The following is a 56043-nucleotide window of genomic DNA, read 5'->3' on the forward strand; positions in this document are numbered from 1 at the left end:
AAAAATCACAAAATAATTGGTTTAATTAAGAAAAAAAATTATAATATGCAATAAATTAATAATGTCTTAATTTTTATAAGAAAATGTGCGTACACATTTTTTTGTTTTCAACATTCATCGTTGTACATCTGTGTACTGTATTTTTGTTTGTATCAAATAAAATTTAAATATTATTTAAAATTTAATTTTGATGCACTGTTAATGTAAAGTAAATAACTATTTTTCACATTAATCGCGTGTATGGTCATCTAAAAAAACGGATATAATTGCACGATTATATAAAACGTTTTATACTGTCAGTACATCAAAATTAAACTCATATTATTTATCTAATAATTTATATCAAACTAAAAAAAATAAAATAACACAATTCATAATAAAAAAATAAAATAAAAATTTTTTTTATCTCTTACCTGCTCTTAATTTTTAAAAATGCCACATATAATTGTTGGTACCATTTAATATCGCGATATGTATTTTTTGGCTCACCTACGACACAATTTGCATGGGAAATTGTTAATCATTTGTCAAGAACTCGTCCGGAATGATCGCTCACATATATTGACGAAGACCAATTGTCACCTCCAACAATTATCAAGTGAAGACCTCTATCAGAAGTACTGTAAGTCTGACCTGCTTATTTAAAGTTGTTGATCATATATGATAGATTTTAATGTTTTTAAACCTCAATAAAATAAAATAAAATTCAAGTAAATGGAATTGTTTCAAATTTTTAGGATACATTAATGTGAAATCAAAATCTGACATTTTTCATTCTTTTCCGTATAATAATTAGGATTTATTTGGATGAGTTTTTAAAAAAAAAAAATTTTTTTGAGTTATCTTTGTTTAAAAGATCTTATAAAAAAATAAAAGTAATTTTATGTTTGGATATTTTATGTAAAAAAATTTTTTATTTATCAATTATGTTTGGGTATATAAAAGTACTTTTTTTGTTTATTTATTACATAAAAAAATCTTTTTTTTTTTAAGAAAAAGATCTTTTAAAAAAAGATGTAAATTGCAGTTTCTCAAAAAAGATATATTTTTTTATTTTTCTAGTACTTTTACTTTTACTATTAGAAATTTGCCAAACACACTAAAAAATAAAAAAAAAGATATTTTTTCATTAAAATTTTTTTTATCAAGATAATGGCGCCCAAACAAGCACTTAGTGTTTCTTGCCTCTTTTATTTTGTCTGGTTTTTCAACTTTGATTTATTTGAAATTAATTAAAATAAAAAAAATTAAGAATTTAATGGTTGATTGAACTTTGTTTGCCGCTTTTATTTTAACTCTTAGGTTGATTACCTTAATTTAATGGTTTGGTTCACAGTATTACATATTTATCTACTTTAACAATTTCGATCTTTATGCTCAATTGAACTTTGTTTTAATATTAATAAATTCAGATGTTGACTTATTTTTTCTTTTACAGTTACACTTGAAGACAAACTTAAAAGATCTTATAGCAAACAAAAAAATTCAATTTGTAAATTTCTTCACATGATTAATAAAAATATATTTTTGTAAGTGATTAATTTTTTTCTGTAAAACAAATACAAAAACAGTGTAACGATTTAAGTAACAGTGATTCAAATATATTTCTTAAATAAAGTAACGAGAACATAAGTAAATCATACCAGTTTATTTTTTTAAAAAAAGAGTTAGACATATTTTTCAGCGGTTGAAAAAAACTGCTGTCAATAGTTTATTTAGTGCCACAATAATTCATTTTGCGGTGATTATACTAAAATCGCCGCAAAATGTCAAACAATTGACAGCACTCCTCTTATCCGCCGCAATATTTTATTTGGTGACAGTTTTTGATAACTGCGGCTAAAAAACCACCATAATCTTCCATTTTTTGTGTACTGACTCCTAAAATTTCCTTGTTATAATACAGTTTGAGTTAATCCTTTATATAAACCAAAACAAAATTGAACAAATCAAAATATTTTCTAACTCATACCATTAATTATAAAATTTAAAATTTTTTATTTTATGCGCTGTAATTATTTCCTTTAATATATAAATTTATATTCTTGAATTAATTATTATTTTTAAATTTTCATATTTTACACCTTTATTTATATCCTATTTTAGTCTTGGTGTTTATTTTCATACACGTTAGAATATATTTAATGATTATTTTTATACACGTTAGAAATATCTTTTGTTCATATATATTTTATATGATTAATTATAGTTGATGGACAGCTATCATTATTTTCTTATATATTATTATAATTTAATGTCATTATAACATTGATTTCTATTTCCTTTTATATATATATAGTTGTAGTACTTAAATTAGTATATTCTAATTATTTCCTTATATATATGTGATCTTGCCTGAAAAATAGATCGGCTTCAACTCCTCGAGATCAGCCGAGCTATGTGCTGCAAAGCCGAACGTCTGTCTCCTAGAATCCGAGTTTCTTGTATTCGTTGTTGGTATGAGAGCACGAGCAATACAAAGAGGGTGGAATGTACCTGCAAAGGCACTCCGAAGCTTAAGTCAGTGTGTATTATAGCTTACTTAGAAAAACTTAGGTCTTTAGAGATGTTCTACTTCCTTTTTATATGTGACGAGTTCTTTATCAGTTATATTTTCGGCGCTAACGTTCGAATAAGTGATATCGTAACCGATCTTATTTTGTCGTTGGAACGTCGGTTATGATGGAAACATTAATGTTGCCGAGTTATAGCTCATAATTCCGAATAGTAACGGAAAATGACGAGGTATCTCATATGTTGTTAATGGTTATGGGGCCGAGTTATAACGCACAATAATGGCGACCATTAATATGAGGTAATGATGACCATATCACAGCCCCCAAGCTTAGCCTGAGGAGAATTTTAATGAAGCAGGTTGAGCTTTTGGATGAGTTATAAGTCCGCTTGCGTGGGTTAGTGGATGAGCCCCCAGATCAACTTACTTCATTAAAAGATGGTGTTTTGTTTTATATTTTATTTTGCACGTGGGGAGTCGTGTCCGTTAGTTTCTGATGAGAGAGAAAGAGTAATGGTTGTATTTAATTTTGGTGGTTCCCAATGTTGGGTTCGCTGTTTGATGTGGCTTTGGGAGTGGGAGTTATCATTTGAAAGGTTTTGTTGTTTTAATAGCTTTAATCTTTGGAATTTTTGTTGGCTGGTGTTGCCGTTTGGTTATATGCTTGCTTTTTTGAAGAATGAGTAAGAGAGGTATGATTCTGCTTCTTCGTTTCTGATCTGTTTCTTCATCTTCCTCTGTCTTTCTTCTTCTTTCTTTTGTTTTCATTCTGTTGATGAGCTGATGGGTTTTGAGAAAGAAAAAAAGGATAAGGTGGATTGGTCTTATGATTGGGTGGGTGAGGATGTTAAATCGCGGGTGTCACTGTTCTCTGATGAATCGGCGGCGAGGGAGGTTGATGTGACTAAAATAGTGAGGGTGGGTTCTGGAGTTAAGGTAGAGTTGTTACCATGTAGTGTTGATGATAGAGTTTATCACCGGGAGTGGGGGTTTGGGTTTTTTTACATGCATAGTTGTGTGCTTGAAGAATTGCGGGTCAGGCTACTGTTTACGGAGTTTGAGTGTCAGATTTTGAAGCAGTTAAACTGCACTCCGTCACAGCTTCATCCAAATGGGTGGACTTTCCTTCGGTCTTTTGAGGTTCTGATGAAATTCCTTGAGGAAGTGCCATCTGTTGATCTGTTCTTTTCGTTATTTCAAGCTAAAGGGGTATGGAAGGGGGGTTGGGTGAACTTTAACAGTACTCCGGGTTTTGGGATTTTCAAGCTCTACAAGTCCTCTTTTAAAGATTTTAAGGAGATGTATTTTAAAGTCAGAGGTTCGGAGGAGGATTTCCCATTTTTTATTGATGAAAATCTCGCTGAGAAGTTTTCACTGTTTTGGTGCTCGGAACCTCAAAATATACTCAGCCCAGAGGTGATATCTCCGAGGAACGAATGTGTGATAGAGTTTTTGGTGGAAAATGTTGATCGTAAAAATTTGATATCGATGTATGAGTTGCTGAAGTGGGAGGAGGATAAAGGTGTTGTTGTAGAGTACTTGGGTGAGTGTTAGGGCTTATGCCGATGTCTGTGTTATTCTCTTAAAAATCTCTAATATGAATTGTTTTTTGTAGGTGGGAAGTATCCTGGTGTCTCGGCTGCATCATTAAGGTCGCGTTTTAAGACCAAAAATTTGGACAAAGAAGTTTCTTCTTCTAATGCTGATAAAGGAGCTGGAACTGGCGAGGTTACTCAACCTCCCCGTGGTCGGACTAAGGTAATTGTAAAAAAGAGGAAGTCAGATGTTGTAGAGGTTTCTGAGGATTCTGATGAGAAGGAACATGTAGTTCCTTTGGAAGAGATACAAGCTTTTATGGGTAACCATAAAAAACTTCATGAGGTATCCGAGTATAGTGAAGGCTTTTCTGTCTGGGGAAAAGAGTATCCATATATGGCAGTGGTTGACGAATATTGCCAGTCTTCTGCTGATGTTTCGCTTGCCAAGGAAGTTGGTGATATGGCTATTGGGCAATATATGCAGGTAATTGCCGAATTTGTTTCTGTATTTATGATCTGAGTTGTTTGTAAGATTGATGTTTGTTTATTCTGTCTTAGGTTGTCGGACTTCGTCTTGCCAGTCTTGGACGGAGCCAAGAGTTGATGTATAAGAAGACTTTAGTGGAGAAGAGTGAAATTGCTTTGTTAAAGGAAGAGCTGAGCAAGGAGAAAGCTGTTTCGTCTGGGCTTCAGAATCGGTTGAGTGAGACAGAGAAATTATTAAAAGAGACAAAGGAAAGTTATGTTAAAGATGTCGAAGATTTGAAGAAGAAGGAGAGTGATCTGGCGAGCATGCAATCTCGGCTTATTGAGGTTACTGCTCAATTTAAGGATATGGAGAAGAAAAAGGCGGATGAGATATTGGATTCTTTTGTTGAAGGTTTTGAAAGGGCAAGGTTGCAGGTAAAGTTTTTGGTACCGGATGCCGATCTCTGTGGTATGGACCCCGGAAAGATAGTGCGAGATGGTCAGCTGATCGAGGATGATGGTGACACAGAAGATGAAGCGGATAATGCTTAATGTGTTTAGAAACTTTTTTGAATTTGTTTTGCATATGTAATAGTTAGTTCTTGTGTTAAACTTTTTGATTTGTTTTGTTTGAATTTTGAATGTGATGCTTTTATTTAAGAAAAAGCTGTTTGTGATTGTTCGGAAAGTGTTCCGAGTTTATTTGCGGTTGATGATATTGTGTGATAATGATAGTTTGTAGCTTAGACGAGTATTTGGCGTTTTGTCTGAGCTGTATGGATAGAGTTGATTGATAAGATCATGTGCACAGTTATTTGATAGAGATTAAAATGGTATTCGTCTCCTATATATTCGGAGTCTTTTTGAACCTTTAAATACAAAGGTGTAGGTAGGCTAGCCTCGTTAAAACCTCTCCAAGCAAAACCCTTTTTGGGATAAAATCTTGGTAGTAGGAAAAAGAGTACAAGCCTGTCCCTGTATTTTAACTATAAAATTTCTTTAGGGAAGACACATTCCATGTATTAGGCAAGAGTTTACCATCTAGTAATTTTAGCTTGTATGCTCCTTGGCCGAGTACTTCTGATACTCGGTACGGACCTTCCCAGTTAGTTGCGAGCTTTCCATGTGTTGGTGATTTCCGAGCAGTTTCTGTTTTCCGAAGTACCAAGTCTCCTTTTGAAAATGATATGTGCTTGACCGTCCTGTTGTATTGGCGAGCTAGTGCGTGTTGTGCCGCTTTTTAACGTAGTGTGGCGAGGTCTCTTATTTCTTCTATGGTATCGAGCTCGGCCCTCCGAGCTTCGTCCTGAGTGCCGAGTTGTGTTCTGAATGAACTTTGTGATATTTCCAGTGGTACCATAGCTTCCGAGCCATATACTAGCCTGAATGGTGTTTCTTTTGTTGATGTTTGTGGGGTAGTGTTGTACCCCCAAAGGACTTCAGGTATTAGCTCGGCCCAGAGTCCTTTGGCGTCGTCTAGCTTCTTCTTTAGTGCATGTAGAATGACCTTATTTGCGGCCTCAGCTAGTCCGTTTGTTTGAGGATGTTCGACGGAAGCGAAATGTTGCTTTATTTTTAGATCCTGCAAAAAAAGATTGAAATTTCTGATCGGCGAACTGACGACCATTGTCAGTTATGATATGTTGAGGGATGCCGAAATGGCAGATAATGTTTTTCCAAACGAATGAAATCATCTGCTGCGATGTTATTTTTGCCAAAGGTTGGGCTTCCACCCATTTGGAGAAATAATCAATTCCGACAATGAGAAATTTTACCTGGTCCGGTGCCGTGGGGAACGGACCGAGTATATCTAAACCCCATTGGTTAAAGGGCCAACTGATGTCTGAATGATGCAATTGCTCGGCTGGTATGTGTATTAGTGGTGTGTGCCTTTGGCAATTGTTGCAGGACCGAATTTTCTGTTGGCTGTCCTGTTTCAAAGTAGGCCAGAAGAAACCAGCTCGGAGGATCTTGGACGCTAAGCTCCGAGCTCCTGTATGTGTTCCACAGATTCCTTCATGTGCCTCGGCTAATGCTATATCAGCTTCGGGCTTGTTAAGGCATTTGAGTAGAGGGCGAGTATAACCTCGTCGATACAGCGTTCCATTGAATATGGTGAAGGACGATGCTTGTCGTCGGAACTTTTTGTTGTTCTCAACCCCTTCTGGTATAGCACCTGTTTGTAGATAATGTATAAAGTCGTCTCTCCAATCTTTTCCCTGTGTAACACTTAACACGTTTGTCAGAGTAACAGTGGGTGATGTTATGGTAAATTGTTGTAGTGTAGATAACTCGGACTGTGTACTGCCAAGTTTGGATAAGATGTCGGCTCTTTGATTTTGTTCGCGGGGAATATGTTGTATATCAAATTTGGCAAATTTTTTTGATAATTTCTTTACTAATAGTAGATATTTAGAGAGGAGAGCATCTTTTACCTAGAAAAGGTCATTTACCTGCTGTACCACTAATAGTGAGTCACAAAATACTTTGATTGCCGAGATTTGGAGATCTAGACAAAGTCGGAGTCCGGCGATCAGTGCTTCGTATTCGGATTGGTTGTTGCTAGATTTGAAAGCTAGGTGTATTGAATGTTCCAGTATGAGTCCGTCGTCGGCCTCCAGACGGATTCCTGCTCCACAGCCCCCATTATTTGAAGATCCATCTACATATAAGGTCCATTGTTTTGTATGATCTTCTTCTGATGGCATTGTAAGCTCGGCGATGAAATCTGCCAGAAATTGAGACTTGATCGGTCCCCTTGATTGGTATCTGATATCGAACTCAGATAATTCGACTGCCCATTTTATAAGTCGTCCTGCAATTTCTGGTTTGTGTAACACTTGTCTTAGTGGGTGATCGGTTCTGACATGTATAACGTGGCTCTGGAAGTAAGGTCGGAGGCGCCGGGCCGAGAATACTAGTGCTAGTGCGAGCTTCTCAATCCTTGGGTAATTGAGCTCGGCATGTTGGAGAGTTTTACTGACAAAATATATCGGATGCTGAACTTTATTTCTTTCTGTAACGAGGGCCGAACTTATCGCCCAATCAGTAACTGATAGATATAGAAATAAATCTTCCCCTTGTAAGGGCTTTTGTAAAATCGGCGGTTGTGAGAGAGTTGTTTTTAATTTTGAAAAGGCTTTCTCACAATCGTCGTTCCACTCAAATCTGTTTTTCTTTTTTATTGTTTGGAAAAAAGGAATAGAAGTTGATGCTAGGCAAGGAACAAATCTGGAAAGTGCTGCAAGTCGTCCTGTGAGGCGCTGAACTTCTTTGACTGTTTTAGGACTGGCCATGTCCAGCACTACTCGGCATTTTTCTGGATTTGCCTCTATTCCCCTGCATGTTAGTAAAAACCCTAAAAATTTACCCCCTTGAACGGCGAATGCACATTTCTCGGGGTTGAGGCGCATGTTGTACTGTCGGATCTGGCCGAATATTTCTATAAGGTCGCTGATGTGATCATGTCCGATTTGTGTTTTTGCAACCATATCATCGACATAGACTTCGATGTTTCTGCCGATCTGTTTGGCGAATACTTTATCCATAAGGCCTTGGTAAGTTGCACCTGTGTTCTTTAATCCAAATGGCATAACTTTATAACAATAGTTACCGAAATCAGTAATAAAAGCTGTTTTATTTTGATCGGAGGGGTGCATGAGTATTTGATTATACCCCGAATACGCATCCATAAAACTCAAAGTAGCATAACCTGATGCGTTGTCTACTAAAGAATCTATGGATGGTAGAGGGTAAGAATCCTTTGGACATGCTTTGTTTAAATCAGTGAAGTCGACGCACATGCGCCACTTACCGTTTTGTTTTCTTACCATTACCACATTGGCTAACCAGGTAGTAAATCTGTTTTCCTTGATAAATTCGGTGTTGATGAGCTTTTGGGTTTCTTCTAGTGACGCTCTCTTTTTCTCTTCTCCAAGTTTCCGTTTCTTCTGCTGCACTGGTCGGACTGCCGAGTTTATCGCTAGTTTATGGCTGATAATTTGTGGGTCGATTCCGGGCATGTCTGAAGGTGTCCATGCAAAAAGGTCGGCGTGTTGTTGCAGGAAGGTCATTATAGCCTCTAACTCAGATGTGTTGATTGATGTACCTACATAAGTAAATTTGTTAGGGTCATTATAAAAATACACTTTTTGTAGGTCATCGGATGGTGTTGGGCGCTCGAGGAAATCAGCTCTTAGGTCAAGGTCGGCCAGTGTGTGTTCCTTTTGTTTGAGGTTGACATTGTTGACTTATTGTGTTGAGCGGTTTTGGAATTTCATGCTGATGTTGTAACATTGTCGTGCCTCTTTATGATCTCCATGGATTGTTACAACCTGATCGTTCTGCAGTGGAAACTTTACACAGAGATGAACGGTAGAAACAATGGCGCCGAACTTGTTCAAAAAAGGTCGGCCAAGGATGAGGTTATATGGACTGAAACAATCAACTACTAAATATTGAATATCATTAGTTTTTGAAAGAGGGTGCTCACCCAGTGTGGTATGTAACCACACTGATCCGAGTATTGGAACTCGTTCTCCTGAGAAGCCGACCAAGTCTCCTCCTGTGGACTGTAGCATGTTGTCGCTGAGCTTCATCTTTTGAAATGTGGAGTAGAACAGAACATCGGCACTGCTCTCGGGATCCAAGAGCACTTTTTTCACTAACAGATCCCCTAGCTGTAGGGTGATTACCACAGGGTCGTCCAAGTTTTGTATACTGGAGTTGAAGTCCGCTTGTGTGAAAGTGACTTCTGGTTGTGGATTAGTGATTGCTACATCTTGCTGTGGTCCGTTTACCGAGCATATTGCTCTGAACGATCTTTTCCTTGCCGAATTTGAGTATCCTCCACTAGCGTATCCTCCTGAAATGCAATTGATTATACCTCGTGGTCTTTCATATTGGTTTGAGGATGCCTTCTCTTTTCCTCGGTTTTGTTCAGAGAGGTCGTTTGTTGTGGAGCTCGGGCCGCGCTTTTGGATGTGACCACCAATATATTTGTCGAGGTGTCCCTGCCTTGCTAGTCGTTCTAAAAGAACTTTGGCGACCACGCAGTCATCGGTATTGTGGCCGTGTTTCTGGTGGAAAGCACAGTACTTCGATTTGTCCACGTTCTTTGCATCTTGGTAGGTACCGGCTTTTCTCGGTGGCTTGATCAGTTTTGAATTCAAGATCTCCTTGATTATGTCCTCTCTCTTAGTGTTAAACTGCGTATAAGAATCAAATCGAGGTGTTAGTTTAAAACTTTTCTTAGTGGTTGAGCTCTTATCGTCGTTGCGGAAGTGTGACTTGTCAGACTTCCGAGCTTGTCTGAGTTCCTCGATATCAATTTGTCCTTTTGCCTTCTCCCGAAATTCTGCTAGAGTCTTCGGCTTGGCTACTGCGATTGTCTCCTGGAACTTTTCGGGCCGGAGACCGCTTTTAATTGCGTGCAGATGGACCTCGGGGTGAAGGTCTGGTATGCTGATTGCGACCTTGCTGAAGCGGGTCATGTAGTCCTTTAAGCTTTCGTTTGGTCCTTGCTTGATAGTGTTCAAGTAATCGGAATCGTGCAAGTATATTGTGGATCCGGCGAAATGTTCTTCGAATAACTTCGCCAACTGGTGAAACCGTGAAATGGAACCTGCAGGCAAAGCACACAACCAATCAAGTGCAGGACCGTCTAAATAATTCAGAAAACAACGACATAAAACTGTATCTAATGCACCGTTGACGATCATTATTGATCGGAACTTCTTTAGAAACTTCCTCGGGTCTCCGAGTCCATCATAAGGCATAAGGGTCAGCGGCAGAGTGAACCTCTTCGGTAGTTTGAAATTCATCACTTCTTCTGTGAAGGGACCTACAAGGTCGTCAGCCTCTTCTTTTTCATCTTCGGGCTGTTGCTCTTCGCCTCGAGCGGTCTCCGAAACATGAGAGGGTTGGGACTGATGTTCCTCGTCTTCTGCTTGCTGGCGATGAGCACCGTTGTGCTCAATCCGAGCATGATTTAGTTCAGCGATTTGGGCAGCCATTAGCTGGTTCTCGTCGGCCATTCGTTGATTGGCTTGTTGTAGCTCAGCTACGATTCACATGAGCTCGGACAGTGGAGGAGGCGGTACGTCAGCCATGGATGCAGATGGAGGTAATGGGACCAAAAGAAAAAATATGATTTTCTCGGCCCCACGGTGGGCGCCAATTGATCTTGCCTGGGAAATAGATCGGCTTCAACTCCTCGAGATCAGCCGAGCTATGTGCTGCAAAGCCGAACGTCTGTCTCCTAGAATCCGAGTTTCTTGTATTCGTTGTTGGTATGAGAGCATGAGCAATACAAAAAGGGTGGAATGTACCTGCAAAGGCACTCCGAAGCTTAAGTCAGTGTGTATTATAGCTTACTTAGAAAAACTTAGGTCTTTAGAGATGTTGTACTTCCCTTTTATATGTGACGAGTTCTTTATCAGTTATATTTTCGGCGTTAACGTTCGAATAAGTGATATCGTAACCGACCTTATTTTGTCGTTGGAACGTCGGTTATGATGGAAACATTAATGTTGCTGAGTTATAGCTCATAATTCCGAATAGTAACGGAAAATGACGAAATATGTCATATGTTGTTAATGGTTATGGGACCGAGTTATAACGCACAATAATAGCGACCATTAATATGAGGTAATGATGACCATATCAATATGTATTTTGATTTTGATTGTAGATCTTAAATTAGTACATTTTAATTATTTCTTTATATATATTTTAATTGTAGCATTTAATAAATTAAAGTGTTAGATTTTGATTTTAACATTAATTAATTAATAGAAATGACGTTGAAAATTTTTTATTCATTCTTAATATTGGAAACTAAATTCATAATATTCTTTTAGTTATAAATAAATAAATACTTTTAATATTCTATCTTAATTATATCTTAACTTGGTATTTTAACAAATTGCTGATCGATTATAATAAGATCCTAGAAGAAGCCACCAAAGCTTTCTAGGTCTGCAATGTACGATAGCAATTAAAGTAAATTTCACGACACCCCAATCAACATTTCTTTTAATTTTTTAGTTCAATCGTTATTCACTTCAGTTTAATTTAATTTTTATGTTTAAGTAAAAGTTTCACAGTATTACCACCCATAAGTTTTGTATTCAATTTCTGAAACAACAATGCATAATTGATAAAATTTATACTTCATAGCTAGAAAAAATTAAGCTTAAATTTATCAATAAAAATTAGACCATAATTTATTTGATATAGATAAAAGACAACTATTTAGAACAAATTATTCTCTTTAAATAAATTATATATAACTAATACTTAAAATTTAGAATAATTTATTCATATCTAACTCAAACCCTAAAATTTAAAAATTATACACTAAAATTTACATAATTTATAATTTAATAGAACAAAATATATATGATATATAAAAAATCAATGATCAAAATTTATATTTTTTAGCAAAAAATAAACCAACATCAAATTATATTTAATATTCCAAAACAAAAAATAAGCCCACTAAATTAAAATTCAAGAGTTTAAAATAGCATATGTTACGAACTCACATGGTTCAGCCCGATTACTCGGCCGGTCGGGAACACCACCTCCGATCCGAGCCCGAACCATCATGATAGGATAACCCGACGGGTCGGTCTCCCGCGCCCGACCCGAAGTACGTGCAACTTGCCACTACGCGGCTCAAGTCACCACGCCCTGCAAACCGGTCGGGTCGGCATCCTCGGGACAGCACCCGAAGCCCCGACCCGAAGTCCGGAACGACCTGCTCTTCCCATATGGACTAGGACAGCTCACGGAAGCTTCTTGGCCAATGGAGTAGGTCATTTATGGGCCCGCCCAAGTACAGTATATAAAAGGAGAGGTCAGCTATCCTCCCAAGATACGTAACATCTTACCTATTTTGGCTATCACCTCGTACGGACACTGACTTGATCGTCGGAGTGTCCTTGCAGGTGGCCGCCCCCTCTCGTCATACCTCCTCCGGCATCCCCAGCTCACGTTTTGCATCTCTGCATCAACTCCGAGTGAACCCAGGGTCTCGCCCATTCACCCGCTGACCATCACCCGATCCGCTGAGAACCCAGGATTTCCAAGTAACGAACATTGGTGCCATCAAAATTATGATGCTATCACTATTATTTATCCAATCAATCAACTATAAAATATAAATAGTTTTTATTTTTTAAAATCTTAGAAGATATAAATGCAATGACCTTTTGAGTTATATGGCTAAGATTTAAAGATGATTTTTTAAATACATATTAATTGGTAAAATTTTATATTCTTATGAATTATTTTTATAAATTAAAAAAATAAAATTACTAATATCTATCAGAATAATTATACCTCTCTATCAACATAGATTTAATAAATATATAAAAATTTGTATTTTAAAATTTAAAATTTAAAATTAATTTTATTTTAATTTTTTTAAATATTTAAATAAAATATAATTTTAACAAAAGGCTTCTACAATTACAGAAAATATATATTATTTGATCTTGGTGTATAAATTTTATAAGAGATGAGAAACAAAAAAAATAATCTTGATTTATATAATTTAATACTTTGAGTACTGTATTTTTTTATTTGTAATTTGGTCTCACTTTTAATAATAAATACAAATAAAAAATTTATTACATGCATATTTATATTTTTTAAATTATACTGTGAAATGATAAATTAAATTTTTTTTATTTATGATATTATTTAAATAGTATATACCATTAATTATTTGTTTTGTAATTATTTTTTTAGATAAATATTAGTTTTACTATTTGTTTTCATACTCAACGTAAACCGCTGCTACCTCCAGCGGTTTACGCACGTGTCCCAATACACATAAATCGCTACTGCCAGTAGCGGTTTATGGCCAAACATCAACAAACAGAAACCGCGACAGCCTCTATCGATTTCTGTGTTTTTCCATTCACATGTAATCCACTACTCGCTATAGCGGATTATGTGTTTCGATAAACCGCTACTGGCAGTAGCGATTTCTATAAATATATGAAACAATGTATTTGCGTCTATATTTTTGAAACAATGCAATTGCGTAAATTTGAGGGGCAAACAATTTATTTATGTAAATTGCCCCTACTCTTATGATTCTTTGGATTTTATAATATAAATGAAAATAAAGAGTAAAGTATCATTTTTGTCCCCAATGTTTGGGGTAAGTCCCAAAGTTGTCCCTAACATTTCAAAATTGACTCAATGTTGTCCTACTGTTAGGGATCCGTTAATAGAATTGACGGCAGGACAAATTGAGACGATTTTGAAACGTTATGGACTTAAATAGAACGAAAATATTGGGGACAAAAATGATACATAGAAATAAATTTTAATTTTATCCTTCAATAATATCAATTTTTTACTATACATAGTATTCAATTATTTTTTAATCCCATCTAAGTAAATTACACTTAATCATATTACTTTCATTTTAAATAAATTAATTTTTTTATAATTTTACTCTTAAAGATTTTTAGTTATCATGAAATGTTTGTAGAATGACTAGTATATAAACTTGTAGAAAAAAAAATAATATATATACAATAAAATATAAATTATACCTTTTGTCTCTAATGTATCAAAATTCTTTAAAATTATAAAAAAATAAATTTATTTAAATTGAAAGTAATGTGATTAAGTGTAATTTATTTAGATATAATTAAAAAATAATTGAATACTATGTACAGTAAAAAATTAATATTAGAAAAGATAAAATTAAATTAAAATTTATTTTTATATATCGTTTTTGTCCCTAACGTTTTCGTCCTATTTAAGTCCCAAACATTTCAAAATCGTCTCAATTTTGTCCCGCCGTCAATTCTGTTAATGGATTCCTAACAGCAGGACAACATTGAGTCAATTTTGAAACGTTAGGGACTTAAATAGGACGATTAAAACGTTGGGGACAATTTTAGGACTTACCCGAAACGTTAGGGACAAAAACGATACTTTACTCGAAAATAAAAGAAAGCTTGTGAAAATTATGAAAAAGTGAAAGAGTTGAAAGCAATTGAAAGAAAGAGAGAGCAGAGATTAATTTCTGAGATGAGTAATATTGATCTAAAATTGTTGCAGAGCGATCCTTTGTTTACACTAAAGGTTCTATATTTATAGTGATAGCATGCCCTATGTAACTTTACTAGTGTCTATATTCTCTACACCCCCCCCTCAAACTAAGGGTGGGATTTGGTTGCACCCTTAGTTTGTCCATGAACACAGTAAATGAGGGAGCTGATAATGGTTTCGTCAAAATATCAGCGACTTGAGCATGAGACGGTATGTGAACAATGTTTAGCAATCCTCTTTGAACATGATCATGAATGAAATGGAGATCAACCTCGAAGTGCTTGCTTCTGCTATGCATAACTGAGTTTGCAACAAGAAGAACAACACCTAAATTGTCACAAAACAAAGTGGGAGCAACGGGAGAAGAAACACGAATTTCTCGTAGAAGCTTTTGAATCCAAACTAACTCAGTTGCTGTGTCTGCCAAGCAACGGTACTCTGCCTCAGTAGATGAACGACTTACAGCTTTTTGCTTTCGGCTGCTCCAAAAGATTGGATTGCACCCAAGGTAAATACAGTAGCCACTTATTGAACATCGATCATCAAGGTCCGTGGCCCACTTGGCATCTGAAAAGGCAAGAAGACGAAGATCAGAGGATTTAGAAAATTGAATACCATAATTAATCTTACCTGAGAGATAACGCAAAATGCGTTTGACTGCCTTCCAATGATGAATCATGGGTGAATGCATGAATTGGCTAACTTTGTTGACTGAATATGCAATTTCAGGATGAGTGAGAGTTGCATATTGAAGGCCTCCTACTATTGATCGATAGAGACTAGGATCATCAAAGGAATTTGAACCCTGCAGTATTAGTTTTTCAGAAGAAAGCATAGGTGTGGGCATTGAATGTGACTTATCCATAGATGCCTTTTTAAGAAGATCACAAATATAGGTAGTTTGTGAGATATGTAAGTCTCTTAAAGGCAAAAAATTAAATTGCATGCCTAAAAAATAATGCAGTGTCCCTAAGTCCTTTAAAGAGAATATTTGATTCAATTGAGAGATAATAGACTCTATTTCAGATTTATCATTACCTGTGATGACTATGTCATCAACATAAGTAAGAAGAAAAAGAGTAGAAGAAGTTGTAAAATGAACAAATAAGGAAGGATCAGATGAAGTATTTCGAAAACCAAACATGGATAGAGTACTGCACAGTTTAGAAAACCAGGCCCTGGGAGCCTGCTTGAGACCATAAATGGCCTTATCAAGTTTACATACTAAGTCAGAATCAGAATTGAAGAGGCCAGGAGGTGGTGCCATGTACACATTCTCAGTTAGATCTCCATTGAGAAATGCGTTGTTAAAATCAAATTGCCTAAGAGACCAACCTTTAGATAAAGCCAAAGATAAAATGACTCTAATCGTTGTTGGCCTAATGACCGGGCTAAAGATTTGAGAATAATCGATGCCCTCAATTTGATGGCATCCTTTGGCCACAAGGCGAGCCTTATATTTTTTAATAGAGTTATCAGGTCCACGCTTAATGGCAAACACCCATTTAGACCCAATAATGGTGGAATTGGGTGGTGGGTGGACTAAATGCCAAGTTTTGTTTTTCATGAGAGCAATATATTCCTCTTTCATAGCTTGAAGCCAATGAGAGGAGTGCATAGCTTGAGAAACTGTCCTGGGAATATTATTAACCAAGTCAAGATGATTAGAATGTGAAATAAGAGCCTTAGGCTTAGAGATACCAGACTTGGAACGAGTTACCATAGCATGAGTATTGTGAGAAGATGAAGATTCTATGATAGGTAACCTTGGAGGCTCAATTTCAAAACCAGAAATTGATACTGGTGCAGAATCTGTAGTAACTGTTTCAGAAGGTGATTGATTAATAGTTGATGAAGCATTGTTAGTTAAAGGAGGGGAATTTGTATTAGAGTTAGGAAGTAGAGTTGAAGTAGGTGGAGCTGAACTTTGGGTACAAGATAACTGCGATGTAGGAGAATTTGAAACAGGAATCTGAGGTAACATCTCATGCTCATAAAAAGAGATTAGCGATGAATTAGAGATAACATTCTTATGAAAAAATGAAGGAAAAGGAAAAATATTTTCATCAAAAATAACATTACGTGCAATAACAACTGTACCATCTTGTTTTAAACATTTAAACCCTTTTGAGAAAGGAGCATAACCAAGAAAAATGTGTTGTTCAGACCTATAGTCTAATTTATGTTTATTAAAGGGTCTTAAGTTTGGATAACAAGCACACCCAAAAACCTTTAAAATAGAATAATCAGGGGGCTTGAAATGAAGAACCCCAAAGGGTAATTTCATATTAAGTATCCTAGTGGGCAATCGATTGATAAGAAAAGTAGCAGTCAAGAAGGCATCCTCCCAATATTCCATTGACAAATGTGCAGCAGCAAGAAGCGTAAGTCCCATTTCACAAATATGTCTATGCTTCCTCTCTACAACACCTTGTTGTTGGTGAGTATGAGGGCATGACAATCTATGAATGATGCCATTGATATTGAGAAAGGTTTTGAATTCATTTGATAAGAATTCTTTAGCATTATCCGTTTGAATAGATTTAAGAATTTGACCTATCTGAGTTTCCATCATGGATTTGTATTGTTGTAAGATGGTAAACAATTGAGACTTGGTAGTTAATAAGTAAATACATGTGTATCTAGTAAAGACATCTACAATACTCAAGTAATAACGAAAACCAGAACGAGATATAGAAGGAGCAGGGCCCCAAACATCCAAGAAAACCAATTGTAAGGGTGCAGTATAAGTGGTTTCAGAATAGGAAAAAGATAAAGTATGCATTTTCCCTTTACAACATGCTTCACAAACAAAAGATGCTGAATCAACTGTATTAGAAAATAGAAGATTACACTTTTTAAGAACAGATTCAACAATCATTGGAGATGGATGGCCTAGGCGTTTATGCCACAACTCCAAATTTGTCCTACAAGTGGCTAAAAAAGTATGAAAGTTTGAATTATCATAACATGGTTTTGGAATACAAAATTGATCATACACATATAGCCCATGTTTAAGTTGTCCCTGAAGGAGCACTTACTTGGTATCCTGTGATTTAACCACACAATGAAATGGATGAAATTCAAAGAAGACATTATTGTCCAGACAGAATCTTGAAACACTAATTATAAGTTTTTAGCTATTTGAGGAATATGCAAAAGATTCTTTAAAATGAAAACATGATTGTTGGATGAATTCTGAATATATGAATAACCAGATTTAGAGATAGGCAAACCTGAACCATTGGCTATGTATAATTGATCGAGTCCTGTGTAATCTGAGGGTGAAATCAAACCGGATGCGTCATTAATGAGGTGGTGAGAGGCACCAGAATCAGGATACCAGGACATATCTGAATTTTGAGAAGAAGATGCAAGAAATGATTGTGGTTGATGAAATGAAGCTGGTGGAGGAGGTGGTTGATTGATTGATGGGGAGGAGTTTGACGAATTTGTAGTAGAAACTCCCTGGAAATTATGATCAAATCGAAAGAAGCATTGAAGGGCGGTGTGTCCAATTCTACTACAAACCTGACAAATCTGCCTATTATTGAGTTGCCAAGAGCTTCTGCCTCCACGAGAGAATCTGCCACCTCTAGCACTCCTTCTACCTCCATAGGGACGATTAGAGTTTCTTGGATTTGAAAAATTTGTTTGAGCAAGATTTGCTTGAACCATTGTTAAAGAATTCTGTTTGAATTTTTCAATGGTGTCTTCATGAGATACGAGGAGATTTGCAACCTCTCCCAAGCTAAACAATTCAGGTTTAGTTTGGATGAGGCTGATGCAGCTAGAAAACTCTTCTGGCAAGCCTTTACAAATAGTCTCAATGTAATCTTCATGGCTAAGCTGAAAACCAATTGCTATTAACGAGTCTGCAATTTTCTTAATTTTTGACAAATACTCAGATATAGTAAGGTTCTTTTTCTTAGTGATCTTCAATTGATTCTTCAATTGCTTGATCTTTGTTTTAGTTGATTCTGCAGAATAGTCTTGAAGTTTCTGCCAAATCTCCAATGCTGATTTACAATGAACAATTCGATTCTTGAAGGAAGAATCGACAGATGCTAAGAACCAAGAACACAGATTATAGTCTTGTTGCATCCATTCTGAATATATTGAAGAAATCTTGCCAGCAGTCGTTGTTTCTTCAGATTCAAATTTAGCAGGCACCTTCCCTTCAATTATGTGATCTTCCAGATTCTGTCCTTTGATTGTGAAGAGTGCTTGTTGCTGCCCTGTAACAAAATTTGTTTCTTCAAGCTAAGCTTATCCAAGATAGGAGCAAGAAAATTTTTTTTATTTGCTGAATTTATAGGTAAAGCCATGGATTAAACCAATGCTCTGGATACCATGTGAAAATTATGAAAAAGTGAAAGAGTTGAAAGCAATTGAAAGAAAGAGAAAGTAGAGATTAATTTCTGAGATGAGTAATATTGATCTAAAATTGTTGCAAAGCGATCCTTTGTTTACACTAAAGGTTCTATATTTATAGTGATAGCATGCCCTATGTAACTTCACTAGTGTCTATATTCTCTACAAAGCTATAAAAAAAAGTGTTAAAGGATTTTAATAAATATAAAAGATATTAGAATATAAATAAATATTTTTTAATATAGAATACTTTAAAATAAAAGTGCAATATTTTATTTTTTAAAAAATAAATATAAAATATATAAATACATAAAAATATAAATATTTTTTATTCATGAAGACTAATTATTATGTTGTAAATTTTATAATGGTAAAAATTCATATTAAAATGTTATTTTTAATTACAATATATTAAATATAAAATAATTAAATTTTATTTTACATTTGACAAACACAATTCTGAATATTGAATAGTAAATAAATTTGGGTAATGTATGCTCATAAATTATATTACGGTAGTTAGCTATTTAATTTTATTCATATATCATCAATTTAATCAGTTATACATATGACAAAAAGTTATATTATGTAATATATTTATTTATTATGAATTTCTTTTCATGCTCGTATAAAGCACAGATCCATACACTAATATTTAAAAAAATATGGTTTCTAACCATTTAACACGTAATTTATTCTTTATAATATGTTAATTTTTAATTAGTTAATTTTTTTATTTAATCGCTAACTGCACTATTAATTTGGATTTTTTAAATTTAACAAAAGTTAATATTTAGGATCACTTTGTAATTAAGTTATTCTTTAAACGTATGTCTTATTGTATAATTAAGTTTATTCTTTAAAATTTCTTTACCTCTCCTTTTTTCTTCGTATCTCTTATCTGTTTACTTTCTACATCTCTAAAAATTGGATAATGATATATCTAATTACGTAAGGTTTCTACATCTATTTTTTTTAATTATTTTATCGTGAAACTATTGTTAAGGTTGCAAGTACGAAGAGTATAAGAAATTAGTCCCGTCTCGAATAGTGAAGAGTATATAAGATGAAAGACCTGTTAACTTAATGTCTTAAAATTTTGAGTTGGATGTAATATTTTCTCATTTTGATTCAATACTAAATAAAACAAGTTTGAGCTGATTTTTTATTATTTTCTTAACATTACTGTCTTTTCGAATTATATCATTTTGATTCAACCTCCAAAATTCTTTTTTATTTTATTTGCCAAACAAGGCAGCACAAATAATGATAAATTAAGATCTCTTTTAAGTCAACGTTGCACAAATAATGATAAATTGAAATCTCTTTTAAAATTCATTTACTTTACTAATTTGTACGGGCAAAATATTAATGACAAGTAGTTATTTTTAGCTTTGATTTTTTATTATCTCCCTAATATTATTATTTTTTAAATCATATCATTTTAATTTAACCTCAAAAATTCTTTTTGTATTTTATTTGCCCAATAATGTAGCATAAATAATGATAAATTGATATCTCTTTTAAGATTCATTTACTTTACTATTTTATACAGACAAAACATTAATGACAAGTAGTTTTTTCAACTTAGGTTTTTTATTTTTTTTACACTAGTAGAATTTAATATTATTTAGGAATAAACTAAGCGTAATGAGTAATAATTATACATTTATGTTTGTAATTGCAAATGCAATTCAAGTACTCACATTTAGATCGACTTTTTTTTTATTCTATTTAGGTTTGTGATATATATTTTCAATCAATCAATTTGATTGGTTTGATATTTAATCCTATATATTGGAGATCTTAATTAAGAGAGAAACAAATAGAGCGACAAAAATGTAATACCATTGAAATTTTTCTAAACTTGAATGTTGAAATCTAATTTATTTTTTTTATTACATTTTGCGAGGCACACCACAAACGTAAGACTCTATCCTCTATTGTTCCATCTTCATCTCCAATGCAAATGACAACCCATAGCAATCAGATTCCTAAGGATCTTGATGGGAAATTCTAGCAAAATTATCTGTTAAGTCTTTGAAGCGATTTAGTTGCGTACATAAGTTTTGGCTAAATTTACTTGAAAATTCTGATTTCAAGAGCATATACTATGAGAATTTAAAATCTAAAACTGCTTATTCCTCGTCTCTCCTTCTATGGAGATATTTTCATGACGAAAGAAGTGATCCACACATCTATGAAATTGAAGTGCATTTGCTTTCTGGAGAAAGGTATGAAAACATGGTTACGTTAGTTTTGCCAAGTCTGTTTGAAGAAATTGGTTTTGATAGAATTATAGACTGTGTTAATGGTATCATATGTCACTATAAAAAAGCTGGTCTTAATGTAAAAATAGGACTTTGGAATCCCAAAACCGACGAGCATAAAATTATTCCTCCAAGTATTATTACTAATGATCCCGACTTTGATGCAGAGGTAGAAATTCATGGGTTTGGTTATGATAATGTGAATGATGACTATAAAGTGATTCAACATATATGTTATTGTCATAATGAATTTTACCAATATGAGCCTGCTCTAGCAAATTGGCAAATTTATAGTCTAAAAAGTAATTGTTGGAAGAAACTTAATCTTGAAATGACTGAAAAAGGAGGTTTTGGTGAAGGTTATGTAACGTACTTAAATGGAGTATGCCACTGGCGGGGTGGAGATAAGAATGGAAAAGAGGTACTTGTGTCATTTAATCTCAGCACTGAAACGTTTCAAACCACATTGATTGGTTGGCAACAAAGTGATGATATTGATTGCCTTACCAGAACTTTGGTAGTGCTCAACGACTCTGTTGCTCTGATCTCCTCTTTTGATGAGAATAGTCATATTGAAATATCCATTTTAGGTGAAGTTGGTGTAAAAGAATCTTGGGTGAAGCTTTTCACAATTGGACCCTTTCCATATATTTGGCATCCAATGATAATGGGCAACAAATGTGATATAATATTTTTTATGGGAAATGAAAACCATGAATTGGCTTCCTTTGATGTTATTAGTGGCAAAGTAATTCACAATATTAGTATTAAAATAGATCTATTTGGTACATGGATTTATAAAAAAAACCTCCTCTCTTTCACTACAGGAATTAATTAATTTGTAAATATACAAATTCATATGTTATTCTTATATGTTATAATAATACAAATATATTAATAAGCATTTTTAGATTTGTTTGGATGAACTTTTAAGAAATTTTTTTTTCGAATTATTTTTTTAAAGATTTTTAGAAAAATAAAAATAATTTTATATTTGGATATCTAATAAAAAAAATCTTTTTATTTATCAATTATGTTTTAATACAATAAAATAAAAATATTTTTTTATTTATTTATTATGTAAAAATAAAAAAAGTTATTAAAAAATATCTTTTTATTAAAATTTAACGGACCTAAACAAACACTTTCGTTGTGCATGTACATGTAATATTTTATTCAAATTAAAGGTTCACTATTTGCTATTATTAATATATATTTATTTTTTTAGAATCAATAATTGATCCCTATTTTTCACACTAAGATAATAATAATAACTGGATACAAGCAAATATTACAAGAGTATTTTAATAGAATATTTTTTTGCATAAAGTAGTACCCTGTTTGTTTTTTAGGACATGCGATATATCTGACTCTATTAATATTGAGACACAAGTGAACCTCAAATAATAATACATCACTCTAAAATTTTATACACACAAGTTAGAACTCAACCTGACCAATTTTAGTCTTTATTGTATTAATATTGCTAACATGATTATAAGTTGTAGTTGCATCAGGACCTAATTCAACATTTTTGAATACGTTCCAGATATCCAATTTATTTTTAAGAACAATGACCAATCTAAAATATTGAAATTGATTAAACTTAGCAAGCTACAAGTTTTATATTTGTTTCATTCATCTTCCCAAAATTGCCTATTGCGTGTTTTGTTATTTAGATTTGGCCAATTAATCATAAATTGAGGTTCCAAATTTGTTATTTATGAGAATAAACTACAAAAAATAATTAATAATTAATTTATTAAATAATAAGATAAATAAAAACGGATAAAATCTAATTAATTAGCTTACTGGCCTTGCTCGAAATTTATTGTTTGTTGGAGAATAATTTAGTGACCAAAGATAAAATGCATTTGTGAGACACAAATTGTGTATTGTGAAATTCCACTTTGAAGATTGTGTTGTTAGTTTTTTAGATACAACATTGATAAGCAGAAAAGATGTTAACCATTGTTAGATCAATTTAAAGAAAAGGCTTAATTATAATGTGCATAAAAGAAAATAAAAACAACTATGATCTTTGGAATATGGTTCCATCAATAGTAAAGATATTTTTTCTGTTTAATTTTATTCTTTTTTTTATTATAATATATAGTTCTTATATTCTCTTAAAATTATTATTCACTTCTGTTTCATTGTTGCTAATGTACTTATTGATTTTTTTTATCAAATATGAAATGAAATTTTGATTTTCTTATGCATGTGAAACTAAATAGCGAAAAAAAAAAATCCAATTTGAAAGAAAGATAATAAATGATGAAGAAGTTGTGATATTTTAAACAAAATGTTTGATAATTAAAAAAATTAGATAAAAATACTCATAATTTATTTTGTTTAATATTTATTAATTAGTGTGATAATTAATAAATATTGAAAATTCTGACTATTTTTTTTATTCTAATATTACCGTATTTTAAAAAACAAAAGAGAATTACAATGCTTTAAGAATGAAATAAGTGATATTGTCAAATTGTATAAAATAATCTTTTATGTAAAACAGTATAGATTCTAAATAAAAAATTGAACAAAATTAACTTTAACATATGTTATGTTTAATATATTAATAAATTAATTAATTATGTTTTGTTGTAAAATATAACGCTAAAAATTATAAACTTCGAATAATTAGTAACTAATTAATTAATAAATTAATTATTATTTAAAAAAATAAAAAATTTAATTTTATAATTTAAAAAAAATAAAATAATCGTTTCAAATATTAAATATATTAGTAGCTCATATATTTAGTCTAATAAATAAATATATGTGATTTAATATATATATATAACTTTAATAATAATATTTTATTAATAAAATCAATCCTTATAACTCGAGAAAGGTTCCACGGTTCATCTTGTATAATAGCCACCTATATAGTGTTTATGAATGTCGAATAAAAAAAATGGGGCGTCGCCAAGCGGTAAGACATCGGGTTTTGATATTACGAATAATTCCGACAACTTCGGGAGAAAAGGAGGCATTTACTTATTATAAAGATGGTGCGATTTGATTATTTTTTTTACCGATTTCAGTCTTATGAGAAAGACACATTATTTTATTCGTAAAAAAATAAAAAAAGACCGACGCTTGCTTTTATATATATATATATATATATATATATATATACTCACTAAGTAGAGTAGAAAGAAAATAAAGAAAGAGAGACCGTGGGAGAAAGAGAGAGAAATCATAAAAATTTCTGAGCTTTCGACTTTAATTTTTTGAAAAAGCTCTAATTTTTTGAGATCTATAACTTCAATAAAAAATTTAATTTAATAAAAATATTCGTATTTTTTTTTATATGTCAGCATTATTTTTGTCTGGTAAAAATTGATGATGGTGTAGCCCTTTTTCTTCTTAAGTTCGGCCAAATGAAATTTTAGGATATATAGACGATTTCTGACATTTTCTTCTTTAATAACTTGGTCGAAAAATTTTTCCGGAGTTTCTATTGTTATGATTTCTTTGCGGAGGTAGGATTTAGTAATTTTATAATAATTAAATGTGAATTTGATAAGTGAATGTTAGTTTGATTGATTATTGTTTGAGTTTGAATAAGTTTATGTTGAATTATTGTTGTTGTTTGTGATTTATTGATTTGGTTATAAAGAACAGCTCAACTGTAGTTATTTTAATGATTTTGGGACTGTTATGATATAGTATTTTGAGAAAATTGATGAGATTGGTGGTTGAAAGATTAAACTAAAAACCGTAAAAACTCGATAACCGAAAAATTTGAGAACAGATTAAAGCATAAGTAATATTTTGAAAGAAAAAAGTTAAGAGTTTTGGTTTTGGTATAAAAGAAAGATTAGTAATTACAATTTATTTTTGAAGGGTAATATTGTATTTGTATATAAAAATCGAGGTATAATTTACAATTGTATAAGTTTTGAGGTATTTTGGATAATAAATAAAGTATAGAGATAAAATGGACATTTTATAAAAATAAAGAGTTATTTTTATAAATATGAAAATAAGTGAGAATCAAATATTGAAGTTAAAAATAGAATAATAAAAAGATCATAATTTAGAAAGTAATTGCTAAAAGTTTAAAATAAGATTTTATAAACTAAATTTTAAAAGAAGATTATAAATATTATTTTAAATATATTTTTAAAATTATTCATTTATATTAAAATAAATTATTATTATTATTTACATTCTAATATTTTAAAATAGTCAATTATGTTTCATATTTTAAAAAATAAGACTCTTAGTGTTAGAAAATAATAAATTATATCACAAGAATCAATTTTGGATATCTGAAGTATTAATGAAAACAAATCAGATAATGTTTCATTATTCAAATGGCAGTGCGTTCAAGATGAAACTCATGATTCGAGATTCTACCAATAACGACTTCTTTACTGAAACCTTAAACATATACACTTCTTCCATGATTTCACACACTGGTGGCCATGGGAACACCTTCACTCACCCTTTACTCCTAAAGGCCTGTGCCAACCTTGGTTCCATTAGTCAATATTCATGGGACTATGATTCATGGCCATATTCTGAGACTTGGCTTCCAAGATGACTTAGTTATTGAACAGCTAGCTAGCACCTGCTTTTATTTAATTTGTTTGTTGTATTTGTAACTTAAAAATCTTTATATTATTTTTAGCTTTCTTCTTATTTTTTTTGTATGTGCTATTTTTAGAAATAAAAGTATAATAAGGGTATCCCTTATTTTTCAGTAAAAATTTTAGATGAGTGCTTAGCTTGTTATTACATGTTCAAGAAGGAATTTAATGCTAATTTCTTTTATTTTAGATTTTAATTCGAACATATAATTTTATATAAAAGATGTTTTTAAAATAAGCTCAACTAACTCTATATGCATTAAATATGCTACTCTTATGATTCATTGGATTTCATAATATAAATGAAAATAAAAAAGAAGCTATAAAAGAAGAATGTTGAGGAATTTTAATAAATATAGAAAATATTAAAATATAAATAAATATTTTTTAATATAGAACACTTTAAAATAAAAATGCAACACTTTATTTTTTTAAACTAAATATAAAACATATAAATACATAAAAATATAAATCTTTTTAATTCATTAAGACTAATTATTATGTTGTAAATTTTATTATACTAAAAATTCATATTAATATGTTATTTTTAATTACAATATATTAAATATAAAATAATTAAATATTATTTTAAATTACTTGACAAATACAATTCTAAATATTGAATAGTAAAAAAATTTGGGTAATGCATGCTCATAAATTATATTATGGTAGTTAACTATTTAATTTTATTCATATATCATCAATTTAATTAGTTATATATGACAAAAAGTTATACTATAAAATATATTTATGTATTATGAATTTCTTTTCATGCTCGTATAACACACAGATCTATACACTAGTATTTAAAAAAAAAGAGATAATTTCTAATCAATTAATACGTAATTTATCTTCTATGACATATCAATTTTTTTATTTAGTCACTAATTAACTATACTATTAATTTGAATTTTTTAAATTTAACCAAAATTAATATTTAGGATCACTTAAGTTATTCTTTAAATGTATGTCCTTATTGTATAATTAAGTTTATTCTTTAAAAATTTTTCTTCGCCTCCTTTTTTTTTTCAAAGTTAGGAATGAGATTCGAATAACCCGAGATTTTTAAATGAGAAAGAAAGACTATACCGTTAAAGTTATAGTTCAAATAGCATAGTCTTCTCTTTTCTTCACTTTCCTTGTCCGTCCACTTTCAACATCTTTGATTCAATATTTCTCTGCATCTTTAAAAATTGGATAATGATATATCTTTCAACATCTAATTTTTTTAATTATTTTATCATTAAATTATTGTTAGGGTTGCAAGTGTGAGAAGTATAAGGAATTAGTCCTACATAAAAAAAAAATATGAATAAGTGAAGAGTATATAAGATGAGAGACATATTAACTTGAAGCTTAAAGTTTTGAGTTGGATATGACATTTTCTCATCTTGTATTCTCTCGTTTTGATTCCTCTCTGAAATCTTCTGGTAGTAGAGCAAAATGATAAATATTTACTTTTATATTTTTTTATTATTCAAAATTGTAAAACTATTAATGAATGTTAAATAAAACAAGTTTAAACTGATTTTTTATGATCTTTCTAACATTACTATTTTTTCGAATCATATCATTTTGAGTTAACCTCCAAAATTCTTTTTCATTTTAGTTGCCAAGCAACGTAGCACAAATAATGATAAATTGAGATCTCTTTTAAGATTTATTTACTTTACTATTTTGTACAGGAAAAATATTAATGATATGAAATTATTTTTAGGTCTAATTTTTTATTATCTTCTTAATATTACTATTTTTTGAATTACATCATTTTGATTTAACCTCCAAAATTCTTTTTTATTTTATTTGCCCAACAACATAGCACAAATAACAATAACTTTAGATCTATTTTAAAATTCATTTACTTTTCTATTTTGTATAAAAAAATATTAATGACAAGTAATTATTTTTAACTTAGGTTGTTTATTTTTTTTAAACTAGTAGAATATAGTATTATTTAAGAATAAACTAAGTTTAATGAGTAATAATTATACATTTATGTTTGTAATTGCAAATGCAATTCAAGTGTTCACAATTTAGATCGGCTTTCCTTTTATTCTATTTAGGTTTGTGATATATATATTCCCAATCAATCAATTTGATTGGTTTGATGTTTAGTGCTATATATTGAAGATCTTGATTAGGAAAGAAACAAATAGAACGACAAAAATGTAATACCATTAAAATTTTTCTAAACTTGTATGTTGGAATCTAATTTATTTTTTATTACATCTTACGAGGCACACTACAAACATAAAATTCTATCCTCTATTGTTCTATCTTCATCTTCAGCGGAAATGGCAACCCATAGCGATCATATTTCTAAGGATGTTGTATTAGAAATTCTAGCAAAATTACCTGTTAAGTCTTTGAAGCGATTTAGTTGTGTGCATAAGTCTTGGCTAAATTTATTTGAGAATTCTAATTTTAAGAGCATGTACTACGAGAATTTAAAATCTACAACTACTCACTCATCGTCTCTCCTTCTATGGAGATATTTTTATAACGAAAGAAGTGATGGAGACGTCTATGAAAATGATGTGCATTTGCTTTCTGGAGAAAGGTACGAAAACATAGTTACGTTAGTTTTGCCAAGTCTATTGGAAGAAAATGGTTTTTATAGAGTTTTAGACTGTGTTAATGGTATCATATGTCACTATGAAGAAGATGGTCTTGATGTAAAAATAGGACTTTGGAACCCCAAAACCGACCAGCATAAAATTATTCCTCCGGGTATTACTGATGATGAGCCCGGCTTTGATCGGCGAGTAAGTATTCATGGATTTGGTTATGATAATGTGAATGATGATTATAAAGTGATTCAATGTGTATATTATGTTCATGGTCAAACTTTTGTAGAAGAGCCTGTTCTAACAATTTGGCAAATTTATAGTCTAAAAAGTAATTGTTGGAAGAAACTTGATCTTGAAATGACTAAGAAGGAACATATATATAATGCTTCTGTAGCGTACTTGAATGGAGTATGTCACTGGTGGGGTAGAGAGCATGCCACTAATGGACTCGAAGAAGAACAAGTACTTGTGTCATTTAATCTCAGCACTGAAACGTTTCAAACCACATCAATTGTTTGGCTGCAAAAAAATGATGATAGACCTATCAGAAGTTTGGTAGTGCTCAACAAATCTGTTACTCTGATTTCCTCTTTTGCTAAGAATAATTGCATTGAAATATCTATTTTGGGTGAAATTGGTGTGAAAGAATCTTGGGTGAAACTTTTCACACTTGAACCCTTTTCATCAGAATTTAGTCCAATGAGAATGGGCCACAAATGTGATCTAATATTTATCGAAAACCACAACAGTGAATTGGCTTCCTTTGATGTTATTACGCGCAAAGTAATTCACAATATTAATATCAAAACAAGCATGTTTGGTACATGGATTTATAAAAAAAAGTCTCTTTTCTTTCATCAAAGAAATTAATTAATTAGTAAATATACAAATTTAAATGTAAGATGTATTTAAATGGGGTATAGAAAGAGTATGTAAACTTTTTAAGATGAAAGTTAATTTTAATATTCATGTTGATAGTTGAAATTGATTTGATAAGTCAATTTGTATTACATTCCAACATTTTGTGAAGGATTACCATGTGTTCATAACATGCAGGGGAAGAAAAAAAAGTAATCCTAAAGATCTATTTTTGTACTTAAATTTTATTCCAATAATATAATATATGTATAGATCAGATCTAAATACCTGTGTACGCTAGTAAAAATCTTTTTCTCCTTCGATGGTACAAAGGCGCTATGCGTATTCACATCGAGACCAACATTTGCTGTCAACTCCTTGATCAATGGACATCTGATCTAAAATTAAGAAACCTCATGCAACTCTTTGCACACTATAAAATTCTTCTCCAAGAATTAGGCTCACATACATTTATGTGTGTAGAGGTAAAGGAATAAAACTCTTATTATTCTCGTCTGTTTCTCATGTTTTCCTCTACTCTTGGCATACATATATATAGTATGAGATTTGTTTCTGATTTTAAATTTGAATCTCAATTCAAATTTAAATCATATCTTGAAATTCCAAATTTGAATCCTTTAAATTTATGAATTATATCATAACTCAATTTGAAAACAGAATCAGTTAGAATCTTGTCCAAATTTAGAAATAAAATAACTAATTATTTTCAAATCTCATTTAATATTCTCAATTATCATACTATTATTATATTCTTGGTGCTAGCAAAGAATATAATAATATTCCATTTGAATTAATATAATTATTTATTTGATCAAATCAAATTAATAATTAAATAATTCTACAGCAAAGATTAAAACACTCGTTAGTGTGTGATTCCGTAGGTTCAATACTAAGCGGGTAGTAAATTAGTTATACTAAATTTACTAATCAAGGTTGGCGTCTAGCAACACTCCTCAACGACTCGATAGTTTGAAGTAATATATTTTTACTAAGAATCTTAGAAGAACAAAGTATAATTCCTTCCATCTTTCCAGCTCTTGGTTAACCTTTAGAGTATGGTTTAATTGTCAAACTCTAACTTGTTACCATTATTATAATGAAATGTGAATCACTTAAAAACTCATTTCTTCATTCATTCAATCCCCTTGGCCAAGGTTTTATTCATCTCAGTCATTATAATCATAGAGCTCAAACTCTTTACCGAGAGTTGACGGATTCCTTATTGACTAATCATTAATTCTACAAGTATTTAAATCATACCCAATATCCATTCAACTAGCACCCTAGGGTATTAGGTGTCCGGAATCAAAGTATAATAAATACATTGTTAATTACTAAGACAGTCGCAGGTCAAAGGAAACTCTATTACTATGTTCATCTTGAGAATATCCTATTGACAAATATGCGGTAATTATAACCATTAGGAATTCTCAGAGTGAGTCAGTTCAATGGTCATATCTCTATATGCATCATCTATATATATAATTTAATAAATGAGATCTATTAATCTTCATCCAATGAAGACCATTATATATATATTGATCTTTTCGGATTATTAATGTCCTTTTTAATAATCCTATGACCAAGAAAAATTTAGATTAAATTATAAAAGATTTATCTCTCAATATTATGATCACTATCACAATAATAAATTTATAAATTTAATCAAAGACGTTATTATATTAACATTTTAACATTTTAATATAATAACAATAACAAATTATTTGATACATAATTGATTGAATTGTGGTCATACTTCTTATTCCCAACATTTTAAAATGGTCAATTATGTTTCATATTTTAAAAAATATGACTCTTGGTGTTAGAAAATAATAAATTTTGGATATCCGAAAGTTTAATGAAAACAAATGGGATAATTGTCCATTATTCAAAGGGCAATGCGTTCTGCATCACTTAGCAGCTTCAAAAAGCCCCTTTACCTATGGAACTTGATGATTCGAGATTCTACCAATAACGGCTTCTATATTGAAACCTTAAACATATACACTTCAATGGTTTCACACACTGGTGGGGATGGGAACACCTTCACTTACCCTTTGCTCCTAAAGGCCTGTGCCAACCTGGGTTCCATGATTCATGGGACTATGATTCATGGCCATATTCTGAGACTTGGCTTCCAAGATGACTTATTTGTTCAAACTGCACTTGTTGGCATGTATGCTAAGTGCACTTATGTTGAGTGTGCACGCCACGTGTTTGATGGAATGGCGCACAGAAGCGTCGTGTCCTGGAACTCCATGATTTCGGCTTATTCTCGTGGGTTTTTTATGGATGCGGCATTCAGCCTCTTGAAAGATATGTGGGTTCTTGGCTTTGAGCCAAGTTCGCCCACATTTGTTTCAATTTTGTCAGGTTGTTCGGATTCAGATTCAGATTCCTTTAGCTTTTGGTGGCAAGGGATGTCGATACATTGTTGCTTGATCAAACTTGGACTTGTGTATTCTCAAGTTACTTTGGCCAATGCGTTAATGGGAATGTATGTTCACTTTAGCCAAATGGAGGAAGCGAGGAAGGTTTTTGATTTGATGGATGAAAAATCAATAATTTCTTGGACAACTATTATGGGAGGTTATGTGAAAGTTGGCCATGTTGCGGAAGCATATAATTTATTCAATCAAATGCAGCATCAAAGTACTGGCATAGATTTTATTGTATTTCTAATTCTTATATCTGGTTGTATACAAGTAGGAGATCTCTTATTAGCTTCATCAGTTCAAGCTTTTGTACTTAAATGTGGATGCGATAAAGAGGAGTCCATTGAAAATTTGCTAATAACTATGTATGCAAAATGCAGTGACCTTGTATCTGCTAGAAGGATATTTGATTTGATTATCAAAAAGAGTATTTCCTCATGGACATCAATGATTGCAGGATATGCCCATTCGGATCACCCATTGGAGGCATTGCATTTGTTTAGAAGGCTTGTACGGACAGATTTTAGACCAGATGGACCAACCGTTGCTACTGTTATATCAGCTTGTGCTGATATAGGATCAATTAGCATAGCACAAGAGATGGAAGATTATATTTCTCTAAATGGATTGGAATTCGATCTACTAGTCCAAACATCTCTCATACACTTGTACTCCAAGTGTGGAAGCATCAAGAAAGCCCAAGAAGTATTTGAAAAAGTGGCAGATAAAGATTTAACTGTTTGGTCTTCCATGATAAATAGCTATGCTATTCATGGGATGGGGAAAGAAGCGATTGACCTATTTCGCAAAATGACAACTACAGAAGGGATAATTCCAGATGCTATTGTTTACACCAGTGTTTTGCTGGCTTGTAGCCATGCAGGGTTAGTAGAAGATGGATTGAAGTACTTCATAAGTATGCAAAAAGATTTTGGAATAACTCCTAAGATAGAACATTGCACTTGCTTGGTAGATCTTCTTGGTTGAGTTGGCCGGCTTGACTTAGCATTAGATACGATTCAGGGGATGCCCTTGGAAGCACAAGTGCAAGCTTGGGCTCCCTTGCTCAGTGCTTGTAGGATCCATGGTAATGTTGAGCTTGGGGAGATTGCTGCTGTCAAGTTACTAGAGCTTAGTCCTGGAAGCTCTGGAAATTATGTATTGATGGCTAATTTGCACACCTCATTCGGGAAGTGGAAGGAGGCGCATGCAATGAGAAAATTGATAGATGGTAAAGGACTGGTTAAAGAATGTGGGTGGAGCCAGGTTGAGATCGGTGGTAGATTTCATACATTTGCAGCAGGAAATCAGTCACGTGTTCAGTTGGCCAATATCTATAAGATGCTAGAAGATCTAAATTTTACTCTTCAAGAAGGTAGCTATGCAGGACAAGCTGTAACAATGAATAATGACCCTTAAAAAAGAACCACCTTTGAAGACATGAGGCTATACAACAAAAACTTTTGCTTCTGGTCATGTCAATTTGTAATCTTGCATTTATAAGATTATGCCAATTTCAAGTGATTCTTACCCTACTACAGGATTTGTCTCTGTCTCCTAGCACAGATGTTATTTCATTTTCTCCAAATGAAGAGACCAAGGAAGCACTGATAATAGTACGAGACTTCACCATCAATAATAATGATGCTTCAGTGTTCTTGGATGCTCAACATTGCTGCATCATGAAAACCAGCTTAGATTATCTCTCCAGTTTGTCTGCTAATGATGGTTTATCAGGAGCAATGAGAGCATTGATATCTGAAACTTCAACTGTGTTTGCACATTGTAGTAGTAGCTACATTGAAGCAAATATGAAAATTGAGTCCACTGCTTCAGAACTGTCGAGAGCTGATAACTTAAAATCTGACCTTGAAAATAACAAGAATCAGTTCAATGATATGGTGGCGTCAGAAAAAGAGCTGCAGCAAAAGTTGGCACGTTTGGAGGAAATGAAAAAGGAGCTAGAAAAGCAAATCAGAACTACTAATGCCAACATCATGGCTTCTCGAAAAGAACTGAACACGACTCTAAAGAGAAAGAGAGGTGTTTATGTGGAAGGAAAGGCACTCAAAGCTCAAATGGATGTGAAGGAGAAAGTACCACGTTTGCAACATGAGCATGACTTGGCAAAGGAAAACCAGGAAAAAATCAAAGCTGAATGGTCAGAGTTTGGAGAAAAAATTAATGAGATTGTTGTAAAGTCAGCTGTACAAGATTAGCGAGAGGAGTTTGGTTATTATGTTCAAAACACAATTCTTTTATTATTAACATTGTGATTGAGTATCTATTTTGTTTTGCTCAACTTGGAGTTGAAATTGTCCCGGTCCTCATTAGCCAGTTTCATACTGATTGCTCTCCAAGCCTGCAAAAGGTGTTGAGAAGACCTCCTCTCGCTTCATCCCAAGTATAAAGTTTAACTTTTGTATGGTGACTATTGTTTTTATGTGAGATTATATGCGTGTTATATCTCTAACTTGCACATATTTGTAAAATCCGGCATTGTCAGCAAAGGTAGTCATTAATGCACATTCTATACGAAATTTTGGGAGGCCTTTGCTTCTAATATAGCCACTTAATATGTCTATTTCCAAACTGAAGCTCAGGCTTCAAGAAACTCATCCCCAAGAATGACCAATGAAACTGTTTAGAAGGCTGTAAGTGCTTGTCTTTTTATTGAGTGTGTTCATTGCTCATTGTGTCTAATTCGATATGTTGTATAAATCATTATGCTTGTACTCATTGCTCCCATTGTTTTTCTCTCAGGCTGCTGCCTTGAAAGGTTCTAAGGCTGCTTGCACTAGAAGAACCAACTCAATTTTCTGTTTCAGGTGTTGATTCTTTGTTTGTTATATTAACAAAAGGGTGCTTTTATAACACCTTCAAATTTATAATTTTATATAGATTTATAACTATTGAATGATAATTAATAAAACAAGTCTATACTTAATAGTTAATACTATAATTTACCCTATTTATTACACTAAAAAAAAAAATTTTCGCACAAAAAGTAGCATGTTGGTAAACTGAACGGACAATAAATTATTATTAAAAGTAGCATAAGTTGCTTAACTTTTCATAATATGGAGAAAATTAGAGCAAATTAAACGATATTTGGTAATATAAAATTAAGTTTGATGCATTAGGTCCATTCGAATATTTGAAAAATCATTCAAAATGATTTCTAATTCGTCATTGATTTCATTGATTTTATAAGTATTTTAGAGTTTGACCATGATTGAAGTGTAAAGTTTGTATGTTATCATTATTATGATAACAATATATGGCTTTTAAAGTTAATAATAATTGCAAAAATAAATTGTGTTAATAGTGCGATAATATTTTATTGATAACTATATGAAAATATATTTATAATTAAACCAATAAACTATATATGTTCCTCAGTACATATGTTAAACTTAAAATCTTTTTAATTGTATATAACTATTAAATTTTATTGAGAAGGAAAAAGTAAAAACTTTATACCATTTTTAAAAACTAATTCAGCAATATTTAGCATTTATAAACTTTAACTAATTTGACTTGAGTGAAGTTGACTTATTTATAAGTAAAATTCTCAATATTTGATCCTAAAATTTAATGCTCCTAATTGATAACTAACCACATACCCAAACATCATTTTTATGGTCCTGACTTATAACCTCCAAGAAATCTTCATCACTTACAACTGCAATGATTTAAAGGAGAAGAGACTAAAACCAGAGACTTACATTGAATCTACACCAAGGATGAAAAAAATGATGTATCTCCACTGCATCCATCATGTTCTATGTGATATTACTGCCTGTTAGGTATAATGTTTTCACATTTCGAGGTCACTATTCCTTCAACCCCTTCCTCCTGCTTCTGTGGTACTAACATAATTCAAATTTTACATCTTTATTTGAATTTTCTCTCACATTTTCTATAAAAGTGACTCGAGAGGCCTAATTACAAAGAATGATATCACTGAAAGCAGTGCCATTGGAATGTTCCAAAATGTATTTTTACTGTTGGCATTCTCATGGATGTATATTATGTTCTTGTAAACCATCAGTTGGTTGAACTGAATGATTTCCAATAATTGATCATCCTTTTTATTTGCTTTGCAGTTGCCAGCTCATATCAAAATAAAATATTCAGGTGTTGATCCTGGAGCTAGGAAGAGAAAAGGAGAGCGTAAGGAGGGAGAGGGCTCATTGCTCCCATTGTTTTTCAGAACCAAATCAATTACCTGTTTCAGTGTTGATTCTTTGTTTTTTATATAACAAAAGGGTGCTTTCATGTTTCTTAGAAAAAATAAATAAATAAATAAGGAGAGCTTATTTTTCTTGTTAGAGTATTTGTTTTTCTTTTACTCTTATATTTATCATTTGAAGGAAAAAAAAATTTAGAAATTTTGTAGAGAAAATATGAAATAATGCAAAATAAAAAATAATTTAGTCATATTAGAAGCCATTTTGTGATACTAATTTTATCCTAATTATAATTCACATTTTAATAATTTTACCAATATATCATTTTTAAAGTAGTTGGTAGGTGGATGGAATCATGAAAGAGATGACATAGAAAAGGATAAAAAAAATATTTTACAAATTATTTTTATAGTTTTTTTTAATAAAGATCATCTAATATTTTGGTTGTTCATTGAAGTTAGCTTCTAGTCTTTCACAAAGCATTGTTCAAAAAAGAACTAGCTCATGGACCATTTAGATGTTAGACCCAAACTCATTTTTTGAAAGATAAGTAAACGGTCAAAAATTAGGTAATTTCACAATCTTTATTGATGTTACCTTAAAATATATCCAAATTTAATTCAATTCCATTATAATAATAATTGATCCATATTTTTCACACCAAATAATAATAATAATAATAATAATAATAATAATAATAATAATTGAGAACAACAAGCATATTTATTTAGAGAATCAATAATTGATCTCTATTTTTCATTCCATAATAATAATAATAATAATAATAATAATAATTGGATACAAGCATATTTATTTTTGAGAAATCAATAATTGATTTCTATTTTTCACACAACAACAACAACAACAATAATAATAATAATAATAATAATAATAATAATAATAATAATAATAATTTGATACAAATAAACTTCACTCGGGTATGTTAATGAGATATCCTTGGCATGAGTTGTTATTATTAACACATGAGATATATGTAGCTCCCATGGCATCCCGACACACCCGAACCTCAAGCAATAACACAACATTATTGTGAGGCATTACGCAGTATAGTTCAGGCTCAAAAGGACCAATTTTAGCTTTAATTGCATCAACAATATCATTATAATTATAAGTTACGGTTGCATTAGGCCTTATTCCTGCATTTTCGAGCATGCGCAGGATGTCCAATTTATTTTTAATACCAATGGCTAAACTAAAATATTGAAGTTGCTTAAAGTTATTAAGACTGCAGGTTCCATGCTTCTTCCATTGAGCTTCCCAAAATTTGTTATTCCATTTTTGGCCATTTAGATTTGGCCAATCAATTGCTAATTGGCGTCCCAAAATATTTACCTACAAGAATAAATCACAAAAATGATTAACAATTAATTTATTAAATAACAAGATAAATGAAAATGAATAAAGTTTAAATAATTAACTTACTACATTTCTGTCAAATGAATGGCTTAAAGAACAATCTTGTGGCCAAGGGCGAGAGAAATTTTGTGGCCATAACCCGTGAATTGTAAAATTTTTTTGGGTTGTCAGTACTCCATATTTCTGCTGATAGGATGGTGGCCATTGTAGGGATAATCTGAAGTATTGATAAGTACTATAAGTAGGACGAAATAAAAATGTAATTAGCATGATATAGAAAATAATGAAAACTGATTTCATTGTACAAGTATAAAGGGTTGGAGAGACTGATAGAGGTTAGAGGATTGGAGAGAGTGATGATTCTCTCCCCTTATAAATAGAGGGTTAGAATTCATCTAAATTAAAATTGATTTAAGCAATCAAAATTTTCTATTCACAACCTGTTATTTAATAAATTAATTATTAATCAAACTATCTAAACAAACCGACATTGATAACTTTGAATTAATAATTATTTGGAAGAGCATCAATTTATGTATATTGCTTTAATTGTTATTAGGCAGATACACCAAAGCTACGCATGAATTGTCAAGGGCAAGTTATGTGTTTGATGGTGCAAATATGGAAGAAGAGTGCAATAAGCTAAGGTTCCATTCAATTCTTGAATACTATGCACGTAACTGGGGCATAATTGTTTCCAAATAGAGACAGGTTAGTGCTTTCATTCTTTGCTCATAATAACCTCATACCATCCTAATTATTGGAGCTTACCAATGTCTGGCCAAGTTGATTTCATCAATGGATCGGAATGGAAGGGACTGTTTGGTAGGTTGGATTGTGAAGGAAACTTCCCAACTTCTATCAGAGAGGATTCTTACCAAATATTAATATGAAATGAAACTATCATTTAAAATGAAATATTTACCAAATATTTATTTATGCCTAGATATTTTAATGAAATCTAAATATTTCATAATTTCTTTATCTTAGTTTTTTTCTTGGAGTATTTATATGATTTTATTTTATTTTTTCAGTCAAGTTTTGATATATAAAAAAAATTCTAGAAAGAAAGATCAAGGCCTTTTTTATATAATAAAAAATTAAATTCTATCTATAAAAACGTAATAAATAGTACCAGAAAAATAAAATAATAATAATAATAATATTTTCTTCTTTTATGTTTTTATTTTTTATTTTCTTTTATATTTTTATTGCCCTTGATATTTTGCATGTAATTTATAAAATCTTTATTTTTTACACTACTGCATATAAAATTTTTATTTTTCATTTGTCTAAATTAAGTTTAGAGTTATTTTTTTTAATAGATCACAAAAACTGTGGAAGCTAATCTCTTACTAAAATTGGTTAGTTTAGACAAGGTATTAAGTTAATGCCAATAAAAAGTTTGAGCAAAAAATTCACAAAATTTAATGAATTTAATTAAAAATAACAAAAAAAAAACTTAAAATAAATGACCATTTGTATCCATAAAAGATGAAAACACTGATATATGTATCCACACTAGATCGAAACTAAACTTGTACCCATATAAGATGTCCTCTGCGTGACAAAAGTACCCTACGTGGCACTCTAACCTTCCAAAGACAGGGTACTTTTGTCACATAAAGGACATCTTGCATGAGTACAAGTTTAATTTTGATTTAGTGTGAGTATATATGTCAGCGTTTTCATCTTTTATGGAGTACAAATGGTCATTTATTCAAAAAACTTACCACTAAAAAAATAAGCTCTATTTCAAATATAAAACTTTTGCACGTCAAATTGGTGAATTATTGATTTCTCTAAGGAAGAAATTAGAACTCCTTCATTTTTCATTAATTTATCCATACTTTATTCCTTTTAATTATATAATAATTGTTCTTCGTTAAATTTGATTTTTACATTATTTTGTAGTGGGACGATTTTTTGTCACAATAACTTATGTTTGAAATGGTTTGTATTTAAGATAAAGTCAAATTTATTCAAATATTATATCTTTGTGTATTGTAAGAATTGATATATTTATTTGATTTTGAAATGAGATTTTAGTGTAGATACTTTTTTTTTTTGAAGAAATATATGCATTTATAAGAATAAGTTCATACTCTTTACTATTCATGTTAAGTTTAAGATAAGATTTGTATTTAGTCGTTTTAAAAAAATACAATTTCGACTTAATGAGCAGAACTTAAAACTAGAAAAGTGTACGATTAATGTTAGATTTGTTGGGTTATGTTTTTTAGGTTACATATTTAGAAGAGAATTATTTTCCACGTATAAGTCTTTACAAGTCATTTATATTTATGCATTTTGTGTTGTTACTGTTGGAAAAAGTTAACAAAGGTTCAAAACAAGAACCTGTCTAACAGCGGAAGCACCAAAAATAATTTTTCCACAACCTGTGCGATTAAATAGGCAATACCAAAGATACTCCAAGCATCAAATATAATGGCAGAAATTAAATAATCAGACACCAGAATTTTAACGTAAGAAAACCCCCAAAAGAGGGACAAAAAATCCATGGGACCTAGTCCAGTAAAATCTTTCACTATCAGAATAATGGGTACACAAACAGTCTTCCTAGTGACACTAGGACATTTCAACAATCAACAAAATACATCATCAAAACTGATGGAATCAACATAAACCCTCCACAAAGTGGGTATCTCAAATCAGGCAAAAGAGAAGGCAATACAACTAGCAAGTTATATCCTAATATTCATCTCTACATCAGGAATAACATACTGAAATTTCATAAGAAATGAAGCAAATTTACTAGATCAATCGGATCAAGATAGCTTGCCCTTTTCCCCCAAATTTTCTCTTCTCCCTCGACGCCTTTTTTTTAAACTATGGGCCCCACTTAGTTAGGAACCCAAACAAATCTCCCCCATCAACAGGAGGTCTAGTAGAAGCTATGTCTAATGAGCATAAGGAAGATTGGTTGAAGGTCATGCAAGAAGAAATGAAATCCTTGCATGAGAATCATACTTTTGAATTGGTGAAGTTACTGAAGGGTAAGAGAGCATTCAAGAATAAATGGGTGTTCAAATTGAAAGCGGATGAAAATATCTCACGACCAAGGTACAAAGCTCGATTGGTTGTGAAAGGTTTTGAGCAAAAGAAAGGTATTGATTTTGAGGAGATTTTCTCTCCAGTTGTGAAGATGTCCTCTATTCGAGTTGTGCTTGGATTGGCGGCTAGCTTGAATTTAGAGGTTGAGCAGCTTGATGTGAAGACTGCATTCCTTCACGGTGACATAGATAAAGAAATCTATATGGAGCAACCAGAGGGTTTCAAGGTTAAAGAAAAGGAGCACCTTGTATGCAAGTTGAAGAAGAGCTTATATGGGCTGAAGCAAGCGCCAAGACAGTGGTACACAAAGTTTGATTCCTTCATGGAAGGTCATGGGTACAGTAAGACTTCTTCTGATCATTGTATGTATGTTAAGAAATTCTCTGATGGTGATTTTATAATTCTCTTGCTTTATGTTGATGACATGCTGATTGTTGGTCATGACACTAAGAAGATTGAAAGTTTTAAGAAAGACTTGAACAAATCCTTTGCTATGAAGGATTTGGGTCCTGCAAAGAAAATCCTTGGCATGAGTATCACTCGTGACAGGAAGAATGAGAAACTGTAGTTGTCACAGCAGAAGTATATTGAGAAGGTTTTAGAGAGGTTTAGCATGAGTAATTCCAAACCTGTTAGTACTCCACTTGCTAATCATTTCAATATGAGTTTGCAGCAATGTCCTACAAGTGAGAAAGAGAAAGCAGAAATGAAGAAGATTTCATATGCATCTGCAGTTGGCAGTTTGGTGTATGCTATGGTTTGCATCAGGTCGGATATTGCTCATGCCGTTGGAGTTGTTAGTCGGTTTCTCTCTAATACTGGCAAGGAACACTGGCAAGCAGTGAAGTGGATTCTCAGATACCTTAATGGTACTTCCAGAGTTTGTTTATGCTTTGGGAGTGGCCAACCTATGTTGGATGGTTACACAGATGCAGATATGGCTGGGGATCTTGATTCAAGAAAGTCTACTTCTGGTTATATGATGACTTTTGCAGGGGGAGCTGTGTCGTGGCAATCTCGACTTCAGAAATGTGTTGCTTTGTCTACTACAGAGGCTGAATACATTGCTATTATTGAAGCTTCTAAGGAACTCTTGTAGATGAAGAAATTCCTACAAGAGTTAGGCATCAATCAAGAGAAGTTTATGTTATTTTGTGACAGTCAGAGTGCTATCCATCTCAGCAAGAATCCGACGTTTCATTCCAAATCGAAGCACATAGAGGTGAGGTATCATTGGATACGTCAAGCGCTTGAGATGAAGTCATATGCACTTGAGAAGATCCATACTGATGATAATGGTTCATATATGATGACTAAGAGTTTACCTGCAGTGAAGTTTGATTTCTGCAAAGAGAAAGAGAGCTTGGTGGAGCAGCCTATCCCCACTTGAGTTGGTGAGGGGGAGATTTGTTGGTGGGTCCCCAACTAAGTGGGGCCCACAGTTACTACATATTCTTCTTGTTCTTGTTACTGCACATCTTCTTCTTCGTTATCGTCGTCATCAGCACTACCACTTTCTCCTCCTCCTCTTCCTCCTTCTTTTTTCATTGAAATTTCTTCTCTTCCTTTCTTTTTCTCTTTTTCCTCCATCATCAGTTATCTCGTTGTTGAAGATAATAAATAATTCAGGTTCATATTGTCAATTGAACCAGAACGAAATTGATTATTGTTTTGAATCTAATCAAGTGGCTGAGGTGTGGTTCAATTTAGAAAAAAAAATATAGCATTAGAGGAAGTATTTTTCTATATTTACAGCAAATTTGTGTGTAACACGAAGATATTTGGGTGTAACACGAAGATGTTTGGATGTATTTTAAGAATTTTGGATGAATTTTTTTATTCTGATAAGTTCTGCATAATTCAAAATTCTTCCTCTTCCTCCTCCTCATCTTCTATTGCTTCTTCTTTTCTTTTTTCATCATCATCACCATCTTCTTCTTCTTTTTTTCTTATTCATCTTTTCTTTTTTGTTTTACCTTCTCAAGTTTCTTCTTGTTTTACTCTCTTAACAAGAATAAAAACAAAAAAAATCAAACAAAGAAGAAGAAGAAACACATAATGCTGCAAAATTACTTGGAAGAGGATGAACTTACATTCATTTAACTAAAAGATAGAAAGAAATACGAAAAAAAAAAAGAAGAAAAAAATGAAGCATTAGAGGAAACATTTTTCTGTATTTGCAGTAAATTTGGGTGTAACACGAAGATATTTAGGTGTATTTTAAGAATTTTAGGTGTATTTTTATTATAATAAGTTCTACATAATTCAAAACTCTTCCTCTTCCTCCATCTCATCTTCTGTTACTTCTTTTTTTTCATCATCATCACCATCTTATTCTTTTTTTCTTATTCATCTTTTTCTTTTTGTTTTACCTTCTCAAATTTGTTCTTCTTTTACTCTCTTAACAAGAATAAAAACAAAAAAATCAAACAAAGAAGAAGAGAAAACACATAATGCTGCAAAATTACTTGGAAGAGTACATTCATTTAATTAAAAGAAAGAAAGAAATAAGAAAAAAAGAAAAAAATACAGCATTAGAGGAAATATTTTTCTGTATTTGTAGCAAATTTTGGTGTAACACGAAGATATTTGGGTATATTTTAAGAATTTTGGATATATTTTTATTCTGATAAGTTCTGCATAATTTAAAATTCTTTCTCTTCGTGCTCCTCATCTTCTACTGCTTCTTCTTCCTCATCTTCTTATTTCGTTTTCTTATAATTCTTCTTAGGAGAAAAAATCAAACAAAGAAGAAAAAATACATAATGTTGCAAAATCAATAGAAAGAGGAGGAAGAAACAAAATGCAGCAACAATAACAACAATAAAAGAACCACGATGAGGATGAAACACGCGAAAAAGAAGAAGAAGGAATACGAAGAAAAAGGAAGAGGAATACAAAGAAGAAGAAGAAGAAGAAGAAGAAGAAGAAGAAGAAGAAGAAGAAGATAGAGAAGGAGGAAGAATGTGGAATACAAATGTTAAAGAAGAACCGTTTCTCATTTCACGCTATTCAAAGTTGAGGAGGCGCGTGTTTACACGTTCTCTAAATTGAGGGTTATTTTTGTTAGACTTGGACTAACTTGTATAGACTTGTATGCCAAAAAGACTTATATGTGTAGCAAGTTTTTTTAGAAGATAAATCTAACATGATAATTTTTTGTGACAAAACTAGGATATTAAATGTACAGTCAAAATAATTTCCAAAATATTTATACAATTTTTGGATATAGTATATTTTTTTTATCTATTAAACTTATCTAAATAGTTAAAGAATTATTTGTTACTATTTTTTAACAATATATTATTTTCTACTACTCAAATCAATATTTATTAATTAATTAATTAATTAATTACTATTATTATTATTATTATTATTATTAATTTGACAACATTTAGTGAATATATATAAAATCCATTTTAAAATAGTTTAGTTCATGTTTTTTTATATACATTGAATTATTTGTTTACTGTGTACTACACCTTTTCTTTATTAAATCTAACTACTTTTTAATTTTTTTTATTTTGTAAATTATTTGGTATATATTAATAATTTAATATATAACAAAAAATATGAGGTTTGTTTTATATAAATTTTTTTTTGTTTTATAGATTATTTGGTATATATTAATATATAACAAAAAAATATATGAGATTTGTTTTATATAAGTTAAATATATTCATAAATAATTTATTTTAAAAAAATATTTCAGACATAAATACAAAAAATAGATATTTTTTATGTATTGAGTAGATATATTAGTTATATAGTAGTGTATGTACCGTACAATGCATAAGAAATATTTAATATTTTATCTATATCTAAAGTATTTTTAACAAAAAAATTTCTTCAACATATTAAATTTTAAATCAAACTCAATTTGTATCTTTTTATTCATTTGAATAATAAACAATAGTACATAACAAAAAAAATCACAAAATAATTGGTTTAATTAAGAAAAAAAATCATAATATGCAATAAATTAATAATGTCTTAATTTTTATAAGAAAATGTGCGTACACATTTTTTTGTTTTCAACATTCATCGTTGTACATCTGTGACTGTATTTTTGTTTGTATCAAATAAAATTTAAATATTATTTAAAATTTAATTTTGATGCACTGTTAATGTAAAGTAAATAACTATTTTTCACATTAACCGCGTGTATGGCCATCTAAAAAAACGGATATAATTACACAATTATATAAAACGTTTTATACTGTCAGTGCATCAAAATTAAACTCATATTATTTATCTAATAATTTATATCAAACTAAAAAAAATAAAATAACACAATTCATAATAAAAAAATAAAATAAATTTTTTTTTTATCTCTTACCTGCTCTTAATTTTTAAAAGTGCCACATATAATTGTTGGTACCATTTAATATCGCGATATGTATTTTTTGGCTCACCTACGACACAATTTGCATGGAAATTGTTAATCATTTGTCAAGAACTCGTCCGGAATGATCGCCCACATATATTGACGAAGACCAATTGTCACCTCCAACAATTATCAAGTGAAGACCTCTATCAGAAGTACTGTAAGTCTGACCTGCTTATTTAAAGTTGTTGATCATATATGATAGATTTTAATGTTTTTAAACCTCAATAAAATAAAAAAAATTCAAGTAAATGGAATTGTTTCAAATTTGTAGGATACATTAATGTGAAATCAAAATCTGACATTTTTCATTCTTTTCCGTATAATAATTAGGATTTATTTGGATGAGTTTTTAAAAAAAAAAATTTTTTTGAGTTATCTCTGTTTAAAAGATCTTATAAAAAAATAAAAGTAATTTTATGTTTGGATATTTTATGTAAAAAAATTTTTTATTTATCAATTATGTTTGGGTATATAAAAGTACTTTTTTGTTTATTTATTATATAAAAAAATCTTTTTTTTTAAGAAAAAGATCTTTTAAAAAAAGATGTAAATTGCAGCTTCTCAAAAAAGATATATTTTTTTATTTTTCTAGTACTTTTACTTTTACTATTAGAAATTTGCTAAACACACTAAAAAATAAAAAAAAGATATTTTTTCATTAAAATTTTTTTTATCAAGATAATGGCGCCCAAACAAGCACTTAGTGTTTCTTGCCTCTTTTATTTTGTCTGGTTTTTCAACTTTGATTTATTTGAAATTAATTAAAATAAAAAAAATTAAGAATTTAATGGTTGATTGAACTTTGTTTGCCGCTTTTATTTTAACTCTTAGGTTGATTACCTTAATTTAATGGTTTGGGTCACAGTATTACATATTTATCTACTTTAACAATTTCGATCTTTATGCTCAATTGAACTTTGTTTTAATATTAATAAATTCAGATGTTGACTTATTTTTTCTTTTACAGTTACACTTGAAGACAAACTTAAAAGATCTTATAGCAAACAAAAAAATTCAATTTGTAAATTTCTTCACATGATTAATAAAAATATATTTTTGTAAGTGATTAATTTTTTTCTGTAAAACAAATACAAAAACAGTGTAACGATTTAAGTAACAGTGATTCAAATATATTTCTTAAATAAAGTAACGAGAACATAAGTAAATCATACTAGTTTATTTTTTTAAAAAAAGAGTTAGACATATTTTACAGCGGTTGAAAAAAATTGCTGTCAATAGTTTATTTAGTGCCACAATAATTCATTTTGCGGTGATTATACTAAAATCGTCGCAAAATGTCAAACAATTGGCAGCACTCCTCTTATCCGCCGCAATATTTTATTTGGTGACAGTTTTTTATAACTGCGGCTAAAAAACCACCATAATCTTCCATTTTTTGTGTACTGACTCCTAAAATTTCCTTGTTATAATACAGTTTGAGTTAATCCTTTATATAAACCAAAACAAAATTGAACAAATCAAAATATTTTCTAACTCATACCATTAATTATAAAATTTAAAATTTTTTATTTTATGCGCTGTAATTATTTCCTTTAATATATAAATTTATATTCTTGAATTAATTATTATTTTTAAATTTTCATATTTTACACCTTTATTTATATCCTATTTTAGTCTTGATGTTTATTTTCATACACGTTAGAATATATTTAATGATTATTTTTATACACGTTAGAAATATCTTTTGTTCATATATATTTTATATGATTAATTATAGTTGATGGACAGCTATCATTATTTTCTTATATATTATTATAATTTAATGTCATTATAACATTGATTTCTATTTCCTTTTATATATATATAGTTGTAGTACTTAAATTAGTATATTCTAATTATTTCCTTATATATATGTGATCTTGCCTGAAAAATAGATCGGCTTCAACTCCTCGAGATCAGCCGAGCTATGTGCTGCAAAGCCGAACGTCTGTCTCCTAGAATACGAGTTTCTTGTATTCGTTGTTGGTATGAGAGCACGAGCAATACAAAGAGGGTGGAATGTACCTGCAAAGGCACTCCGAAGCTTAAGTCAGTGTGTATTATAGCTTACTTAGAAAAACTTAGGTCTTTAGAGATGTTCTACTTCCTTTTTATATGTGACGAGTTCTTTATCAGTTATATTTTCGGCGCTAACCTTCGAATAAGTGATATCATAACCGATCTTATTTTGTCGTTGGAACGTCGGTTATGATGGAAACATTAATGTTGCCGAGTTATAGCTCATAATTCCGAATAGTAACGGAAAATGACGAGGTATCTCATATGTTGTTAATGGTTATGGGGCCGAGTTATAACGCACAATAATGGCGACCATTAATATGAGGTAATGATGACCATATCACAGCCCCCAAGCTTAGCCTGAGGAGAATTTTAATGAAGCAGGTTGAGCTTTTGGATGAGTTATAAGTCGGCTTGCGTGGGTTAGTGGATGAGCCCCCAGATCAACTTACTTCATTAAAAGATGGTGTTTTGTTTTATATTTTATTTTGCACGTGGGGAGTCGTGTCCGTTAGTTTCTGATGAGAGAGAAAGAGTAATGGTTGTATTTAATTTTGGTGGTTCCCAATGTTGGGTTCGCTGTTTGATGTGGCTTTGGGAGTGGGAGTTATCATTTGAAAGGTTTTGTTGTTTTAATAGCTTTAATCTTTGGAATTTTTGTTGGCTGGTGTTGCCGTTTGGTTATATGCTTGCTTTTTTGAAGAATGAGTAAGAGAGGTATGATTCTGCTTCTTCGTTTCTGATCTGTTTCTTCATCTTCCTCTGTCTTTCTTCTTCTTTCTTTTGTTTTCATTCTGTTGATGAGCTGATGGGTTTTGAGAAAGAAAAAAAGGATAAGGTGGATTGGTCTTATGATTGGGTGGGTGAGGATGTTAAATCGCGGGTGTCACTGTTCTCTGATGAATCGGCGGTGAGGGAGGTTGATGTGACTAAAATAGTGAGGGTGGGTTCTGGAGTTAAGGTAGAGTTGTTACCATGTAGTGTTGATGATAGAGTTTATCACCGGGAGTGGGGGTTTGGGTTTTTCTACATGCATAGTTGTGTGCTTGAAGAATTGCGGGTCAGGCTACTGTTTACGGAGTTTGAGTGTCAGATTCTGAAGCAGTTAAACTGCACTCCGTCACAGCTTCATCCAAATGGGTGGACTTTCCTTCGGTCTTTTGAGGTTCTGATGAAATTCCTTGAGGAAGTGCCATCTGTTGATCTGTTCTTTTCGTTATTTCAAGCTAAAGGGGTATGGAAGGGGGGTTGGGTGAACTTTAACAGTACTCCGGGTTTTGGGATTTTCAAGCTCTACAAGTCCTCTTTTAAAGATTTTAAGGAGATGTATTTTAAAGTCAGAGGTTCGGAGGAGGATTTCCCATTTTTTATTGATGAAAATCTCGCTGAGAAGTTTTCACTGTTTTGGTGCTCGGAACCTCAAAATATACTCAGCCCAGAGGTGATATCTCCGAGGAACGAATGTGTGATAGAGTTTTTGGTGGAAAATGTTGATCGTAAAAATTTGATATCGATGTATGAGTTGCTGAAGTGGGAGGAGGATAAAGGTGTTGTTGTAGAGTACTTGGGTGAGTGTTAGGGCTTATGCCGATGTCTGTGTTATTCTCTTAAAAATCTCTAATATGAATTGTTTTTTGTAGGTGGAAAGTATCCTGGTGTCTCGGCTGCATCATTAAGGTCGCGTTTTAAGACCAAAAATTTGGACAAAGAAGTTTCTTCTTCTAATGCTGATAAAGGAGCTGGAACTGGCGAGGTTACTCAACCTCCCCGTGGTCGGACTAAGGTAATTGTAAAAAAGAGGAAGTCAGATGTTGTAGAGGTTTCTGAGGATTCTGATGAGAAGGAACATGTAGTTCCTTTGGAAGAGATACAAGCTTTTATGGGTAACCATAAAAAACTTCATGAGGTATCCGAGTATAGTGAAGGCTTTTCTGTCTGGGGAAAAGAGTATCCATATATGGCAGTGGTTGACGAATATTGCCAGTCTTCTGCTGATGTTTCGCTTGCCAAGGAAGTTGGTGATATGGCTATTGGGCAATATATGCAGGTAATTGCCGAATTTGTTTCTGTATTTATGATCTGAGTTGTTTGTAAGATTGATGTTTGTTTATTCTATCTTAGGTTGTCGGACTTCGTCTTGCCAGTCTTGGACGGAGCCAAGAGTTGATGTATAAGAAGACTTTAGTGGAGAAGAGTGAAATTGCTTTGTTAAAGGAAGAGCTGAGCAAGGAGAAAGCTGTTTCGTCTGGGCTTCAGAATCGGTTGAGTGAGACAGAGAAATTATTAAAAGAGACAAAGGAAAGTTATGTTAAAGATGTCGAAGATTTGAAGAAGAAGGAGAGTGATCTGGCGAGCATGCAATCTCGGCTTATTGAGGTTACTGCTCAATTTAAGGATATGGAGAAGAAAAAGGCGGATGAGATATTGGATTCTTTTGTTGAAGGTTTTGAAAGGGCAAGGTTGCAGGTAAAGTTTTTGGTACCGGATGCCGATCTCTGTGGTATGGACCCCGGAAAGATAGTGCGAGATGGTCAGCTGATCGAGGATGATGGTGACACAGAAGATGAAGCGGATAATGCTTAATGTGTTTAGAAACTTTTTTGAATTTGTTTTGCATATGTAATAGTTAGTTCTTGTGTTGAACTTTTTGATTTGTTTTGTTTGAATTTTGAATGTGATGCTTTTATTTAAGAAAAAGCTGTTTGTGATTGTTCGGAAAGTGTTCCGAGTTTATTTGCGGTTGATGATATTGTGTGATAATGATAGTTTGTAGCTTAGACGAGTATTTGGCGTTTTGTCTGAGCTGTATGGATAGAGTTGATTGATAAGATCATGTGCACAGTTATTTGATAGAGATTAAAATGGTATTCGTCTCCTATATATTCGGAGTCTTTTTGAACCTTTAAATACAAAGGTGTAGGTAGGCTAGCCTCGTTAAAACCTCTCCAAACAAAACCCTTTTTGGGATAAAATCTTGGTAGTAGGAAAAAGAGTACAAGCCTGTCCCTGTATTTTAACTATAAAATTTCTTTAGGGAAGACACATTCCATGTATTAGGCAAGAGTTTACCATCTAGTGATTTTAGCTTGTATGCTCCTTGGCCGAGTACTTCTGATACTCGGTACGGACCTTCCCAGTTAGTTGCGAGCTTTCCATGTGTTGGTGATTTCCGAGCAGTTTCTGTTTTCCGAAGTACCAAGTCTCCTTTTGAAAATGATCTGTGCTTGACCGTCCTGTTGTATTGGCGAGCTAGTGCGTGTTGTGCCGCTTTTTAACGTAGTGTGGCGAGGTCTCTTATTTCTTCTATGGTATCGAGCTCGGCCCTCCGAGCTTCGTCCTGAGTGCCGAGTTGTGTTCTGAATGAACTTTGTGATATTTCCAGTGGTACCATAGCTTCCGAGCCATATACTAGCCTGAATGGTGTTTCTTTTGTTGATGTTTGTGGGGTAGTGTTGTACCCCCAAAGGACTTCAGGTATTAGCTCGGCCCAGAGTCCTTTGGCGTCGTCTAGCTTCTTCTTTAGTGCATGTAGAATGACCTTATTTGCGGCCTCAGCTAGTCCGTTTGTTTGAGGATGTTCGACGGAAGCGAAATGTTGCTTTATTTTTAGATCCTGCAAAAAAGATTGAAATTTCTGATCGGCGAACTGACGACCATTGTCAGTTATGATATGTTGAGGGATGCCGAAACGGCAGATAATGTTTTTCCAAACGAATGAAATCATCTGCTGCGATGTTATTTTTGCCAAAGGTTGGGCTTCCACCCATTTGGAGAAATAATCAATTCCGACAATGAGAAATTTTACCTGGTCCGGTGCCGTGGGGAACGGACCGAGTATATCTAAACCCCATTGGTTAAAGGGCCAACTGATGTCTGAATGATGCAATTGCTCGGCTGGTATGTGTATTAGTGGTGTGTGCCTTTGGCAATTGTTGCAGGACCGAATTTTCTGTTGGCTGTCCTGTTTCAAAGTAGGCCAGAAGAAACCAGCTCGGAGGATCTTGGACGCTAAGCTCCGAGCTCCTGTATGTGTTCCACAGATTCCTTCATGTGCCTCGGCTAATGCTATATCAGCTTCGGGCTTGTTAAGGCATTTGAGTAGAGGGCGAGTATAACCTCGTCGATACAGCGTTCCATTGAATATGGTGAAGGACGATGCTTGTCGTCGGAACTTTTTGTTGTTCTCAACCCCTTCTGGTATAGCACCTGTTTGTAGATAATGTATAAAGTCGTCTCTCCAATCTTTTCCCTGTGTAACACTTAACACGTTTGTCAGAGTAACAGTGGGTGATGTTATGGTAAATTGTTGTAGTGTAGATAACTCGGACTGTGTACTGCCAAGTTTGGATAAGATGTCGGCTCTTTGATTTTGTTCGCGGGGAATATGTTGTATATCAAATTTGGCAAATTTTTTTGATAATTTCTTTACTAATAGTAGATATTTAGAGAGGAGAGCATCTTTTACCTGGAAAAGGTCATTTACCTGCTGTACCACTAATAGTGAGTCACAAAATACTTTGATTGCCGAGATTTGGAGATCTAGACAAAGTCGGAGTCCGGCGATCAGTGCTTCGTATTCGGATTGGTTGTTGCTAGATTTGAAAGCTAGGTGTATTGAATGTTCCAGTATGAGTCCGTCGTCGGCCTCCAGACGGATTCCTGCTCCACATCCCCCATTATTTGAAGATCCATCTACATATAAGGTCCATTGTTTTGTATGATCTTCTTCTGATGGCATTGTAAGCTCGGCGATGAAATCTGCCAGAAATTGAGACTTGATCGGTCCCCTTGATTGGTATCTGATATCGAACTCAGATAATTCGACTGCCCATTTTATAAGTCGTCCTGCAATTTCTGGTTTGTGTAACACTTGTCTTAGTGGGTGATCGGTTCTGACATGTATAACGTGGCTCTGGAAGTAAGGTCGGAGGCGCCGGGCCGAGAATACTAGTGCTAGTGCGAGCTTCTCAATCCTTGGGTAATTGAGCTCGGCATGTTGGAGAGTTTTACTGACAAAATATATCGGATGCTGAACTTTATTTCTTTCTGTAACGAGGGCCGAACTTATCGCCCAATCAGTAACTGATAGATATAGAAATAAATCTTCCCCTTGTAAGGGCTTTTGTAAAATCGGCGGTTGTGAGAGAGTTGTTTTTAATTTTGAAAAGGCTTTCTCACAATCGTCGTTCCACTCAAATCTGTTTTTCTTTTTTATTGTTTGGAAAAAAGGAATAGAAGTTGATGCTAGGCAAGGAACAAATCTGGAAAGTGCTGCAAGTCGTCCTGTGAGGCGCTGAACTTCTTTGACTGTTTTAGGACTGGCCATGTCCAGCACTACTCGGCATTTTTCTGGATTTGCCTCTATTCCCCTGCATGTTAGTAAAAACCCTAAAAATTTACCCCCTTGAACGGCGAATGCACATTTCTCGGGGTTGAGGCGCATGTTGTACTGTCGGATCTGGCCGAATATTTCTATAAGGTCGCTGATGTGATCATGTCCGATTTGTGTTTTTGCAACCATATCATCGACATAGACTTCGATGTTTCTGCCGATCTGTTTGGCGAATACTTTATCCATAAGGCGTTGGTAAGTTGCACCTGCGTTCTTTAATCCAAATGGCATAACTTTATAACAATAGTTACCGAAATCAGTAATAAAAGCTGTTTTATTTTGATCGGAGGGGTGCATGAGTATTTGATTATACCCCGAATACGCATCCATAAAACTCAAAGTAGCATAACCTGATGCGTTGTCTACTAAAGAATCTATGGATGGTAGAGGGTAAGAATCCTTTGGACATGCTTTGTTTAAATCAGTGAAGTCGACGCACATGCGCCACTTACCGTTTTGTTTTCTTACCATTACCACATTGGCTAACCAGGTAGTAAATCTGTTTTCCTTGATAAATTCGGTGTTGATGAGCTTTTGGGTTTCTTCTAGTGACGCTCTCTTTTTCTCTTCTCCGAGTTTCTGTTTCTTCTGCTGCACTGGTCGGACTGCCGAGTTTATCGCTAGTTTATGGCTGATAATTTGTGGGTCGATTCCGGGCATGTCTGAAGGTGTCCATGCAAAAAGGTCGGCGTGTTGTTGCAGGAAGGTCATTATAGCCTCTAACTCAGATGTGTTGATTGATGTACCTACATAAGTAAATTTGTTAGGGTCATTATAAAAATACACTTTTTGTAGGTCATCGGATGGTGTTGGGCGCTCGAGGAAATCAGCTCTTAGGTCAAGGTCGGCCAATGTGTGTTCCTTTTGTTTGAGGTTGACATTGTTGACTTATTGTGTTGAGCGGTTTTGGAATTTCATGCTGATGTTGTAACATTGTCGTGCCTCTTTATGATCTCCATGGATTGTTACAACCTGATCGTTCTGCAGTGGAAACTTTACACAGAGATGAACGGTAGAAACAATGGCGCCGAACTTGTTCAAAAAAGGTCGGCCAAGGATGAGGTTATATGGACTGAAACAATCAACTACTAAATATTGAATATCATTAGTTTTTGAAAGAGGGTGCTCACCCAGTGTGGTATGTAACCACACTGATCCGAGTATTGGAACTCGTTCTCCTGAGAAGCCGACCAAGTCTCCTCCTGTGGACTGTAGCATGTTGTCGCTGAGCTTCATCTTTTGAAATGTGGAGTAGAACAGAACATCGGCACTGCTCCCGGGATCCAAGAGCACTTTTTTCACTAACAGATCCCCTAGCTGTAGGGTGATTACCACAGGGTCGTCCAAGTTTTGTATACTGGAGTTGAAGTCCGCTTGTGTGAAAGTGACTTCTGGTTGTGGATTAGTGATTGCTACATCTTGCTGTGGTCCGTTTACCGAGCATATTGCTCTGAACGATCTTTTCCTTGCCGAATTTGAGTATCCTCCACTAGCGTATCCTCCTGAAATGCAATTGATTATACCTCGTGGTCTTTCATATTGGTTTGAGGATGCCTTCTCTTTTCCTCGGTTTTGTTCAGAGAGGTCGTTTGTTGTGGAGCTCGGGCCGCGCTTTTGGATGTGACCACCAATATATTTGTCGAGGTGTCCCTGCCTTGCTAGTCGTTCTAAAAGATCTTTGGCGACCACGCAGTCATCGGTATTGTGGCCGTGTTTCTGGTGGAAAGCACAGTACTTCGATTTGTCCACGTTCTTTGCATCTTGGTAGGTACCGGCTTTTCTCGGTGGCTTGATCAGTTTTGAATTCAAGATCTCCTTGATTATGTCCTCTCTCTTAGTGTTAAACTGCGTATAAGAATCAAATCGAGGTGTTAGTTTAAAACTTTTCTTAGTGGTTGAGCTCTTATCGTCGTTGCGGAAGTGTGACTTGTCAGACTTCCGAGCTTGTCTGAGTTCCTCGATATCAATTTGTCCTTTTGCCTTCTCCCGAAATTCTGCTAGAGTCTTCGGCTTGGCTACTGTGATTGTCTCCTGGAACTTTTCGGGCCGGAGACCGCTTTTAATTGCGTGCAGATGGACCTCGGGGTGAAGGTCTGGTATGCTGATTGCGACCTTGCTGAAGCGGGTCATGTAGTCCTTTAAGCTTTCGTTTGGTCCTTGCTTGATAGTGTTCAAGTAATCGGAATCATGCAAGTATATTGCGGATCCGGCGAAATGTTCTTCGAATAACTTCGCCAACTGGTGAAACCGTGAAATGGAACCTGCAGGCAAAGCACACAACCAATCAAGTGCAGGACCGTCTAAATAATTCAGAAAACAACGACATAAAACTGTATCTAATGCACCGTTGACGATCATTATTGATCGGAACTTCTTTAGGAACTTCCTCGGGTCTCCGAGTCCATCATAAGGCATAAGGGTCAGCGGCAGAGTGAACCTCTTCGGTAGTTTGAAATTCATCACTTCTTCTGTGAAGGGACCTACAAGGTCGTCAGCCTCTTCTTTTTCATCTTCGGGCTGTTGCTCTTCGCCTCGAGCGGTCTCCGAAACATGAGAGGGTTGGGACTGATGTTCCTCGTCTTCTGCTTGCTGGCGATGAGCACCGTTGTGCTCAATCCGAGCATGATTTAGTTCAGCGATTTGGGCAGCCATTAGCTGGTTCTCGTCGGCCATTCGTTGATTGGCTTGTTGTAGCTCAGTTACGATTCACATGAGCTCGGACAGTGGAGGAGGCGGTACGTCAGCCATGGATGCAGATGGAGGTAATGGGACCAAAAGAAAAAATATGATTTTCTCGGCCCCACGGTGGGCGCCAATTGATCTTGCCTGGGAAATAGATCGGCTTCAACTCCTCGAGATCAGCCGAGCTATGTGCTGCAAAGCCGAACGTCTGTCTCCTAGAATCCGAGTTTCTTGTATTCGTTGTTGGTATGAGAGCACGAGCAATACAAAAAGGGTGGAATGTACCTGCAAAGGCACTCCGAAGCTTAAGTCAGTGTGTATTATAGCTTACTTAGAAAAACTTAGGTCTTTAGAGATGTTCTACTTCCCTTTTATATGTGACGAGTTCTTTATCAGTTATATTTTCGGCGCTAACGTTCGAATAAGTGATATCGTAACCGACCTTATTTTGTCGTTGGAACGTCGGTTATGATGGAAACATTAATGTTGCTGAGTTATAGCTCATAATTCCGAATAGTAACGGAAAATGACGAAATATGTCATATGTTGTTAATGGTTATGGGACCGAGTTATAACGCACAATAATAACGACCATTAATATGAGGTAATGATGACCATATCAATATGTATTTTGATTTTGATTGTAGATCTTAAATTAGTACATTTTAATTATTTCTTTATATATATTTTAATTGTAGCATTTAATAAATTAAAGTGTTAGATTTTGATTTTAACATTAATTAATTAATAGAAATGACGTTGAAAATTTTTTATTCATTCTTAATATTGGAAACTAAATTCATAATATTCTTTTAGTTATAAATAAATAAATACTTTTAATATTCTATCTTAATTATATCTTAACTTGGTATTTTAACAAATTGCTGATCGATTATAATAAGATCCTAGAAGAAGCCACCAAAGCTTTCTAGGTCTGCAATGTACGATAGCAATTAAAGTAAATTTCACGACACCCCAATCAACATTTCTTTTAATTTTTTAGTTCAATCGTTATTCACTTCAGTTTAATTTAATTTTTATGTTTAAGTAAAAGTTTCACAGTATTACCACCCATAAGTTTTGTATTCAATTTCTGAAACAACAATGCATAATTGATAAAATTTATACTTCATAGCTAGAAAAAATTAAGCTTAAATTTATCAATAAAAATTAGACCAT

At 32.8% G+C, this 56043-nt stretch overlaps 7 protein-coding genes and 2 pseudogenes across 7 annotated transcripts; 6 read left to right on the top strand and 3 right to left on the bottom strand.

Annotated features, from left to right (window-relative positions):
* Positions 1-4369: 4369 nt before the first annotated feature.
* On the top strand, positions 4370-5073 carry LOC148566302 (uncharacterized). The gene is made up of 2 exons (XM_088486596.1): positions 4370-4537; positions 4612-5073. The coding sequence occupies exons 1-2, from the start codon at positions 4370-4372 to the stop codon at positions 5071-5073; spliced, it is 630 nt and encodes a 209-aa protein (XP_088342722.1).
* A 1754-nt stretch (positions 5074-6827) lies between these two features.
* On the bottom strand, positions 6828-47133 carry LOC148566303 (uncharacterized). The gene is made up of 2 exons (XM_088486433.1): positions 46797-47133; positions 6828-10850 (listed from the first exon to the last, which is right to left on the bottom strand). Exon 2 carries the CDS (start codon positions 10554-10556, stop codon positions 8772-8774), a length of 1785 nt encoding a protein of 594 aa, XP_088342559.1. The 5' UTR covers positions 10557-10850; positions 46797-47133; the 3' UTR covers positions 6828-8771.
* On the top strand, positions 20945-22083 carry LOC148566304 (F-box/kelch-repeat protein At3g06240-like; annotated as a pseudogene).
* Positions 28147-29296, top strand: LOC107624726 (F-box/kelch-repeat protein At3g06240-like; annotated as a pseudogene).
* LOC148566305 (pentatricopeptide repeat-containing protein At2g34400-like) lies at positions 31200-32723 on the top strand. The gene is made up of 2 exons (XM_088488544.1): positions 31200-31953; positions 32194-32723. Exons 1-2 carry the CDS (start codon positions 31200-31202, stop codon positions 32721-32723), a joined length of 1284 nt encoding a protein of 427 aa, XP_088344670.1.
* Positions 33212-34366, top strand: LOC107641445 (uncharacterized). Its single transcript, XM_088488545.1, has one exon. It carries the CDS (start codon positions 33212-33214, stop codon positions 33953-33955), a length of 744 nt encoding a protein of 247 aa, XP_088344671.1. The 3' UTR covers positions 33956-34366.
* LOC107641446 (ribonuclease MC-like) lies at positions 36731-37631 on the bottom strand. Its single transcript, XM_021103143.2, has 2 exons — positions 37373-37631; positions 36731-37282 (listed from the first exon to the last, which is right to left on the bottom strand). The coding sequence occupies exons 1-2, from the start codon at positions 37604-37606 to the stop codon at positions 36860-36862; spliced, it is 657 nt and encodes a 218-aa protein (XP_020958802.1). The 5' UTR covers positions 37607-37631; the 3' UTR covers positions 36731-36859.
* A 1301-nt stretch (positions 47134-48434) lies between the features above and the next one.
* Positions 48435-49520, top strand: LOC148566306 (uncharacterized). Its single transcript, XM_088486419.1, has 2 exons — positions 48435-48837; positions 48912-49520. The coding sequence occupies exons 1-2, from the start codon at positions 48670-48672 to the stop codon at positions 49371-49373; spliced, it is 630 nt and encodes a 209-aa protein (XP_088342545.1). The 5' UTR covers positions 48435-48669; the 3' UTR covers positions 49374-49520.
* Positions 49521-53070: 3550 nt separating this feature from the next.
* LOC148566307 (uncharacterized) lies at positions 53071-54855 on the bottom strand. The gene has a single exon (XM_088487500.1). The coding sequence runs from the start codon at positions 54853-54855 to the stop codon at positions 53071-53073; it is 1785 nt and encodes a 594-aa protein (XP_088343626.1).
* Positions 54856-56043: the final 1188 nt, after the last annotated feature.

The sequence above is a fragment of the Arachis ipaensis genome, chromosome B5 (assembly GCF_059453495.1).
Source record: "Arachis ipaensis isolate K30076 ecotype BB chromosome B5, ASM5945349v1, whole genome shotgun sequence".
Classification (NCBI taxonomy): Eukaryota; Viridiplantae; Streptophyta; class Magnoliopsida; order Fabales; family Fabaceae; genus Arachis; species Arachis ipaensis.

Bases quoted from the DNA above. Each gene is read 5' to 3' on its own strand.
- LOC107641445 (XM_088488545.1), top strand. From the start codon at position 33,212: ATGTCAATTTGTAATCTTGCATTTATAAGATTATGCCAATTTCAAGTG.
- LOC148566303 (XM_088486433.1), bottom strand. From the start codon at position 10,556: ATGGCCGACGAGAACCAGCTAATGGCTGCCCAAATCGCTGAACTAAAT.
- LOC148566302 (XM_088486596.1), top strand. From the start codon at position 4,370: ATGGGTAACCATAAAAAACTTCATGAGGTATCCGAGTATAGTGAAGGC. The intron at 4,538-4,611 runs GTAATTGCCGAA...ATTCTGTCTTAG, and splicing joins CTATTGGGCAATATATGCAG to GTTGTCGGACTTCGTCTTGC.
- LOC148566305 (XM_088488544.1), top strand. From the start codon at position 31,200: ATGCGTTCTGCATCACTTAGCAGCTTCAAAAAGCCCCTTTACCTATGG. The intron at 31,954-32,193 runs GTACTGGCATAG...CAATGATTGCAG, and splicing joins CAATCAAATGCAGCATCAAA to GATATGCCCATTCGGATCAC.
- LOC148566307 (XM_088487500.1), bottom strand. From the start codon at position 54,855: ATGGCCGACGAGAACCAGCTAATGGCTGCCCAAATCGCTGAACTAAAT.
- LOC107641446 (XM_021103143.2), bottom strand. From the start codon at position 37,606: ATGAAATCAGTTTTCATTATTTTCTATATCATGCTAATTACATTTTTA. The intron at 37,283-37,372 runs GTAAGTTAATTA...TTATTCTTGTAG, and splicing joins ATTCATTTGACAGAAATGTA to GTAAATATTTTGGGACGCCA.
- LOC148566306 (XM_088486419.1), top strand. From the start codon at position 48,670: ATGGGTAACCATAAAAAACTTCATGAGGTATCCGAGTATAGTGAAGGC. The intron at 48,838-48,911 runs GTAATTGCCGAA...ATTCTATCTTAG, and splicing joins CTATTGGGCAATATATGCAG to GTTGTCGGACTTCGTCTTGC.